The 71939-nt window shown below is 42.9% G+C and overlaps 2 protein-coding genes across 3 annotated transcripts; both read right to left on the bottom strand.

The window, feature by feature from the left end:
* Window positions 1–33330: 33330 nt before the first annotated feature.
* On the bottom strand, window positions 33331–42570 carry Dppa2 (developmental pluripotency associated 2). The gene is made up of 7 exons (NM_028615.1): window positions 42305–42570; window positions 41134–41269; window positions 38810–38961; window positions 38662–38715; window positions 36927–37182; window positions 35361–35556; window positions 33331–34211 (listed from the first exon to the last, which is right to left on the bottom strand). Exons 1-7 carry the CDS (start codon window positions 42335–42337, stop codon window positions 34133–34135), a joined length of 906 nt encoding a protein of 301 aa, NP_082891.1. The 5' UTR covers window positions 42338–42570; the 3' UTR covers window positions 33331–34132.
* A 15981-nt stretch (window positions 42571–58551) lies between these two features.
* On the bottom strand, window positions 58552–69109 carry Dppa4 (developmental pluripotency associated 4). Of its 2 annotated transcripts, NM_028610.2 has the most exons (7): window positions 69003–69109; window positions 64849–64966; window positions 63639–63805; window positions 63466–63516; window positions 61530–61830; window positions 59738–59933; window positions 58552–59145 (listed from the first exon to the last, which is right to left on the bottom strand). In NM_028610.2, the coding sequence occupies exons 1-7, from the start codon at window positions 69024–69026 to the stop codon at window positions 59112–59114; spliced, it is 891 nt and encodes a 296-aa protein (NP_082886.2). In that variant the 5' UTR covers window positions 69027–69109; the 3' UTR covers window positions 58552–59111. The 2 variants fall into 2 exon arrangements, with proteins under 2 accessions (NP_082886.2, NP_001018002.1); NM_001018002.1 differs by lacking the exon at window positions 63466–63516 and having other exon boundaries at window positions 63744–63805.
* Between the last annotated feature and the right edge of the window lie 2830 nt (window positions 69110–71939).

Raw genomic sequence — 71939 nt, 5'->3', positions numbered from 1 at the left:
ACTATGCAAGAATCGCCATGTTTGTCATCAAATTTTACCTTGCTCACCTATTGCCAAAACCTCATGATACTTAAGACTTAGCTAACCAATTTAAAAAAAACAAAAAAACAAAACCTGTTTGCTATATCATTAGTGCTATTTCATAAAATATACCAGGAGGAATCCGAGGCATGGTAGATATTTACCAACAACCTACTTTTTAACTGGGCAGTGTGCTACTCAATAGGGATTTGCTGTTGGGCAAGTCCTAGTCCTACACCTGACCAAAAAGGTAGGAGCACACCAAGCAATTAGACTATAGGTGTTTAAAGTCCAGTCCACTCATTTAAATGTGGAACTTAAAGATTATAGTGGTGTAACTCAGTTATAGAGTGCATTTCTGACATTTGCCAAGCCCTAGGTTCATACCCTACCTCTGAAATATAAGGTTAGAAAAAAGAAAGCAGCTTCAAGGATCTAAATCCAAGTCACATAGCTGAAAGATGAGAAGGTAGAGAGACTGGGTAGGAAAAGGTTAAAAAAAAAAAGTCAACCACTCCCTTACTTTCGTTTTTTAAACTACTTGATAGATGCAAACTTGAGCTGGAGAAGGCAGAACCCTCATAGTTAAGAATGTTAAATCTAGTTAAGAATGTTAAATCTGTGGAAGGGGGGGGGGTGCTAGACAGATGGCTCAGCGGTTAAGAGCACCAACTGCTCTTCCAGAGGTCCTGAGTTCAATTCCCAGCAGTCACATGGTGGCTCACAACCATCTGTAATGGGATCTGATGCTCTCTTCTGGTGTGTCTGAAGAGAGCAATGGTATACTCATATACATAAAATAAATAAATAAATCTAAAAAAAAAAGACAAAAGACAATTAAATGGAATCAGACATGTTGGTTTCTGGACTAGATTATAGACTAGATTGTCTACAAGTGGCCATACTATTTTTGTTTAATCAAAATTTCATTCCAGAAAGTGAAAAGTGTACTTTGCTCCACTAGACACATTTAGACCATAACATTGTTTTTGATGCTACTCCATGACTGCAATTTTGCTACTGTTATGAATCATGATTTAAATATCTGTGTTTCCCAATGATATTAGGAGACCCCTGTGAGAGTCATTTGACATCCTAAGGGGTCACAACCCAAAGGGTAAGTAGTACTGATCTAGAGGAACAAATAGAAGTGAATTAATGACTTCATTGAAGATAAATTAGGCTTGACTCCTCTAGGTTGCACCAGTTCAAGATACTAAATTGAAATTGAAATATATAGTTGACAGTGACTATTCATGCACAAAGTAACGAAAATAAAATTGTTTTTCTATCATCTTGTTCTGAAACTCTACTCTCCTAGCCATTCAAGTCAGTCTCTTAATTCTCTTTTAATTCTGTAGCAATAAAAGCATGCACCTTGCTGTGAGTGTGATGTATATTAAGATAGGTGCTGAACCAGAATGAGCAGATGTTAAGGAGTACACTTTTGGCTACCCTAAAGATGCTGACATCCAAAAGTTCCCTTATGAACTCCACAAAAAAAAAAAAAAAAAAAAAAAAGACAAATGGAAAGAGGTAGCAGAGATGGCAGGCTGGGATGCAGGATGCTTGGAAGAGTTCTTACCTAAGATGCATGAACTCTGGGGTGCAAAGACAGTGCTCCAGAATATCAATATTGCCTGTATTCCCAATAGCCAGGAAATGGAAGTGTGTGTACCAAGTCATCCTTGTCTGGACAGGAAGTTCCACATTTGCCTGGGACACAAGAGACCCTGCTCCACCCACCCACCCCCGGCTCCACCCCCCAAAAAAGAAAAGAAAAAAGTAATGATCACAACCATGTCTGTCAATCATAGAAGGAGGAGCAGGAGGAGGAAGAGAAAAAGAAGAAATGACTACTGCAGAGCAGGTCAAATTTGGGGTCAACCCAAATTTCTGGAGAAGAGGCCATGTTAGGTTTCCAAATTCTGTTATAGCTCCTTTAAGTGCATCTTTCCTCATTTTGTTCCATCCAATATTGTGCTGATTTGATATAAACTTTTTCCTTTTCAAGGGGCTTTAATTTTTTAAAGGGAGAATGCATTTGTTACTCCACTGAGCAGTAAAATTAATACATTTTTTTCTTATGAGCCATCAGACAGCACACAGAGTAAGCAATGGTGGATAGTTCTAGCCAATTTAGTTGCTTATTTTTGTTGTGATCTTTCTCTCTGTCATTGTTGCGCATGGAATCTGAGGATAGATTTATCAGGCTTGGGTGAAAAGTACTTTTACCTGCTGACCCATCTCAACATCAGCCAGGGTGATGGACATAAGCATGCTGATAATGTCACTGATGCTTCAAGTCATGGCAGCTTTTCACAACAGATATGATGATGCACATTTAGAAAAGAATGACTGATGCTGATGAGACGCTCCTCCAGTAAAACCCCAAGGAAGAAAGACAGGTATGAGAGTGCTCGCCTATAATCCACACATTTTGAAACTGAAGCAGGAGAATGATAAGTTTTAGGCCAATCTGTATCAATCTTTTCAAAATTAAAGACAACATCAACAACAATGAAAACAGTACAGGGATAAAGTATTGTTACTGTCTTCCTGTGACAGAAACAACCTAAAGAATGAGGAGTTTACTTTGATCCACACTTCTAGAGATTAGTCTATCATCGTGAGTGTAGGAGCTTGAAGCTGTTCATCAAACTACAGCCATGGTCATGAAGTAGAGACAAATGATGGCACACAGCTGTTTCCACCTTTTCATTCATTTCAGGACCTCAAATTCTGGTGCTAGGCATATCCAGGGTGAGTGGTCACATCTCATAAAACCTAGTCTAGAAACATCCTCACACCCATAGGTTTATCTTTCAGATGATTCTGGACACTGCCAAGTTGACAATCAACATTAGTCATTAATGGTAGAGTTCAGTGGGATACTGGAAGTCATATGACATACAAGAATCAATTAAAAATAGCCTTGGAAGAAGAAATATATAATTGCTTACAAAGTATTCTCTAGAAATGATGCCTTGAAGATATGTCAAAATCTCTGATTTGGATAGAAATAATTAGTAATGTTCAATGTGTACCACCAGTATATGATATTTGGGAGAAATACGTCCTTTGGCTTTTCCCTGGAGGCTCTCAGACAGTACAGCCAGCCTCTCATGGCAAGTATGATCCCTCCATGCTACACAGGATTTGGCTACACAAGCGTTATACTTCAACATGAAGTGGATGCAACTAGACCATCTGTAACATATCCAGTCTAAATATAGTAGTAGTATATAGTGGTATATATTACTATGTAATAGAATCTATAATACTACAGAATATTCAATTCTTCTTTCAATAACAAGGGACTTTGCCAAAAGTTTTTGTTATAAGGAGGAGAACAAATAACACACACATGATAATAAATAGACAAATGATAGAAAAAATAGACAATAAATAAATAGATGATAGATAGAAAAAAGAATGAAAGATAAATAGATAGATAAATAGATGGATGGATGGATAGATAGATAGATAGATAGATAGATAGATAGATAGATAGATATTTTTAAGAGAGAGAGAGCCACCAGGCCATGGTGGTGCATACCTTTAATCCCAACACTTGAGAAGCAGAAGCAGGTGGATCAGTGGGAAAATGATGAGAATGATCAGATTCATGTTGCCTCATTGGCTGCTACGCAGACACTAAGTTCAAGGCCAGCCTGGTCTACATAGCAGGTTCCAGAATTACCAGATATACAGAGAGAAACCCTGTCTTGAAAAATAGAAACACACACACAGAGAGACAGAGACAGAGAGAGACAGAGACAGATAGACAGAGACAGAGACAAACACAGAGAGAGGAAGCTACCAGGACAGTGGTACAGAGATGAATTGACAGAGATAATTCATAGGAATGACAAGGAGCCAGATTAGAAAAGATTGCCAGATTTAGTTTGAAGCCAAGCAGAGCAATTGAGTCAGAAGCCAAGAGAATCCAATTTGAATCAGTCAGCTTAGAGAAGAGTTTTCATTCAGAACAGATGAATTGAAACAGCCAGCCAGAATTTAGGGGGGGACTATAAAGGCTGATCTTATTTATCAGAGAGAAACCCTGTCTTGAAAAATAGAAACACAGAGAGAGAGACAGAGAGAGACAGAGACAGAGACAAACACAGAACAGCTGAATTAAAACAACCAGCCAGAATTTAGGGGGTTGGGGAACTCTTATTCATCATCTATTTATCTGAGATAACAATTAAAGCTGGTGAATAAGATACTTTTATAGGAACACTGTCAGCCTTTTTAGAGATGGGATCTAGCTGACAGATGAAGGTGGACCTTCAAGGATACTGGTGAGTCTGATCTCCAGTTTAGTTTTCTGCAATATGTTTTGCCAAAATGTAACTAGCTGAGTCATGACTTCCAGCCATAATAATCAGAGTTGTGAGCTATCATGCCTTCCTGGACAAGAGAAACTGAACCCTCTGAACTGTAAGCTCAAATGAACCATTTCTGCGTTATACTGTTCTATCTGGTATTCTAACACAGCAAGAAGAAAAGTAGCTAATACAGAATATTGACCTCTCCTCTATCCCCTGTGTCTAGTTACTACCTTAAATTCAGCATGGGCACTGGTCTCTTGTTCTCTTAAATTGCCTCATTTTTCTATGCTGTTCTTATGAGGGTTGGGCATATTGTATCTCTGACTCATTCTGTCAGATCTCTGAGTCAGCACTTTGTCTGCTTCTCAATCACACGTCAATTTCAAACAAGGCTTCTTCCTTCTACAAACTAACTTTATGTACATTGCTTGGGATTAAAGGTGTGTACTAAGAGTATGTCTGTATTCTATTCAGAGGGATTAAAGATCTCTCATTCCAGCTGGATCAGGAGGACACAGAACATGTTTGGATGTGATCCCTTGCCAGAGCAGCCATGTTACTGAATTAAAAATTCTTCTACACTCCCAAATAGCACCACTAGCTGGAGACTAGTGTTTGAGCATGTGTGCCAGTGGGATACATTCTACCCCTATATCATAACAGCTAAACCACAGAGACATAAGTACATAAGCACAAACTACCTCAAGTTACTCTTTTATTGTTCAATCAAATGAACTTGACATACAGTCCTCAGACTGAATTTGGAAATAATTCCTGCTATTTGAATCTGTGAAGTGAAATTCTTGAGTCTGTATTACCACTGTCTTGTGATCCACATCTGTAATACCATCTGACATAATTTTCTTGGATATTTTATGTCTTCATTTAATAACCTCTGCTGAATGGCTTTTTCTCATTAAAAATCAATTAGAATCATAAAAGTCATAAAATTAAAGTTGCTCCAAGTAATAATGATTCCTCCCAAAGGGCTGTTATTAAAAGGAAATATTGTCCCACAAGCTTGACTTTAACAGTGTGTATTATGCTTAATGAATTGTGTCTAAGCTTACCAACAATAGATACACATGAGGGTTAGCTCAATGGTTATGAGAACTTGCTGCTCTTCCGGAGGAATCACATTGAGTGATACATAATCACATATAAATCCAGTTCCAGGATATCTAACATATGCTTCTGGCCTGTAGGTACCTGTAGGTCCTTGTATGGTTGTATCCACTCATCTGCATGCTGATGTATGGACACACACACACACACACACACACACACATTAAATAAGTGAATACCTAACTAAATAGATGATAAGTGTGAAGAGCCATGAAACCTGTGTTATGATAGTCATCTGTCAGTGAATCATTGTGCTGGCACAATGCAACATACTTATGGGACATGGAATATTGTGGGTCAAACATGAAGCAGCATGATAGTAAATGGACAATTGTGATTCCACTGTAGAGCATTAAAATGGCACACTGGATTGCACATAGTAACACACACCTTTAATCCCAGTACTTGTGTGGCAGAGATAGGCATGTTTCAGTTAATTCCAGGACAGCCGAGTTCCACAGGAAGTTCCAGAACAGCCAGGGTGCATAATGATACTCAGTCTCAAAAGAAGTGAAAGAAGAGGAAGACGAAGAGGAAGAGGAAGAGGAAGAGGAAGAGGAAGAGGAAGAGGAGAAGAAGGAGAATGAAAGAAAAAGAGGCTGGTACCGTAGAGTATTGTGTTGTTATAATGCAGCATTACAGTGGGTCATTGTAATGCCACGATGCAGCATTATGATGGCGTTTGGGCATCAAAATCCATGCGTTTCAGGGCAAAGAAGAAAGGAGAAGGAGCATTGTGATGAGACAAGGAGTATTTATGATGTCCCAGTGGAACATTTTCTGATATAGTATAGAATATGATAACACAGTGGAGCTTTGTGATGTCATAATGCAGTCCAGTGATTGCACAAAGGAGCAGTGAAATAGCATTGTGCCAGCACAATGCAGCCCAGTTATGGACTACTAAGTGAAGGGCTCTAGCAGGCCTGAGCATGGGAAACACGGTACAGGTGGGTCTTGCCCTTCCCACTCCCTTCTTCCTTGCTAGCCTGTTACATTATATTCCTAAAGCTAGCTACCAAGGTCGAGCCCAATTTTTGGCTACTTTCTAATGCCTGACTCATTCCCGAGGCTGGTAACCAAGGTTCAACTATCAAAACGTCAAAATCCAATCAAAAATTTCCATTTAGCTACCCTAATGAAAATACCCAATCAGAACTTACCAACCATTCTGGCTCATTCTAACACAGGCCTCCCTCGCCCCGCCCCCCAGCTTTAAATTAACACTTGCAAAGCGGTTTGCTGCTGCCAGATTAGGTTGATCCTCCTTGTCTTTTTGTCTTGCTTAATTTAATAATGGATCTTATTCTGCTTTATTTCTATTTGGGAATTGGTGTTTGAGTGTGCTCTGCGCCTAATCTGGGGTACAGAATGGGGGGCACACTGCAGGACACAGGTCCCTTCACTAACTATGGTGATTTGAAATAGAGCATTGGGAAATAGAGCAGAGTGTGTAATGGTGAATGGAGCTTTGTGTATCAAAATGCAGGCTCATGATGGCAAAATGAAGGACGGTGAATGCACAGTGCAGCATCAAGATTGGAGCATCATGTTGTCACAGGAGAGCAGTGTCAGCTGCATGTCAAAATGCACTATTACGATGACACAAGGAGTGCATGTCACAGAGGAACACCTTCTGAGATAGAATAGCATTGTGATGAAGCAGTTTTGGTTGAACACTCCCACACTTTAAAGGCAAAATGGATCATTGCATGGTCACAGTGCAGTGTGCTGGAATAAGAAGTGTGTGTCACGCCAGAATATTGTGATGGAATATTGACATGGAAATGACATGATAAGTCTTTAATGATATCAAAATGCAGCATTAATTATGACATCACAGTTGCACAGTGCAGCATCAATGTGGTAAAGGAGTCGTTGTGATGTCAAATTCTGCATTTAGTGGCAACAAGGAGCAATGGGCTATCAAAACACATCACCGCCATGCCACAATAGAGCTTTGTGATCCCAGAATGCAACAGGATGTTGGCAGAAAGGTTCACAGTGATGTTTCAACAGAGCATGATGTTGACAAAATACAGAGTTATGACACAGTAGAGTTTTGTGATGTCATAAAACAACATGAAATAACAGAATGGAACTCTGCGATCTCATGGCACATCACTGGTACAGCACGACAAGGCACTGATGCCCCAGTGCAGTATAAGGACACATAGAGCAGTGTGACATCCCCATAAAGCACTGTGATGCCACAAAAGGATTTGTGATTACATGACACATTGCTAGTAGAGCAAAGCAGTCTTACTGTGAAAAAAGGAGGATTTTGATGGCACAGTGATGCCACACTAGATCACTGAGATGTGCCAATAGACCACTGTGATGACTCGATAAATATTTATGAATTTTTTTATTTAAAAAGTTAAATTTTGGGACTGGAGAGATGGCTCAGCAGGTAAGAACACTGACTGCTCTTCCAAAGGTCATGAGTTCAATTCCCAGTAACCACATGGTGGCTCACAACCATCTTTAATAAGATCTGATGCCCTTTTCTGGTGTGTCTGAAGAGACAGCTACAGTGTACTTAGATATAATAATACATAAATCTTAAAAAAATTAAATTTTACTCATTTTAGCTACTGTCTTAGTTACTGTTCTATTGCTGTGAAGAGATACCATAACCAAAGGAGCTTACTCACTGTTTCAAAAGTTAGTTCATGATCATGATAGTGGGAATCATGACAGCAGGCAGGGAGGCATGGTGCTGGAGTAGTAGCTGAGAGCTTACATCTTAATTTCTGCAAGATGGAAGCAGAGAGAGAGCAAGACTGGAAATGACATAGGCTTTTCAAACCTCAAAGCCCACCCAACCCCAGTGGCAAATAATCATATTGATACACTGTAGCACCATACTGTTCCATTGTGTCTTTACAATACTCTGTGGTAACGCCCCAATAGTATACAGTGGTGCAGTTATAATGCTTCACTGTACCATGCAATGCTCTGTCATTATATCACGGTGCCCCACTATACTCTCACCATCATGCACTGCATATGGCTGCTCTTCATTATTACAGTGCTACACTGTGACATCACAGCACACATTGTGATATCATGATGTTCTATCATGACATAGCAAAGCTGCATTGTAATATTCCAAAGCTTCCCTGTGATATCACAATGTTCTATTGTGCCAATAAGATGCCATATTATAACATCATAGTGATTCATTGTGACGCTCAGTACTTCCTGTTCTGTCATACTGCTACACGTAAACATTACCATGATTGAACACCGTGCTGAATTATGACATCATAATGCTCCTTTGTGTGATCAGTAATCTACTGTGATTAGGCCATACTTTCTAATCCTTCCTAAACAGCCCACCAACTAGGAACCAGACATTGAAATATAGGAGCTTATGGGGGCCATCCTCATCTAAACCACCACATTTAGAGTGGATCTCTGAGACATCACATTGCAGCTTTCTGACGGTACAACAGACCATTGCAATAATATAATACATTTTGTGGTATCATTGTACAACATTGTAAGGGCACAAGTGAGCATGGTGGTGACACAATGGACCATTGAAAAGTCACAACACACTATTTTAGTGTCCCAGTGCAGCACTGTTTTGGGAAAATAGAGCTTTGTGTGTCACAGTGCAGCATTGTGGTGTCACTGTACTTAAGCCCTGAGATGCCATAAGATAACGTTGGTCTGGTGCAATTCAGTATTGGGATGGCACAGAGGAACATTGTCATGTCACAATATAGCACAGAGGTGGAGTACTCTGATGTCACAATGAAGTTATATATTGGAGACACTATGGTGACACATTAGATTACTGTGATGTCATAACGAAGCATAGTGATGGCATTCTCTAGCACTGGGATGGTAAAATTGAGCTATATGGTGTTGCAGTGTAGTACAGTAATAGCACAAAGGAGCATTATGATGTCACAATTCAGCATTGTGATCCATCATGGTGATATTTAAGTGTAGCATTATGATGGAACACAGAGTACTGTGTGTCAGAATGAATCATCATGATGTCAAAATGTGGCATTGAGTTGACACAATAGAATATCTTGGTGTCACAGTGGAGCTTTGTGATATCACAACACAGCCTTCAGTGTCACAATGGATCATTATAGTGTCACAGTGTAGCACTGTGATGTCACAGTTTAGCACTCTTATGGCAGAAGAGAGCGCTGTGATAAAAACACAGCTGTGTGATGTCACAAGGCAACAGTACAATGACACAAAAGAACACTGGAATAAAAAATGGAGTATTGTGGTAGCACTATTCATCTTATGATGTCACAATGCAGTGCAGTTATGGCACAAGGAAGCGTTGTGATAGCACAATGGACAACTATGACATCACAGTAGAGCGTTTTTATGGTCCATGGCACCAGAGTTGCCACCTGCAGCATTGTGAGGAAACAGTGAGTCATTCTAATGTCACAGTAGAGAATGGTGACAACACAATAAACCTTTCTGATATCACAATACAGAGTTGTGATGGCACAGCTGAGTGCTGCCATGTCTCAATGGATCTTTGTGATGTTAGAATGCAGCATTGGGCTGGCATAGTGAAGGACTGTAATATCACCAAATATATCATTGTTGTGGCCCAGCAGAGTGTTTTGATGAGACAAGGGAATGGTGTAAGGTTACCACATACCAATATGATGGCATGATAAAGGATTCTATGATGTCTACAATACTGTGACATAAAATTACAGAATTATGATGCCTAGTAAAATATTATATTATCGTAGTAGAGCATAACATTGTGATGCTCAATGGGACTTTGAAATGTTATAATGTGGATTTGGGTTGACAAAATAGAGCATTGTGTTGTCACAATGTGAAACTGTTATATTAAAAAATTACAGCATTGTGATGACACAGTAGAGCACTGCAATGTCACAATGGAACCCTATGATGGCACAGAATAGCACAGTGATGGTACTATGGGACATTGTGATGATAAATGGGAACACTTGATGTCACAATGGATCACTGTGATAGAACAAGTATTACATTGTCCTCTGAAAGAATAGCATGGCATGCTGCTTTGTGATGGCTTGGATAGGAATGGTCCCTAAAGATGTACATGTTGGAATACTTGACTCATAGGGAATGGCACTATTAGGAGGTATGGCCTTGTTGAAGTAGGTGTGGGCTTTCCAGAACAAGTGTATCACTGTGGGAGCAGGCTTTGAGGTCTCCTATGCTCAAGCTATGCCCAGTGTGGCAATCACCTTTTGCTGCCTAAGGATTGGACTGTAGTACTCTCAGCTCCTTCTCCAGCACCATGTCTGCCTGAACGCTGTCATGATTCCCACCATGATAATAATGGGCTGAACCTCAAACACTGTAAGCCAGCCTCAATTAAGTGTCCTTTGGGCTGGAGAGATGGCTCAGTCGTTACACTAACTGCTCTTCCGAAGGTCCTGAGTTCAAATCCCAGCAACCACATGGTGGATCACAACCATCCATAATGAGATCTGACGCCCTCTTCTGGTGCATCTGAAGACAGCTACAGTGTACTTAGATATAACAATAAATAAATCTTAAAAAAAAATGTTGTCCTTTATAAGAGTTACCTTGGTCATGTTGTCTCTTCACAGCAATACAAACCCTAAGACATTGCTCTTAATTCCTAAGCTATGTCTCCAGCCCCACCTCTTTTTCATGTGTTTTTGGTGACATCATAAGGTGAATTGTGCCATCACAATACTCCATTTTGATTCCAGTGTTCTTTTTTGTCATTATACTGTTGCCTTGTGACATCACATAACTGTGTTTTCATCACAGTGCTCTCCTCTGCCATTAGAGTGCTAAACTGTAATGTCACAATTCTACATTGTGACAGACAGCAGACAGACAGAAACAAACACACACAGAGATTAATAAAAAGATAAGTCCCTTTTTTAAAATTTTGCCCCTTTTAAGCTATCCCTCCCTAAAGTAAATCTTTTCTTTTCTTTCATCCTTCGAATAAAGCTACAAACATACATGTAATCAAATATTTAGTATTTTATTGCTATAACCTAATCCATGTTTTTTTTTTCCACTTCCTTTCCTTCCTTCTCTACTAACATGATTTCTGCCTTACTTAGGGTTTCTATTCCTGTGATGAAAGACCAAAAATCAAGTTTGGGAGGAAAGGGTTTGTTTGGCTTATACTTCCATACCACTGTTCATCATTGAAGGAAGTCAGTACAGAAATTCAATCAGACAGGGCAGGCTTAATCAAACAGGACAGAAACCTGGAGGCAGGAGTGGATGCAGAGGCCATGGATGGGTGCTCCTTACTGGCTTGCTCCTCGTGGCTTGCTCAGCTTGCTTTCTTATAGAGCCCAGGACCACCTGCCCAGGAATGGTAGAACTCACAGTGGGCTGGGGACTCTCACATAAATCAGAACTTAAGAAAATGTCTTACAGCCCAATCTTCTTCTTCTTCTTCTTCTTCTTCTTCTTCTTCTTCTTCTTCTTCTTCTTCTTCTTCTTCTTCTTCTTCTTCTTCTTCTTCTTCTTCTTCTTCTTCTTCTTCTTCTTCTTCTTCTCCTCTTCCAAGACAGGGTTTCTCTGTATAGCCCTTGCTGTCCTGGAACTCACTTTGTAGACCAGGCTGGCCTCGAACTCAGAAATCCGCCTGCCTCTGCCTCCCAAGTGCTGGGATTAAAGGTGTGTACCACCACCACCTGGCATTGAGGCATTTTTCTTAATTGAGATTCCTTCTTCACAGATAACTTTAACTTGTGTCAAGTTGACATAAAACTATCCAGCACAGTCTACATAAAACTAAGTGGCTTAAAACTCTATGCACTTCAGGCTGGCCTGAAACTCACTTTGTAGACACGGCTGGCTTCTAACTTGTAATCCTTTGGTCTCAGCCTCCTACGTGCTGCAGTTATAAGCATGCAAATATAAAAGAGGAAAAGCTTGAACAAAATGCTAGACAAGTCTATAGTCAGTTTGATTTAAGATGTAAAGATATGTAAGGGATAGGTTGATTTGTGGAACTCAGTAGCTGAATTCTGGGCCTCATGTATCCTGTCAAGCACTACCTCTGAGCCATACTTCTAGAACAGGAGATAATATTTTATATTAATATAATATAATATAATATAATATAATATAATAAACTTCCAGTCCCTTCCATGTACTAATAGATATGTTTCTCCAGATAGCTAAAGCATTGCCTTAGTAGTACAAGCAAATTAAAATAAATTTCACTTTTTCCATTGTAGAACATGTTTTTAAGCAACCTTGACTATCACTAGACTACTGTGAAGTGTTTAGCTAAAGACCCTTTAAGGTCAAGTACAAAATGGCTGAGTACATCTATGACAATAATGAAAATGGCAGAGCCAATTAGAACATTAGTATATCAAAGATTAAACATGAAAGGAAACTTCAAAATCTTCTCACCCTAATCTCTTAAATTACACAGGAGAAAATTGAGTGTCAAGAACTGTGGCAGTACAGTTAGGAGAGGAATAACTTCCAATGTTCTATAGCACAGTCCAGTAACTATGGTTGATGAGTTTCAAAATAACTAGCAGAGAAGGTTCAGAATAATTCCGCTACAAATATAGGATCGATATCTAGGGTGCTAAATATGGTATCTACCCTGATCTGATGATTATATGCTATACACATGTAGCACAAGGTCATATCACACAAATGCATACAATAACTCTATGACAATTAAAAATAAAAAGGTATTTTTCAAAATGAATTACAGTTCTGAGATTTTACTGTGCTTGTGATCTAATCGTACATTCCCCAGAGCAGAAGAAATGAGAGATACCCAGGGTCACGGGTCATAGCAAGCTGCATGAGTTTCTTGTTAATACTGTTTTCTTCTACTAAATCTCTTGGAAAAGGAATAGAATGTGGGTCCAAATGGACACTGTACACTCATGTCTGTATGACAGTTGAGGAAACCTCTTCGGGAGCATCTATCATGAAGTTTGCCTACAATCCCAGCATTCAGGATATGGAGGCAGTCGAGTTAGGAGTTCAAGACCATCCTACCTTCAATAGGTCCTAGTTTAAAAAAAAAATAGGTGTGGTGGTTGCTCTGTAGACTACCTTGAACTCAGAGATCTTACTGTCTCTGCCTCCTGAGTGCTAAGATTAAAGACATGTACCATCACACGTGAATCTAAGCTTTTCTTCAGTTCCTTTTCGAAAGTAGGAATTTTGCCCTGAGATCTAATTCTATTTAATATCTTTAATCTGTTTATCTTCTTGAATATGGGCAATAGCTTCATTTCACTTCCTGGTCCCCTTTTGATCCTTGAGCTATACATTTTGTATTTATCCTTTCTCAGCTTATTAAAACATGAATTACCACGTGACAGAGTCTATACTATACAGGGTATTTTGAGATTTCCTTTGTCAAAATATCATAAGAACAGTCTCTAGATCATATACGAACATTCTTCTCCCCTGAAACCTCTTGAGCCAGGCCCCCACAACTCAAAACACCTTCAGCACCATTCCACTGATCCCTGACTAAAGCATTCCACTGCTTTTCTAATCCAAAATTTTCAAATCCACATTCCTCCAAACAAAAACATGGTTAGGCCTATCACAGCAATATCCCAGTCCCCAGTTCCAACTTCTGTCTTAGTTAGAGTTTCACTGCTGTGATGAGACACCATGACCATGACAATTCTTACAATATAAAACACTTAATTGTGACTGGCTTATAGTTTCAGATGTTTAGCCCATTGTCATTATGGCAAGTAGGTAGATATGGTACTAGAGGAACTGAGATTTCTATATCTTGATCTACAGGCAGCAGAAGAAAATGTTGTCACACTGGCTAGACGAGCATATATGAGACCTTAAAGCCCACCTCCACAGTTACACACTTCTTCCAACATGAGCACACCTATTCCAACAAGGCCACACCTCCTAGTAGTGCCACTCCCTTTGGACCAAGAATTCACACACATGAGGCTATAGGGGCTAAACCTGTTCAAACCACCACAGTGGCATACACCTTCAATCCAACCACTCAGTGGACAGAGGCAGGAAAATCTCTGTGAGTGTGAAATCATTCTGATGTACATAGTGAGTTCTAGATCAGCCAGTATCTTGTCTCAAAAAAAAAAAAAAGGAAAAGAAAAAATAAAGAAGAAAGAGAGGGAGGGATGAAGAGGAAGGAGGAGGAGGAGGAGGAGGAGGAGGAGGTACCAGCCCTATGGTCTGACAAACATGACCTGAATTCTTAGAAGTTTTTGTTATCTGCCTAAATATTGCACAATTTACTTATAACAAACTTGAGTCCTCTTCCTCCTACCCTACCCTGTCTGTTTTGACTAATCTTCACAGCCCAGGGCTCAGTTATAACTGACAGAAGAAAAAAGTCCTACTTTGAGAAAAATGAGGTCAAATTGCTTTCTGGGTTACTTCTATTTTCAGTCACTATGTGACAAAATTTATCCTCGTTTCAAAGGGGACATCCGTCTGAACACTCAGGGTCAGTATTTACGCATAAATTTAGCCAACGTATTCTCACCAAGTGAATAAAGATATGGAGAACTTGGAGGTGATACAGGAAAAGGAAAAGGACATAGCAGAGCTGTTTCTGGAACTACAGACTGTTGCAGACAAAGTGTGTGTCTGACACCAAGGCTGAAAGGTTTAGGTTTGACCAGCCATTGGTCATCTCTTCAGTTGTTGTAGGGATGCTGTAGCTAGCCATTGAGATTTGGATGAGGTATCCCAAAACCTTTGCACCTTAAGAAGCCTTTTGCATTTCACCCCCGAAACTGAAATGTACCTGTCAAAGTTAGGTAGCAGAGAGTTCACAGATTGCCTTTATATCTCAGCAAAGAACTCTTCAGGCTGAAAAATATTAATAAGGAGTTACACTATGGGTGATTCGTGTATGTTTGTTTTATTCAATAACTAAGACAAGACAGAAGCCAACTGTTTGTAAAAGTTTATTTATTATGAATGAATGAATGAATGAATGAATGAATGAAATAGTGTGATGGTACTTCCCAGTGTTATCTCACCAAAGTAAAGACTATTAGCCAATATTTTTAGTCAAATTATACAACTTCGTTTTCTGGCAAACAGAGCTATCTACCTAAATTAGGGTTGGGAAAAATGGCATCAAGCATAGGAGAAGATAGAGTTTAGATAGCCCTTGAAATTGCAAGACTAGGGAGTTTCCAAGGGTTGGGAAATTTCTAGACGAATTTTGCTTATATAGGAACTTGACTGAACACTTCAAAATTATTTGGTAGAACATATCAGGGTAAGTTCAAGGTCTGAGTCAAACTCCACAGGTTGGTAAGCGTGTCAAATTCCAGAAACAGATCAAAGTACAGTCAAGCTTGATATTTGTAGCAAATGTAAAGGAATAGATTAGATAGATAGATAGATAGATAGATAGATAGATAGATAGATAGATAGATAGACAGACAGACAGATAGATAGATAGAACAAAAGATAGATAAACAGATGTCTTCCATCCTTAAGATGGAGTTAAGCTAGTCAATCACTGTACTGGGAAAGTAAAAATGGGACTCTGAAGTCCTCAATCATCTGCAGCTATCCTGAGCTACCTGAGACATTGTCACAAGAGGGAAAAAAAAAAAAAAAACTACCACCACCACCAAAAATAAGAAAATAAGTATGAAATAAATAAACTTTCTTAACCAGAAAGCACCATTCCCTATGTTGGGATCTTGAGCTGCGTAAAAAGGAGACAGTGAGCCAGGCATAAGCACCCATCACTCTCTGCTCCCTGACCTTGAGTGCCATGTGAACAGCTGCTTGGGCTACACAACCAGTTTGTTCAAGGCCAACCCAGGCAACTAGGCAAGTCCCTATCTGAAGCAAAAAGTCAAAAGAGAACAAAAGTGGGGTTGTAGCTCAGAGATACAGATGCTAATATTTGGCAGCAAACAAAAGTGTAGAAATCCTCTATTCCTGCAGGAGCCACAGCCAAAGAAAAACAGCAAAAGCACTCTCTTTCCCGATATATGACCGGAACTTAAGATTTTCTTCTAAGCATCCATTATCTGCATGCTATAAATTTTCTTTATCTTTCAGTTAAAACCATAAGATTTGTCTAGTTTTCCTTGTACTTTTCTCTCATACTCAACTTATGCATTTGGTGTTTCATTTCCAAATGTTGAAAATGTTTGTGATTATATTGTTATGTTTCATTGAATACCGTTGTGTTTAGAGAGCAAGTCCTATGATATTTATTTATTGATTTATTTTGAGACAGTATTTCTATGTGTATACCTGGCTGTCCTGGAACTCACTCTGTAGAACAGGCTGGCCTAAAACTCAGAGATCTGCCTCTGCTTCCCAAATGCTGGAACTAAAGGTATGTACCACCACCACCAAACTTTGATCCTGTAAGTTTGTTTGTTTGTTTGTTTGTTTGTTTGTTTTAAGACAAACTCCTTGTCCAATTAGCCTCCCAAATGTTGGGCATTGCAGGTATGCACTACCACATGCGACACTTTGCTTCTAAGTTACAATACACAAAGTAAAGCATATTCTTTTGACAAATTGGGCAGTAAGACATGTCACTCTTCACTCTGCACGTAGTTGTTGTCCTCAAGTTGACTTTCTTTGGCGGTAATGTGAATGCTGTTTGTTTCTGAGACAGGGTCTCTATAACCCAGGCTGGCCTCAAACTTTCCGTGTAGATGAAGATGACTTTGAACTCTTAGTCTTCTGGCCTCCACTCCCCAGTGCTGGAATTAGAGACTGGGACACCCTGTCTAGTTTTATGAGGTGGCAACGATTCAACTCAGGGCTTTGTATGTGTTCACCAAGCATCCGACCAACCCACCCACAACCCCAGCCCACGAATACTGTGATTTAAAACAAGGCATGTTAATAGGCTTGGTAGTACACACCTTAAATCCTAGAATTCCAGAAGCAATAGGGAGGTGAGTTCAAGGCCAGCCTTGTCTACAAATAAAATTCCAAGATAGTCAGGGCTACTTAGTAGAAAGAACTTGTCTCAAAAAAAAAAAAAAATTGAAAGTAAAAATTATAACAAGCCAGGTGTGGTGGTGCACACCTTTAATTCCAGCAGCCCGGAGGCAGGGGCAGGGGCACGGGCAGGCAGATTTCTGAGTTTGAGGCCAGCCTGGTCTACAAAGTGAGTTCCAGGACAGCCAGAGCTATACAGAGAAACCCTGTCTCAAAAAAAACAAAAACAAAAACAAAAACCAAAAACAAAAAAAACAAAAAACAAAAACAAAAAAACAAAAAACAAAAAACCTACAACAAACAGACATGCAGGCAGATAGCATGCAGTGCCAATATTTGGGCAATAAAAGCAGAAGGATTGGAAGTTCAAAGTCATCCTCAGCTACCCAAAAAGTCTGAAGCCAGCCTGGGCATGGAACCAGAAGGGCTGTAACAGGCCAGAGTATGGCATATGGGTACCAGCAGATCTTGCCTGCCTTCATGTCCTCTCCCTTTATTTAAACACTCCCACATTCCTAAAGCCAGCCACCAAGGTCTAGGCCCTTACTTGGCCACCTCTTTATGCCTGACTCATTCCTGAGGCTGATCACCAAGATCCAACTATCAGAACATCAAGGTCCAACAATCAAAATTCCCCATTTGTCTACCTTAATTAACTCTCCCTATCAGAACTACCAACCCAACCTGGCTCATTCTGACACAGATCTCTTCTTTTTTCCTCTTACAGTTACTCCTGAAAAGCTATTTGCTGCCTTTTCTGTCCTGCTGGATTCTAATTCAGCCACCTTGTTTCTTTGCCTTGCTTAATAAAGGATCTCCTTGTTGGTGTTTACAAAATTGGCACGCAAACCACACAAACACTGATCTTGGTGAATCAGTTTTTTGAGCACACATCTTTTTTTGTTTGTTTGTTTTTGTTTTCTTTTTTAAAAAAAGATTTACTTCTTTTTATGGGAGTACACTGTAGCTGTCTTCAGATACAACCAGAAGAGGGCATCAGAACCCATTACAGATGATTGTGAGCCATCATGTGGTTGCTGAGAATTAAACTCAAGACCTCTGGAAGAGCAGTCAGTGCTCTTAACTGATGAGCCATTTCTCCAGCCCCCTTGAGCACACATCTTAATACTAGACATCCAGGACCACAAATAGGGCTTGGGAGCTTAGATCTATTAGTCTGTTCTCAGGGTAGACATTTTATAGGAAAAGCCAAATTCAAATGTTTAAAGAGCAAGTGGGGAGCAGTTGGCTTCCTAGGCAAAGTATTACAGCTAACCTTTAAGCTTATTGGTCTTCTTGCGTGCGCTCGACTGGCCAGGAAGAACGACGCTGCAACAGGATCCTTCTGCACATGTTTATTGGGAGAGCTTGATTGCAGAGGCGAAAAGACCTCGAGCCCAGAACTGGTGCTGCTTTTATAGGCCTAGGACAGGCGTTCTCTCTCATCTGATTGGTTAACTTGTCTCTCATCTGATTGGTTAACTTTTGTCAATTCTCAAAACCTCACCTTGGCAAAAGAACCTTTACTGGCTATGTATGTGTGGTGGCCAGCTGTAGCCAACTGCCACTCTGCAACTGCCACTCTGTAACTGCCACTCTGTAACTGCCACTCTGCAACGGCTTCCCACAGTCTTGAGTAAGGTAAGGAGAGTGAGTGGTGGGTAGGCTGTGAACAGGGGAATTTCAAAACATTGCCATAACAGAGCATGAGTATTATACACATAACTTGGCTTATTGGTAGCATTCTTCATTGTCAGCCACAAACCCCACAGTGAGCTCATATGTAGATGCAGGAAGGGCTGCCCAGTGGTCAGCTCTGACTTAAGATATTTAGAAATAACAGTTCATATTGACCTTTGATTTGACGAGTCCTATGTAAAGCTTTGTGGAATATATAGATATAGATATATAGATACACACACACACACACACACACACACACATACTATAGCTGTCTTCAGATACACCAGAAGAGGCCATCAGAATCCATTACAGGTGGTTGTGAGCCACCATGTGGTTTCTGGGAATTGAACTCAGGACCAGACCTCTGGAAGAGCAGTCAGTGCTCTTAACCTCTGAGCCATCTCTCCAGCCCAAAGTTTATTGTTTTTAATTGTGTGTTTGTCTGTGTATGTGTATGCAGGTGCTTGGAGAGGCCAGAAATGTCCTGGAGCTGGAGTTATAGGCAGCTGTGAGCTGCATGGAATAGGCACTGGGTTTTGAACTCAGGTCCTCTGGAAGAGTAGTATGTGCTATATTAACCATGGAGCCATCTCTCCAGCCCATGAAATTTCTTCGGATTAGCAAACCTTATACAGAACATTCAGAACAAAACAGAGTGTGTGGTCAGTATGTCCTTGAGCTAAGTTACTTCTCTGTGTCAATGGCATGTTACAGCAACAATATGAATTAGCTGGCAGGCATGGAACAAAATGGCTACAGTTATTCTGGAGGGAGGGGGAGAGATGGGGGAGTGGGGTTAGACCATAACATTTTTGTGTTGGAAATTGGTTTGTGGGTGTGGTCTCTGCCAAACCTTGGGTCCAGAGAGAGGTAACCTATGGTGCTGTGGGCAGGTTTCTTCAAAACCTGTCTCAAAATAAATAAATAACACTGCTATAAGGGTTCATAAAGCATTGACGGACGACTCTGGTATCCCTCTGGCAACCTGACATCTGCCACATGTAGCAGGGGTTGGATCCTCACTCTTACCCTCAGGGACAAAAGGGGTCTCTGTGGTAAGTCATTGGGCCTATCCCATGCACTGCAGCATCCTGGCTGCCTACTCTTACAACAAGAATGTTCTTATCTGGCGTGGTGGCGCATGCCTTTAATCCCAGCACTCGGGAGGCAGAGGCAGGCGAATTTCTGAGTTCGAGGCCAGCCTGGTCTACAGAGTGAGTTCCAGGACAGCCAGGACTATACAGGTCTCGAAAAACCAAAAAAAAAAAAAAAGAAAGAAAGAAAGAAAGAAAGAAAGAAAGGAAGGAAGGAAGGAAGGAAGGAAGGAAGAAAGAAAGAAAGAAAGTAAGTTGTTATCTGGAAGGAGGAAAATGGAATCCAGACAAAACCCATCTGCACTCTGGACATGGGTGATCAGTAAGCTCTACGTGTTATGTGCGCCCCTCCCCCACCCACCTCCACGACTATGACTGAATCATTGCTACCAGGAACTGTGTTTGGGCTGAGCTCTCCCTGCTGACCCACTCCTGGGAAGGCCAGTGGGAAGTGAAGGTAAATATCAATCAATCGTACCACTAGCTCATGAGGAGCAGAAGCCAGGAGGCACTTAGCAACTGGTCTGTTGGCCTGCTACCAGCACCATGACCCAATTTGCTCCTAAGGACCATCAGTGTTCATTTGAAGCCATGATGGTACCTCAGGCAGTATGTGGCCACCCACAGGGCTGCACACATGTTCGGCCATCTCAGTAGGAATAGAAGGTAAGTGACCAGCAGGCAGGCAGGCAGGCAGGCAGGCAGGCAGGCAGGGGGTATGTACCAGTGTAGTTAACAAGGTCCAGAATTCTGAGTAAGCTGTCACCACAGAAGACAGACACAACGAAATGACTGTGGGTGTAACCGTAAAGGCTGGCCCCTACCAGGACTGCCCATTCCTAGGACCAAGTCCAAACATTGGGCACATGGCTCTGCCCAAATTCCATACCCAAGAATACCAGTCTGTCTTTTGCTATTGTTTGTTTGATTTTTCAAAGCAAGGTTTTTCTGGGTAACCCTGTGTGCCCTGGAACGCACTATGTAGATCCGGCTGGCCTCAAACTCACAGAGTCACCTGCCTCTGAATCCCAGTTGCTGGAATTAAAAGCATATGCTACCACCTCCTGCTTCGCCTATTTGTCTTAAGAAGGTACTCAGACTTCGTAATTCATATCAAGCAGAAGGCATCCTGCTGGAAAAAAAAATGGCTATCATTTGAAATATTTTTGGGCCAGTTTTATGTTTAGGTTACTTACCAGCTAAAAATTATACAGCAAAATGAAATGAATAAATAAATAGTTTAAAACAACGAAGTATGGCTAGGTGTGGTGGCACATGCCTTTAATCCCAGCACTTGGGAGGCAGAGACAGGCGAATTTCTGAGTTCAAGACCAGCCTGGTCTACAGAGTGAGTTCCAGGACAACCAGGGCTATAACAGAGAAACCCTGTCTCAAAAAACAAAAACAAAACAAAACAAAAAAAAAACAACAAAGTACGATTTTAATGTCTTGGACATAACTCCTTATCGATTTTATGGGGCTGTCTTCCTGTCTGTCTCTTCCTGCCTGTGGAACAGACACTGGACCTTGAGAGTTCTAGGCATTTGTTTGCTTGCTTGCATGCAGGCTTATTAGTTTGTTTGTTTGTTTATTTATTTATTTTTATTTTTTATTTGTGTTTCTGTCTGTCTTTGTACAGAGAACAACTTGTCTGTTCTTTGCATCTACCATCTGGGTTCCTGTGGACCTGGTTTTTCTGAGAAATGCTCTTTAAAGCTTGACCTAATAAATCCAGCTTTCATTCAACCTGAAACCAAGGTAATAGTGTTTTGGGGTTATGTATTCACTCTGCTTACATACTGTGTAACCTACTTAAAATTAACTGACCTCTATGGACAATATTGCAATCAGTAAGACCTATACTTTGGACTTCCAACGTAATCCACTCTTACAAGCTCCACTCAATGCCCAGCCTCTGTTGTACTGTGTTTCCTGTTTCTTTGGGAGCCATTCATACTCCTGACTCAGAACAATGTGTGTGAGATGTAGTGTCTGGGTCTAAGACCATGTGCTGAATGCAGGAAGGCATTGAAAACAATGTCTGCCCCCCCACATATGTTGGAAACAACATGTAGGTACAGAGTAAGAAAATCTGACTGTGTGCTGTCCTGGGTCAGTAAGACCAGAAAAACAGCTTCTCCCTTATGAGACTCCCGTAAAAGATGAAGATGAAAGATCCTTTCTGTTACCGTGTGTGCAGTGCTGCTCACTAAGCTTTTGTTTAGGAGTACTGCTCTCTCAGACTAGAACACTGCCTGATTAAAACAGGAGCAATGAAAACTGAATTTTGAATAAACCCCATTCCCCAAACTTGAATAAGTAGCATCAAGAGTTAGTTTGTGTGTGTGTGTGTGTGTGTGTGTGTGTGTGTGTTGCGTGCATCAGTCTCTGTCTCAGTCTCTCACACTCTCTCTTTCTTTCTCTCTTATTGTTTTGAGACAGGACCTCACTATATAGTCCAGGGATTCACCTTCAAACTCACAAAGACCCTCCTACCTCTTCTCCTCCCACCCCTACACCCCTAAACCCCCAGTGCTGGAATAAAAATGTGCTGCCCCACACCCAGCCATCACAATTTTTTTTAAAGATTTATTTTATTATTTATTATATGTAAGTACACTGTAGCTGTCTTCAGACACTCCAGAAGAGGGCATCAGATCTTGTTACAGATGGTTGTGAGCCACCATGTGGTTGCTGGGATTTGAACTCCAGACCTTCGGAAGAGCAGTCGGGTGCTCTTACCCACTGAGCCATCTCACCAGCCCCAGCCATCTCATTTTTACCCTACAAGTGAACAACTGTAATCTCAGCTACTGGAAAGGATTGCATGTTCAAGGCCAGCCTGCTTCAATAGCTTTCTTTATAAGACCCCTATCTAAAAATGTTGTTGTTAGATGGATAGATTAAGTAAATAGATAAAATTTTAAGTATGGGAGAATATTTTTGTAGTATGGCAGAGTCTCTGGGTTCAAGCCTTGGGGTGGGGGAAGGGGAGAAAGAAGATTGGTTAAATCCAGAGTTGGACAGAAAGTTCCGAGAACAGAAAAGAATAAAATATTACAAGATGATAAGGGAATTGAACAAGAAAGAGTGATGAGGGTGAATGTGAACTAAGTACTATGATTCTCTTATTTAGGGTTTTACTGCTGTGAACAGACACATGACCAACGCAACTTTTTTTTTTTTAAATGCTGGTAAGGATGTAGAGAAAGAGGAGCACTCCTCCATTGCTGGTAGGATTGCAAGCTGGTACAACCACTCTGGAAATCAGTCTGGTGGCTCCTCAGAAAATTGGACATAGTACTATCTGGGGACCCAGCTATACTACTCCTGGGCATATACCAAGGAGATGCTCCAACATATAATAAGAACACATGCTCCACTATGCTCATAGAAGCCTTATTTATAATAGCCACAAGCTGGAAAGAATTCAGATGTCCCTCAACAGAGGAATGGATACAGAAAATATGGTATATTTACACAATAGAGAACAATGTCTTCCTGAAATTCTCAGGCAAATGGATGGAACTTGAGAATATCATCTTGAGTGGGGTGACTCAGTCACAAAGGATCAAACAAGGCAACTCATAAGGACAACATTCAACTGGGGGTAGCTTACAGGTTCAGAGGTTTGGTCCATAATCATCAAGGCAGGAGCATGACAGCATCCAGGCAGGCCTGGTGCAGGAAGACCTGAGAGCTCTACATCTTCATCTGAAGGCTGCTGACAGAACACTGGCTTCCAGCTAGGATGAGGGTCTTAAGCCCATAGACACAGTGATACACCTGCTCCAACAGGACCATACCTTCTAATAGTGCCACTCATAGGGCCAAGCATATACAAACCATTACAATGATATACAAAAGTTAAAATATCATAAGGAAAACCATTGTTTTGCACACTAAAAACTAAGTTAATTAGTTAATTGATTTTAAAGATGTATGAATTTTATGTTTATAGGAGTTTTGCCCCTACAAAACTGTTATGGTCATGCAGTTCATGTAGAGACCAGCAGAGGGTCTCAGAGCCTCTGGCACAAGAGTTGTGGAAAATTTTCACCTGCCATGGGAATCCATCATGAGTCCTCTGTAAAGGTAACCAGTGCTCTTAATCACCGACCCTAGCATTCTTAATCACTGAGATGTCTCTCCGGATTCCAAATTAAATGTTTAAGTAGGAAAAATTGGAGCTGAGGAGACGCTTACTGGGTAAGAGTACTTGTCATACAAACTCAAGTTTGACCCCTGGAGCCCAAACAACAACAGCAAACTGAATGTGGAGGAGTTACACTGAACTAATGCTAACATTTGGGAGTTAGGGTTGGTAGGATCAGTCATTAGAAGATATCCTGCAACGCTTGAACTGTTATCTTAAGAAAACAAATTCTAGGGGCTGGAGAGATGGCTCAGCAGTTAGGAGCACTGACTGCTCTTCTGAAGGTCCTGAGTTCAAATCCCAGCAACGACATGGTGGCCCACAACCACCTGTAATGAGATCTGACACCTTCTTCTGGTGTGTCTGAAGTCAGCTACAGGGAACTTATGTATAATAATAAATAAATCTTTGGGACAGAGTGAGCAGGGACTGAGTGAGGGGGGGCCAACCGGAGTGGTCAGGGTTGACCAGAGTGAGAGAGGTCTTAAAATTCAACTCCCAACAACCACATGAAGGCTCACAACCATCTGTATTCACTTACATAAAATAAATAAATAAATAAATAAATAAATCTTAAAAAAAAAACAAAACAAAACAAATTCTACTAACGGGTTATTTATATACAAGCATAAAACCGGTCATAGATGCCTCAAAAAATGTGATTGTCATAAATCTTCAGTATATAACTTACTGCTTAATCTTGTTTTTTTTAGTATTAGTACATTTATTTATTGGGGGAGTGCACATTCCTCCAAGTAGGTATGAAAATCAGAGGAAAACTTGAGGGAATGAATTCTCTCCTTTGACCATATGACTCTTGGGGATCCAGCTCAGGTTACCATAAGTCTTGGCACCTTTACACACTGGTCCATCTCAACCCCCAAGTTGCCTAATTTCTTTTTCTCAATACACAGCATTATCACCTATTGTATGACCGTTACCTTCCCTAGGTACTGAGACCGCAAAGTGAACATGACTTGGTGAGTCACTCAGTAAAGTTTTCAGGACATTTCTACTGTCAAGAGTAACCATGAAGGAAGCTCTTTAAAGATGAGATCCTGCCCCTGTGTATCTTTGTGTTGCTAAGGATGCAAACAACGTGTTTTCAAAGTCCATACTCTATTTGTGTTCAGTAATCGATGACACGGAAAGCCTATGCTTTCTTCTCTCCTGTGGAGTTGGTAAGCAGACTTGGGAAAGGGGAAACACCCCCCTCTGTTTCTTGTTTATGTTAGGGTGAAGAACTGAGGCTTGGCTGGGCTTTAGCAGCAGTGGTCAAAGAAGGTGGTTTGGGGAGAGCCACAGGCCTGTTAGTCTTGTGGTCATTTGGAGCCAAGCAGGTCATTAGGCTGACCTCATGGGCAGATCTCAAACAGCATAACAGATGGGTGCTATTATGGGTCGACACTGACGAATAGGATTTGCTCAAAATAGCACAACGAATCCGGCTCTTGGGGGACAGTGAACATTTATCATTGGTGATTAATCCTTCCAAGAGTCCATTTCGAAGCTAACAGGGCTCTCTTCTCTCTCTCTCTCTCTCTCTCTGTGTGTGTGTGTGTGTGTGTGTGTGTGTGTGTGTTTGAGAGAGAGAGAGAGACCCATTCAGAAAGTATTTACTTTTTTGTTCTACATGAAGATTTCCCCCTCAAGTATTTAAATAATGAACTGTCTAGTAGATTAGTCCCAACTCCCAAACTTAAGCCTGTAACCCACTTTTTTCAGGGGGCAATAGAGAGAGAGAGAGGAGAGGTGAAGATAGAGTTTCTCTATGTAGCCCTGGCTATCATAGAACTCACATTGTTGATTAGGCTGGCCTAGAACTCAGAGATCCACCTGCCTCTGCTTCCCAAGTGCTGGGATTAAAGGCTTATACCACCACACCTGGCCTGACCTACTTTCTAGTATGTGCCTAGTTATTATAATACTTTCTTTTTCTATAGTTTTATATTTTTCTTTCCTTTCTTTTGGGGAAAAATGTTATCTTGCCTGTTTCTTTTGTTTTGAAACCAGGACTCACTATTCAGCTATAGCTAGCTTGAAACTGACTATGTGGATCAAGCTAGCTTTAAGCACTGGGAGTGCAGAGGTACGCCACTATACCAAGCACATTTCTCCTATAAAGATACACTTTTGCCTGTATTCTTTTCTTGTTTTTAAAGGTTTATTTTATTATATGTATGTACACTCTAGCTGTCTTCAGACACTCCAGAAAAGGGAGTCAGATCTCATTACAGATGGTTGTGAGCCACCATGTGGTTGCTGGGATTTGAACTCAGGGCTTATGGGAAGAGCAATCAGAGCTGTCAGTGCTCTTAACCGCTGAGCCATCTCTCCAGCCTCTTTTAACTGTATTCTTAGATGACACCTACTACAAATGTCAGCACAGCACCTGAAAGAGGTTAGATATTAGTAGATTTAACACACCTTAAAACAATTAACATTCTCAAAGAGCAAAGGGCTCAGGTAATGAGGGTGAGGGTTTTTTCTCTCTCTCTCTTATTTATTTATTCCCTTTACATCTGAATTGAAGCATCCACCTCTCCTCCCAGTCTCCCAACACATGTACACCCTCCCCACCCCACCCTCTGCTTCATCTCTGCAAAGGGTAAGGTCTCCCTCTGTACCAATCCGCCGTGAAACCGCAAGTGAGGGTAAGTTTTAAAACATGGAACATATTACAGCTGTCTAGGAAGGTTGGTAAGATTTGTTGGCCTTGAAGATGATGGGATATCAAGGACACTACAAAAAGTGAGAGCCATGATGTGATATTGTAAACTGAGGTGTTACATAAGTGTGTGGTCGTCTCTGGCATTTATTCCCATAACACTTGGAAGCTGGAAGCAGGAAGATCAGAATTCCAAGGTCCAATTCTGCTGCTTAATGAGTTCCAGGCTACACTGGAGCAACAAAAAGCAAATGGCTGAATGCTGGCGGGAGCCTTTAATTCTAGCACTCCAAAGGTGGACCTCTGAGTTCAAAGCCAGTCTAATCTGCATAGTGTGTTTCAGGACAGCCAGTGCTAGGTAGAGGTCCTGTCTCTAACAAGCAAACAAACAATAACTATAGCAAAAGAGAGAGGTATAAGCAGCAGAATTGCTTCAAATTCAAAGCCAGTCTAGTCTTCTCAGCAAATTTTAGTTCAAACATGGCTACATAGAAAGAGATAGCATCTTAAAAGAGAAAGAATATAGCTGAGAGATGGCTCAGCGCTGAAGAGCACAGATGCCGGGCGGTGGTGGCACACGCCTTTAATCCCAGCACTTGGGAGGCAGAGGCAGGTGGATTTCTGAGTTCGAGGCCAGCCTGGTCTACAGAGTGAGTTCCAGGACAGCCCGGGCTACACAGAGAAACCCTGTTCGAAACAAACAAACAAACAAACAAATAAACAAAGACAAAAAATAGCCAAATGGCTAGCTTATTAAAAAAAAAAAAAGAATTATGTGGAGAGGACTGGGAGGTATAGAGAGAAGGGAAACCATAATCAGGATATATTATGTGAGAAAAAGTCTATTTACAGTAAAAGGAAAAATGGTTAAAAAGTAAGATTAGTAACATGATTTTTTTTTCTTCTCTGTTTTCCTGGAACTCAATTTGTAGACCAGTCTGGTCTTGAACTCAAAGATCTGTCTGCCTCTGTCTCCCAAGGACTGGGATTAAAGGCTTGAGCCATCACCGCTCAGTTCAGTGATAAAAATTGGTACCTAGCCTTCTTGAAAGCACATCTTTGCCAACTCCACAGTCCTAGAGGAATGAAATGGGATTGTAAGAACTGAATACTAGGCTTTACTTGAGTCAACTTGGTTTTTATTTGTTTGAGACAGGGTTTCACGTGTCCTGGAACTCACTCTGTAGACCAGGCTGGCCTTGAACTCACAGAGCTCTGTCTGCCTCTGCCTCATGAGCACTGAGATTAAAGGCGTGTGTCACTACCACTGGGCTGTTTGCATTTTTGAGAGAAGGTTTCAATATATTGCTCAGTTTGGCCTGGAACTCATTGCTATTCCCCTGCCTGCTTCCCAAATGTTGGGATTGCAAATGTACACTACTTGCTATAGACCATCTGACGGTGCTTTTCTTCTTTCTTTCTGCCTCTTGTTTTGTTTTTTTGTTTTTTAAAGGCAGGGTCTGAAATTTTCTGTGTAGTCAACTTTGACCTCCTGATTCTCCTATTCCAAACCCCTGAGTGCACGGATTAAAGGGATTTTTTCACCAAATCAAATTAGAGTCAACTTCTGAAATTAAATAAGCATAGGAATCCGTGTGTTTAATTCCTTGTAGTTCAGCTGTGAGGGCACTTGGCCACTAGGCACAAAGCCACGGGTGGGACCTCTAGCACCACAGAAACGAGGCGTATGGCTCACACCTGCGATGAAGCGGAGGCAGGAAGATCAGGAGTAATTTATGAAACTCTTATCAGAGACATCCACCCCATGTCCTCAGGTATGTCTTCTATTCATGGTAATCTCTCTCTTTCCTAGCCTTCATGATTAAGCCTACATTAAGCTACATTTAATAAGCAACTCGGCAAAAGAAGCTATTTACCCAATAGAGAGGATTCCTGAAATAGAAATGTTATCATTTGGGGGGTAGGAGGGGAGTGTAGTAACCTCACAGTATCCCAACCTGGCATCAAACACACAGTAAGCCTCCTGCCTCACCTCCTGAGTGATAAAATGACAGGCATTAACCACCATGCCCAGCAGGATATGGAATTATCCTTTGAATGAGCACTTGGAGAAAATGGGAGTTGAGACAGGAAATAGCTGAGGGAACCAAGGGCCATGTGGATTAGGGTAAGAAAACTCTAATTTCTTAGCTACATTATCAAAATTATCAGTGAAGGGATAATTGCACCCATAGACTTCTTTTGTAGAATTCTCCATGGAACATGAATTACAGATATTAACACCCTGGTTGGGTACCACAAAATACACCAGTATAATCACCATCTTGATGAAATACACCATTGAAAAGACAAGTGATATTTCTAATGCAAAGTTAGATTACAACAAAGGGCCTTACAATCACGTCTCAGTAAATCCTTGAAACAGACTTCACCATCTTCTGCCAGTTGGCAAATGTAAATTAGACCAAACTGAGATTGCAGCTCATCACAGTTGGAATGGCGACCAACCAGCCAGAAGAAACATGACAACAAATGCTTGGGAGGGTGGAGGGGGAAGGGAACCTTTGTATACTGCTGCTGGGGACATAAGTCTGTCACTGTGAAAGTCGGCATGGGGTTCCTCAAACTACAATACCAGATGACCCAGGTATCCCGCTTCTTGAATACTTTATGTCAACAAACCAGAGACCCGTGCATATCCGTGTTTACTACTACATTAATCACAATAGCTAGAAGAGGGAAACTGCCCAGGGGTCCAACAGATAAAGGAAATTATATATATATATATATATATATATATATATATATATATATATATATACACACACACAATGAAACATTATCCTTATAAACAAACAAACAACAAAAAAATGGGTAAAGTGAGATGCCTCAGTGGGTAAAGGCATTTTCCTCCAAGGATGACAGGTAAACTTGATCCCCAGTTCCCACATGGTGGAAGGAGAAAACCTACTCCTTTGTTGGCCCTCTTATCCTCACACACCTTTGTGTGCAACCGCCTGGAAGAAAGGGGGAGCTCCTAGACTGCTAACATATTGCTAGGTACATTGTTCAGAAAGGTTATGTCGGGGTGAGGGTCCTAGGCTGTTAAAGTACAAAAGGCTGTCAAAGTACATTATTTAAAAAGGTGTTTGCGCCCGGCGGTGGTGGCACACGCCTTTAATCCCAGCATTCCCGAGGCAGAGGCAGGCAGATTTCTGAGGCCAGCCTGATCTACAAAGTGAGTTCCAGGACAGCCAGGGCTATACAGAGAAACCCTGTCTTGAAAACAAACAACAAAAAAGGTATTTGTATAGCATGAGACTAATAGGATTCCCAGGTTGCTAAACAGTTTCTTGTGGGTCTTAAAGAGGATCCAAGTTTTGGTTGCCTGCCCCACATTAAGCACCTCTCAGCCACTTACAACTCCAGCTTCAGGGGCTCTGACACCTTCTCTGTCCTCTGTGGTACTTCCACATACATGTAGGCAAACATATACATAAACAAATAATAACCACATGATTCTGTATCCTTGCCTTTTTTTTTTTTCCTTTGGAGACAGGTCTTCACCTTGTATCTCTGGCTAATCTGGAACTCACAAAGATGTCTACCTGCCTCTGTGTCCCATGTGCTAGGATTATAGGCTCAGCATCCCCCTTTCATTATGAGTGGAGCTTTGTACAATGAAAGGCTGAGAAGTAGATACCACACTGGGTTGTTTAGGGAATAGAAAGGAAAGAAGTCTGCACACCTTTCATACAGATTAGAACCCAGGAATACTTCGTCAGCACAGAGCTTCAGAACGGCCTAGCATGCTTACAAGCCCCGACTTTATCCCTAGTGCAAGAAAAAGAAATTAGCCAAGGGGTGGCGGCGTGGATTGTGATTGGGATCACCTTACAGTCTCCTTGCACGGAGCACAGCCCTGCTCCCATCAGTGCTCATTCTCCCCATGTCCAGGCTCTGCAATGCTGTTGCTGTTCCTTCTACCAAACCCTCTATTTTTATTCCCACCTGGGAAACACCAATGTCCCTAAAGTCCATGTAGGCACTTTCTGTAAATTCTGACTCTGTGAGTTGTTTGAAGGGGATTTTATTTTGTTATCATATATTTTCCTCCAAATTGTTCTTTGGACCCTGAGAAGGAAATAGTTTAAATGGCAAAAGAGACTTGGAAGATCTGATTAAAGCTCTTGATTTTTGTTTCATTTTTCCAAGCAGGGTTTCTCTGTAGCACAGGCTATCCTGAAATGAACTCTATAGACCTGATTGGCTCTACAACTCAGATGTGCCTGTCTCTGATCCCCAAGTTCTGGGATTAAAAGCATGTGCCACCAGGCTCAGCAAATTGAAGCTTTTGAAAGGGAAAAAATGACCTTAGATTATCTGGGCAGTGGTGGCCCATGCCTTTAATCCCAGCACTTGGGAGGCAGAGGCAGGCGGATTTCTGAGTTCGATGCCAGCCTGGTCTACAGAGTGAGTTCCAGGACAGCCAGGGCTACACAGAGAAACCCTGTCTCGGAAAACAAAAAGATTATCTGGTATAACCAATGCTGTCACAGGTTCCTGATTTAGAGCGGGTGGGGGGAGGGAGGATGTTGGCAAGAATCAAGGCAAGATTGAAGGAAGAAGAATCCATCGCACTGAAAGAACCGCAAAGGTTAACAATGTAACAATGTTTCAGTTTGCATGGAGAGGGAGACAGGTGTCTGGGCTGCAATTCTAAACTAAGAGGCAGACTGAACCTTAAATAACTATGGCCTCCTACCTCCTTTTAATGTCAAAATGACTTTTTTTTTATGTAGACAGCATTATGCCTGCAATGTATGCCTGCAGGCCAGAAGAGGGCACTAGATCTCATCACAGATGGTTGTAAGCCACCATGTGGTTGCTGGGTATTGAATTCAAGACCTCTGAAAGAGCAACCAGTGGTGGGTTATGGTTTTGTTTGCTTGTTTTTTGTACTTTGTAGACCAGGCTGGCCTCGAACTTAGAAATCCGCCTGCCTCTGCCTCCTGAGTGCTGGGATTAAAGGCGTGCGCCACCACGCCCGGCTTCCTTTTTTATTAGGTATTTTCTTCATTTACATTTCCAATGCTATCCCAAAAGTCCCCCTCCTCCTTCCTTTCTTTGGTTCCTCTCTCCATTCTTTTTGTTGTTGAGGCAGCCTAGCCACAAAATCCTAAAATGACTATTTAGTCTAATCTGGCCTCAATTTGCCACTTGCCATACGTAAGGCTGGCCTTGTGCTCCCATTACCCTCTGGCTTCTGAGCACCCCTGTGTTCTCAGTGCATGTTACTCTGCATGAGAGCACAGAGGGGGCTGAGGTAGAATTAGTTCCAAGGCTAGCCTGGACTACAGCAGAAATCCGAGCTCAATCTGGGTCAGCTCAAAAAAACAGACTGGAAGATGCCCAATATATCAAGTGCTGGAGTCGCTATAGAAAACCTTAGGGTCATTCCATAAAAGGTGAAATGGTGGTACCTATTACCCATGCCAGCACTAGAATAGTAGGAAGGGGGGGCTCAGAAGTTCCAAGTTATCCTCAGCTACAAGGAAAGTTTGAAGGCACTCAGAGCTAAGGAAGACTTGGTTTAATCCTAACAATATATCATGGTGCACTCCAGCAGTCTGGGTGTAGTGGCACACCTTATATCTGGTGATCTGAGAAGCAGAGGCAAGATCAAGAGTTTGGTATTGACCTAGGTTACACATCCTGAAGACAAGCCCGAGACACATCCGTCTCAAACCTGTGTGCGAGACTGAACAGACAGAGGCATGTTTGTGAATTTGGGGGACCAGCCGGGGCTCCCCAGAGTCTCTATCCTCACCATCAATTTACAGCTGGGAATGTAGCTCTGTAAAGTATGTGACCTGCTAGTATGCCTACAGCCCTGGGTTGAATGTCCAGCATTGTACGCTGTGGTACACTTCAGCACTTAGGAAATGAAGGCCCAAGGATCAACCAAGCCCATAAACATGCAGTCAAGGAGAGATGAGGAGTCTGTGGGAGCCATGCTCTTCCTGGGGAGCTACTACTGCCAGTTGATGACTGCTGGAGCACGGAGAGCCATCAGCAGTCAGTTCAGCTGCAGGCGAGTGAGCTGCCTGTACACTGGTAAATACACTGTATTCATGTCTGTGTGAGTGGCCCCAAAGGCCAAATTGGTAGGGCTACAGGCACAATAAGAGAAGACAGGGATGGTGAGTGTGATCGGAGTGGGAAATGTCAAGTAATAACACTTTAAAAAAATTAAAATACTCAAGACCAGCCTGTGCTGCAAAAGACCCTGTCTTGGATATATAAAAACCAACCAGATATCCATATGTAATAGCATCAATTCATAAGGCACATCTTGGACAATGGAATCTCAACATTAAGAAAAATCAATCGAGGACATGGATATTTCTCACAGGCATATTGCTAGGTAAAAGCCAATCTGAACGGTAGCATACTATATGATTTCAAATGTATGGCACTCTATAAACACTTGTCAACACCCAGGTTGTTTAGCACAAGCAATGAACTCTATACTAGTCAAACATACATCAGTACTGGCTAAGTGGTATTGTACAGGCATGTAAAACCCAACACGTGTCTGGTCTACCTAGAATTTCCAGGTCCACTGGAGTTGCTACATGATAAAGCCATACTCAAAAAAAATTATATATATTTTTAAAAAAAGTACTTTCTGCTTTGCTAATTTGAAACTGCTCCCCATCTCCCCCCTCCAAAAAAAAATTTATATAAAAAAAGTACAGCAAAACAAACCCAGTAAAACCGAATCATTTCTCAGGTAGCTAAGCATTTAGCCAATCCAGCACGAGGCCATGAGGAGCTGTCAGAGATGTTAAGATACAGCGAGGTGTTGTTAGAGTGATGCAAATCCAGCACGAGGCCATGAGGAGCTGTCAGTCAGAGATGTTAAAATGCAACGGGCTGTTGTTAGAGAGATGGATGCTGATTTGTCAACAGAGTCTCCACTCTGCTGGGAGACAGGAGGAGGGGCTTCTGATGACTGACAGCCAGGTTTTTGTTTGTTTGTTTTGTTTTGTTTGTTTTTAGCCATTATAGGGATCACAGAATATTCTTCCATTCCCTTTAGATCAGAGTAAAATCTTGTCTACGGCGGCATATTTGGGGGTAGGGCATTTTTCTTTGCACGGCTTCTAATTTTAAAGTTTCTTAGGATCTTCTTGTTGCTGTAAGACAAATGTTAAAGAAAACATTTTTTAAAGTTGCAAGGGGGAGAAGCCAGAGTTTTCCCTTAACAGAGACAAAAGCTGGGGGCGGTGGGGCACATCTTTAATCCCAGCACTAACAAAGGTAGGTAGGTGGATCTCTATAGACTTTGAAGCCAGCCTAGACTTTTTGACTCAAAACCCAAGCAAAATGAGCACATACAATAAATAAGAGACCCTTTTCCATTTCTGGAGTCCCTGAGATGGCTTGCCTGAATGCTGAGATTGATGAATGAAGAGCTACAGTCAAGGCTGCTCAGAGTTCACATGTTCTTTTGTTTTTTTGTTTGTTTTTGGTTTTGGTTTTTTGAGACAGGGTTTCTCTACATAGCCCTAGCTGTCCTGGAACTCACTCTGTAGACCAGGCTAGCCTGGAACTCAGAAATCTGCCTGCCTCTGCCTCCCGAGTGCTGGGATTAAAGGTGTGCGCCACCATGCCCAGCTTTTTGTTTTATTGGGTTTTTTGTTTTTGTTTTTGGTTTTTTTTTTTTGGTTAGTTCATATGTTCTATGTGCCCGAATATTCTCAATGCATAGAAGGTTGTTTTTGTACTCATGCATAGATGCTGAGTTCTGATCTAATTCAGGGCTGGCCACTGGGACCATGAGGACCTGGTTTTTGATTGTGATCACATGTACCAATGCACGTATGCTGTGACATGCCTGGGTCCTCAAACATCAGTGATCTAAACCAATAAATAAATAACTCAAATCAAAAGCACTATGTATAAGGCCAAGGTACACTTTCCTTGGGGCTTGGGCTCACATAGCCTAGGCTGGCTTCTACCTCTGGCTCTATACTGTGCTGGGGATCAAATCTAGGGTCTTATTCAAGGGAGGCAAGCACTATGCCCACTGCACTAAATTGCCAGCCCCTTTTAACAGTCTTGATTTTGGACTGGGTTCCACACTTCTCAGGCACATTATTCAGACTTATGAGAATAAATCACCCTTATGCAGTTCTAAGCTGTTTTCTATTTTCACCTGATCAATATGGGGAATTAGAAAAATAGAATGTTTGCTCTTTGGCTTCTGTTCAGTTATCAGAAAAATTCATCTAGACATCTTCCTTTTTCAGTTTCCCATGCCAAGAGAGGTACTAAGGGATTACCTGTGAACACATTCAGGACATAGCAAATTATCTTCCACTCCTGGTTCTGGGATAATACAGGCCGGTAACAGGAAGAGAAAATTCATCCTTTGGGGAGTGTCTGGAACCCAGGTCTGTCCAGCAAGAAATTGCAGGCGAACCCAACCTTTCTTATCTGCAGGGAGCTGCCTGCCATGGACAACACACCATCTGGATCCTGAGGGGTAGAAACAAAAAAGTAACAAGCAAGAAAAATCAAGACAACTCTCCACTACCTCTCAGTCAACTACTCTTTGCTAAAAATCCAATGCATTTTCTGCTGGCTCATAAACTGTCAAAAACCCTTTATACAATGTGCACTGAAAAAAACAAGTATTGGAACAAAGTAAATTGAGAACAATGCATGGAAAACCAGTCAGATGACTGTTTCTGACCACAAGAACCTCCTAGTCACTTTGCAGAATGCTCACTTTGTGTTCAAGACCTTGCTAAATGGTTTATATATTAATATACTTATTGTTAATACTGGTATTCTACTTGTGTTTCTTTCCCCAATACTGGAGATTAAATCTAGGACCTCACAAATGCTAAGCAAGACTTTACCACTGAGCCAAGCCCCACAAACCTTTGTTTTCCCTATAACAGTAGAGGTAGCCAGGATTTATGGTATTCAATACCATTTTCTCCAATGAACTGACACAGGTATTCTGACTCATAGTCCACTTGTCTGTAGTACACTACTTTGTACTGATCTGACTAAAAGAGCCATGACTGCTAAATCAAGGGGAAATTTTTCATATACAATTTCCCCAATGCATACATACCTACATACTGTGGAATAAAAGGAACCAAGGAAGTGAAATAATGATCCTAGAGGGATCTGATTTCAAGAGACCCTCCAGAGCTATACTAAGGTGCTGCGGTCTTAACCTATAGATTAGTGGAATAGAAGATGCCAACATAATGAACCTGTGTAGTTATGACCACCCAGACTTTTGTTGTGTTGTTTGAGATAGGGTTTTTCTGTGTAACTATGGCTGTCCTGGAACTCACTCTGTAGACCAGGAAGGCCTTGAATGCAGAGATCCACCTGTCTTTGCAAGGCATGTGCCACCAGGCCCAGCTTAAAAATGAAGCCTTACCGGAGTCAAATTTATCCTCTACATCAGTGGTTCTCCACCTATACCAGTCTTGATCCCTATGATAAACTTCGATATCCAAAAATATTTACATTACAATTCATAACAGTAGCAAAATCAGTTATACAGTAGCAACAACAACAACAAAAATTGTGTGGTTAGGGGTCACATCAGGAAGATTGATAAGCAATCTGTTAAGTTCGATTCATTTTGTGAGGTGGTCTTTGACTTCCCAGGTGTGTCCTTGACCTCAGCATAAAATGAAAAGTGGCACTGAACTACTGGCCCACCAGCCTCCACCTCCCAAGTGCCGAAATTCCACATAGGCACCACCCTACCAGGTTAGTCTTCAGACTTTAACCCCCTGCTACTTTATGCCTTTCTGTCTCCTGCTGAGGTTAACCACGCTTCTGAAAGAGTAGCATTCACATCTTTAGGGAGGTCTTACCAGTGGCTTGTGGCAGAAAGGCCTCCACATTAGACGGAAGAGGACATCGATTCTTAGACATTGACTGAGCTGCTCTCATGGCAATCCTTGCCCAGGCTGCAAATGTGGACTCCTTAGGTGAAGTTAGAATTTCCAGGACACCACTCTCCTCCTTTTTCCTTTGGCACCCGCTTGGAGGCCCGATTCCTCTGAAGACTATCTTGGATTTCTTGGGACCCTGCTTCATTCTGGCCTCCCGAGATGTATTGGGAATATACTGCAAAGGAAATTCACCAGCATGCCTAAGTGCTCAGGCTTGGTATGCAAATTTCACAAGTTCACACTGGGTGGCAATTTTGGAAACACTACTTCTCTCTAGAGTGTTGGTTCTCTAAGGAGAGAGAATTTTGGCAGATAAAAGCAAAAGCACAGATTGGTCTGGTCAGATGGCTCAGTGGGGACAAATCACTGACTCCAGCAACAGTGTGTAATTGGCCGGGTGTCCCCAACAAATGCCTATAACAATAGCTCCTAAGGGGGATGGAGACAGGTTTTTGTTGGTGCTAGCTGGCTTTCAGAATAGCTGAGAAAACTGGAGCACCACAAAGGGGTAGATACACTGATAGGATACGAAAAGCCTCCCTCCCTTCTAACCTCCATGTGCACACAGGTACGTAATGTACACACTGCACAAAACTGAAGATCGAGATGAGATCACTGGCCCCGGGCGTGGTGGTACATGCCTTTAATCCCAACACTTGGGAGGCAGAGGCAGGCTGATTTCTGAGTTCCGAGACCAGCCTGGCCTACAGAGTAAGTTCCAGGACAGCTAGGGCTAAACAGAGAAACCCTGTCTCAAAAAAAAAAAAAAAAAAAAAAAAAAACAAAAAACAAACAAGCAAAAAAAGAGATAAGATCACTGGTTCAAGACCAGACAGATAAGAGTGCAATCACTCCTTTGTTTTTGGGAGATTTGTTTTTGTTCCTTTTTATGCCCCAGGTTTTGTTTTGTTTTCGGTCTTACTTTATAGCCCAGGCTGACCTTGGATTTGTTGCCTGCCCTTTTCCTGCCTCAGTCTCCCAAGTACTGGGACTGAAATTTATCACCCACCTAGCTCCTCTTGTTTTGAGGTGACACTCATAATGACCTACTGTGTAGCTGAGGAAGACCTTGAGCTGTAGACACCACTGCCCCCACATTCCCAGTTCTGGGACCCCAGGGTGTGTGTCATGCTTAGCTGTCATACTCAGATTTGAAAGCAACAAAACCCCCCAGAGATGGAAAACTACTGTTGTCTCAGGGGGTTCAGATGGTTCTGAATATGAAATAATCTTACTGGATTACATTTGAATCATAATTCATGTGGGGCCAGAGAGATGAGGGCTGTAATCGCAGCTCGCAGCTATTAGACTGGGAGACTAAGGTAGGAGGATCACGTGATACGGGATTGCCTCAGAAGTTTACCGCTAAGGACAATGGCTCAAGCCTGTAATTGAGGAACGTGGGAGGTAGAAGACCAGCCTAAGACACTTAAGAGACCTTTTCCAGACATCCTGCTATGTGTGTTGGCACACATCTTTAATCTCAGGAGGCAGAGGTAGATGGATCTCTGAGCTCCAGGCACACATTGGGTTCTCCCCAATGTATGCCTGGAACCCTGCCTTCAAGGGAGATTACCTAGAACAATTTCAGTAAGACAGCTCACTCCACAGGGAGAGCCCATCCCCCCACCCCGTCACCACAGCTGTCACTTACACATTCTTGTTTAGAATAGGAGTGTCTCCGAAGTCTCAAATAGACCTCAACTTTCTAAGGAAATTAAGAAAAAAGTAATGTTAAAAGACATGACCAAAGTGTCCATACTTAGTCTATGTAATAGCAAATCCAAATGGGAGGTACTAACCTTGCCATCCGTACTCAAGTTATGATACCGACACCACTCCCGAAGAGTGTTCCGGGACACGTCCCTAATAGGAGGCAGGCTGGGCGGAGGACAGGTGCTTGGTATGGTTCTGGTTGGGTGTTTGATTCCAGCATGCCTCACCAGAGAACGGGCTGAGATAAGGAGGAACAGGGAGAAAGCAGTAGTACTCAGTGATTGCTTTAAGATTTTTCTCACAAACCACTTTGTACATAAAGATAGCTTCTCGGGCTGGGCAGTGGTGGCGCACACCTTTAATCCCAGCACTTGGGAGGCGGAGGCAGGTGGATTTCTGAGTTCTGAGGCCAGCCTGGTCTACAGAGTGAATTCCAGGACAGCCAGGGCTACACAGAGAAACCCTGTCTCAAAAAAAAAGAAAGCTTTTTGTTTTCCTCCAATTATGAAAAAGAAAATGAGGAATTCACTTGACCAAGATCACAGACCCCTTAAAATAGGAGACCTGGGACAGTAAGACATATTTACATAATAAATCCTAATAAGATTCTATCTTATTTTAATCATATGCTTGCTGTGAATCTGCCATATGCATTCTAGACAGCTGAAATATTCCCTCTCCCTTCCCCTCCCTCCCCCTCCCCTCCCCTCTCCTCTCCCCTCCTCCTCTCCTCTCCCCTCCCCTCCTCCTCTTCTCTCCTCTCTCTCTCTGGTTTTTATTGTTTTTGTTTTGTTTTGGAGACAGGATTTCTGTGTAGCCCTGGCTGTCCTGGAACTTGCTTTGTAAACCAAGGTGGTCTCAAACTCAGAGAACTGCCTGCTTCCCAAGAGCTGAGATTAAAGGCGTGTTTAAGAATACTTAGCATGGCCGGGTGGTGGCGGCGCACGCCTTTAATCCCAGCACTCGGGAGGCAGAGGCAGGCGGATTTCTGAGTTCTGAGCCAGCCTGGTCTACAAAGTGAGTTCCAGGACAGCCAGGGCTACACAGAGAAACCCTGTCTCGAAAAAACCAAAAAAAAAAAAAAAAAAAAAAAAAAAAGAATATTTAGCATGTTTGTTTGCTTGTTTTATTGGCTTCAGCAACTACAGGAGCAAATACTTTTGGCTGATCCTGTGTCTAGATTCAGGGGCTATGGCTGTCATTCAGTTGGAGACACGCCCACTACAGGAGGGGACTAGGTTTCATCCCCAGCCTCACAAAAACTTCACATAATGTCAAGAGTGTAATGGCAGCACCTACAGCCTAGGGCCAGCAGTTCACTCCATCCTCAGCTAAATAAAAAGTCTGATAGCAAGCCAGATGTGATGGAACACATCTTTAATCCTAGTACTTTGAAGGCAGAGTCAGGCAGCTTTCTAAGTTCGAGGCCAGCCTGTTCTACAGAGTGAGTTCCAAGCCAGTCAGGACTAAGCAGCAAAACTCAGCCTTGAGGGGGGAAAATTACTCAAAAATGAGCCCAAAAGTCTAGGTTTTGAAGCACTCCCCCACCCCTCACCCAGTTGTTTCTACAGAATCAAAAGAACCCCTTCTAAAATGCACCGCAAATCAGCATTGCTCCAGAACTCTACCTATGTGTCATTTTCTATACATAGCACACCCCAGTCCCCAGCTGCTCTGAGGCTAGCGTGGCATACCTTTCTTTGAAACACTGAGACTTTTTAAGAACTAATAGGCAGGTTTTGTGGTTGGTGTGTTCATTTTGGTCACTTATTTTAAGACCTCCACTGACACTCGATACACAATTGAAGACCTGGGACTTGATTTTCCTGTCTCAGCCTACGAAGTGTTGGGACTACAGGCTTTTGCTACCATGTCCTTTTAGTAAGCAAGATATTTAATATACTCTGCCTCTGCCTCCCAAGTGTTGGGATTAAAGGCACTGAGTCACCAAGTTAACCTTTTCTTAAAGAGAGTGTACCACTCTCAACCTTCCTATATGCTAGGCAAATGTCCAGCCCCCACAGCCCTGTCCTTTAACCTCAATTTTTTTTTTTTGGAAAAAGTCATACTACTGTGGATCAGTGTTTTTGAACTTCTGCCTAGCTGTGGGGTGACAGCTTCCCAGGTACCTTGCCCAATTCCCACCTTAAATAAAGCAGTTCACAGGGCTTAACAACTGAGATGAGTGGAATTTGAAAATCTCAGTGAGGTTTAAGAAGCCTGCCTGATATGGTGGTGTGCACCTTTAACCAGCTGCAGGGAGGTAAAACTGGAGGTGTGTTGGTGGGCGGAGGGAGTGGTCCTTGTATCAAAACTGTATACTTTATCTTGGCTTTCCAGAGTCTTACTGAGAAATCCATCTCAAACCTACACTATTTTCGCCAGGATTCTGACATTGGATGATAGATACCTGGTGGTGTGTGGTCTAAGGTTGAAGAAGAAACATTTGATTGCGTAGCGTAGTCTGTGTTTGGCTCCTCCTCCTCCTTAAAGGGGACCAGCGTTAAAATCACACTTTCTTCATCCAAGTTTTCCTCAGATTGGTTCTGCAAAGAGAAGCAGTGAGGGGTTTCTGCTGAATTCATTTACCATCAGAGTCTTAGTGTTGAAATAAAGAAGATAACCTCAGGAAGCAGGCGGCTGGGAACTACCAAACCACTGTGGAAGGGCTTTCTAAACGCTCAGAAAAGCAAGGCATCAACTAGAGAGTGACACCTCCTGGAGGAAGTTCCTGAAGATTTGGTCCCCTCCCCTTCCTTCTCCTATGGAAATCTCAACACCAATACTTCCAAACTAGAAATAAGGATTTCTTTTTCCATTTGTATAGCGCCTTATCAAAGTTCCCCAGACACAAATCCACTTCTGTTACCATAAAAAACACTGAGCTGGGGGTTAGGGGTGGGGACTAATGACAAAGGCCTTCAATCCCAGCACTTAGGAGGCAGAGGCAGGCAGATCTAGGCCAGCTTAATCTATGGAACAAGTTCCAGGAGAGCCAGTGAAACCCAGTCTCGAAAAACCAAATAACAACCACAAAACAAACAACGGTAACAACAAAAGCCAAAACAAACAAAACAAAAAAACAAGAACAAAAACCAAACGAAACGAACATGGTGAGGCCTAAAAGCAATATTGACAGGCTAGTGGTCCTTACCTGGCCCAGAATCACACAATCCGAGATGGGGAAACCCACCAACTAGGCATTAGAGGTATTGGGAACTGGTTACTTCTCCTTAGGGGGAAAAATGGCTACTTTGTTTTTTAAATGTAAATTATCAAAAATTTCCACTTAATTTCAGCTCACCTTCTCGGTAGATTTTAATCCTAGCTTCAGCCTTCCTAGTCTGAGACGATTTACTCCTTTAGCAAGGAAACAGTTTCATTTTACTCCCAGGAAATACATAGTGTCAAACGTGTGTGTGGGGGTGGGGGTGGGGGGGGGGGAGTGGAGTATCAAGCAGAGAGGGTTCCAAGATTGAGGCCTTAAACCCACGCAGTTCCTCGGAAGCCAGACAGGAGCCCTAGAGTGAAAAAGAACTCCCAAGAGAAAACCAATTCTCTTAGAGAATCAATTCTCTTACCTCGTTGAAAGTCTCCAGGCCGAAGTATGACATTTTCAGGCAGGCTTGGAAGAAGACAAAGGCAGCCGCTGAATGAATGCCGACTTCTTTTATAAGTAAATGACTGCTTCCTGTCTTCCTGTGGCCCAATTAAGCTCTTCCCCCTCCTCCTCTCTCCACCCTCTTCTCTTTGACGTGATTTTATCAGTTCTCTGGGTCTCAGTAGATAATTGATAGCAAAAAGCTGAGTTCTTAAGTAAATCAAAAGCCAGCCACACCTTCTCCTTTAAAAAATAAATAAATAAATAAATAAATAAATAAAATTAGTCTCGAGCTTTGTCCTCCTGGTAAATGTTTATAACCTCAGTGCTCCGGATGCAGAAATAGCAGCAGGAGGGTCATGACCTAGAGTTCTGACTGGAAGACACAGGAGGACCCTCCCTCAGGGTGGCGCATGCTAGTGATCCCAGTGCCGGGGAGGCTGAGCCAGGAAAGATGGAAGCTTAAACCTTCAAATTGGACGTTTTAAATCCAGGGCAAGACATGACAAGAGAGACAAGAGACCTAGAAATAATGAAAAACAAACCTTTCCACTCCTTCTGTGTTACAGAGTGTCTAAAAAAACAAATAAATAAGTAAATAAAATAATAGAAAGAAAGAAAGAAAGAAAGAAAGAAAGAAAGAAAGAAAGGACAGCCTAAAAAAAAAAAAAAAAAAGTAATCTTGCCAGGCCGGGGAAACAGTAGCACACGCCTTTAATCCCAGCATTTGGGAGGCAGAGGCAGGTGGATTTCTGAGTTCGAGGCCAGCCTGGTCGTCAACAGGGTGAGTTTCAGGACAGCCAAGGCTATACAGAGAAATCCTGTCTTGAAAAACCAAAGAAAGAAAAGAAAAAGAAAAAAGAAAAAGTAATCTTTAATTTATTGAGGAATTGTCTGGAAATCTAAATTACCAAGCTGTACCTATCTCCTGAATCACTTCTTTGAGGGTGTGTCCCAGGAATCTGTATTTCCATGATTCCCTCAGGTGTTTCTTGACAGTCTAGTAACACTGGTTCTAGAAGTAGGCCAATAATAGCAAATAACCCTTGCTCCGCCTTTGTGGGAGAGAAATTGAATAATGTCCAGGGAGTTATGGACAAGTAAGGACTCCTCATTCCCACATGGGTCTATATTCCTGCTTTGGATGATTAAGAAAGGGAACCTAGTTGCCTAAGGTTTGTGGTATTTGAGACAAAGCCCAGGTTGTCCTTGAATTTTTTGTTTGTTTTGTTTTTTCGAGACAGGGTTTCTCTTTGTAGTCCTGGCTGTCTTGGAACTCACTCTGTAGACCAGGCTGGCCTTGAACTCAGAAATCCGCCTGCTTCTGACTCCGGAGTGCTGGGACTAAAGGCGTGCGCCACCACGCCCAGCTGTCCTTGAACTGTTGACCATGCTTTTGCCTCAACCTCCCAAGTACAGAGATCACCACCCCTTTCACATGCTAGAGTTCTTTCTGAGTGAGACTTTCTGATGGTCCATTTGTGCATACACACAGGAAAACATCTATATGTAAAATTAAGTTTAAATTGGAATTTAAAAGACAAACAAGCCGGGTATGGTGGCGCACACCTTTAATCCCAGCACTCCGGAGGCAGAGGCAGGCGGATTTCTGAGTTCGAGGTCAGCCTGATCTACAAAGTGAGCTCCAGGACAGCCAGGGCTACACAGAGAAACCCTGTCTCGAAAACAAACAAACAAACAAACCAAAAAAAAAAAAAAAAAAGACAAACAATGGGGCTGGAGAGATGGCTCAGCGGTTAAAAGCACTGACTGCTCTTCAGAAGGTCCTGAGTTCAAATCCCAGCAACCACAATGAGATTTGATGCCCTCTTTGGTGACAGCTACAGTGTACTCAGATACAATAAGTAAATCTTTAGCGAGCGGTGCAGACCAGAGCATCGAGCAACCTTCATTCCCAGCAAACCATATGATGGCTCACAACCATCAGTACAGCTACAGTGTACTCATATGCATAAATAAATAAATTAAAAAAAAAAGACAAACGACTTTTCTCTAAGGTTGGGTGTGGTGGTACACACGTTTAAGCTCGGTGCTTGCAAAACCAAAGTAGACTGTAGCCTGGTCTATCCGTAGAGTTCCAGATCAGCCGAGAATACACAGTGAGACCTGTCTGAGACACACAAAATAAATAGTTTAGCCAGGTGTATAACATTAAAGCTGTATGATCCCCTTCTAGGGCACTACATCAGCACACACAGGGCAGGACAGACAACCAGGGAACATACGAAATGCCTGGGTTAATGTGACTGGGCAGTGGAAATAAAGACAAACACTCAAATTTTCTTTGTCTTCTTGTTTAAAAAATAATAATAAACCAGTGAGGCATGATGTCACCTGTCCTTCGCTTTAGCATTCAGGCAGGAGGCAGAGGCCAGCAGAACCCTGAGTTTGACACTTTTCTGGGCCACCCCACCAAGTTATGTAGCCCAGTCAGGGTTATCCTGTTGGCTACAGCTGAGACCTTGTCTCAAAAACAAACAAAGTCAGACAGTGGTGGCGCATGCCTTTAATCCCAGCACTTGGGAGGCAGAGGTAGGCAGATTTCTGAGTTTGAGGCCAGCCTGGTCTACAAAGTGAGTTCCAGGACAGTCAGGGCTACAGTGAAACCCTGTCTCGAAAAACCAAAAACCGGGATGGAGAGGTGGCTCAGCAGTTAAGAGCACTGACTGCTCTTCCAGAGGTCCTGAGTTCAATTCCCAGCAACCACATGGTGGCTCACAACCATCTGTAATGGGATCTGATGCCCTCTTCTGGTGTGTCTGAAGACAGCTACAGTGTACTCACATAAAATAAATAAATAATTTAAAAAAAAAAAAGAAAAAAGAAAAACCAAAAACCAACCAACCAAACAAAACCCTAACAAAAATTTTTCTTTTATTTATTCAATTTCATAGTCTTACATTTATTTCTTTCTGCTTGTTTTTGGATCATTTTGTTCTTTCTAAACAAACTAACAACAAAAAAACCCAAAGTAGCAACAACAACAACAACAACAAAAAGAAAGCAAACAAACAAGCACAAAGCAAGCATTACTTTCAAGCCTCATGTAGCCCTGTCTGCTCAGGTTTTTTGTTTGGGGTTTTTGTTTTTGTTTTTTTGGGTTTTTTTGTTTGTTTGTTTTTCGAGACAGGGTTTCGACAGGGTTTCTCTGTATAGCTCTGGCTATCCTGGAACTCACTTTGTAGTCCAGGCTGGCCTCGAACTCAGAAATCCACCTGCCTCTGCCTCCTGAGTGCTGGGATTAAAGGCACGTGCCACCACGCCTGGCCTGTGTCTGCTCAGTTTGCTAGGTGGGTCACCCTGAGATCTTAGTTGTTTTGCCTGGCTGAGGGGCTGGAGAGATGACTAGGTGGTTACAAGTACTCATGTCAAGGACTGGAGTTCGAATCTCAGCACTCACAGGACTCAGGGTCGAATCTTAGCACTCACCTGGCATCAAGTCCCAGGGAATCCAACACCCTGGGTAAATATCAACAGACTAACAAGGACAAAAACAAACACAAACAAACAACAACAGCAGCAGCAGCAAAACTTTCCTGGGAAGGCAAGCCAGCCAACTTGGAGAAGAAAAAGGGCAAATATAGAAAGAAATGATTGACAAGATGTGGGACTAGAGGACTCTCTTGCACAACTGTTGTTCAAGACTGGTTAAGTAAAACAGAAAAATAAAAAATAAATAAAAATAAAAAAAAGTTTTCTTGTTTTCTTTCTTTTTGGTGGTGGTGGGGGGAACAGGTCTCACTGTGTAGCCCCGACTGGCCTGGCACTTGATATGTACACCAGACTGGCCTAAAATTCACACAGTTCTTCCTGCCTTTCTCAGTACAGCTGGGATTAAAGGTAAGACCCACTCCCAGGTAACAAGAGCCCATTTAAACTAGGTGGGGCAGCTCAAGCCTTTAATCACAGCACTTGGAAGACACAGGTTGCAAGCAGCAACAAGTTCAAGGCCAGAATGGTCTGTATAGTTTACAGCAGCCAGGGTTACATGAGAAACCCTCCTAAACACCTCTGGTCTCCTTTCCCACCCCTCAAAAAGGGTAAGATTTGGGGTTGGGAATGGAGGGCTGGTAGAATGCTTGCCAAGCGCACACCAAGTTTTGAGTTTGGTTCCCAGCAACAATGATATAATAAAAGTGGGAATGGAGGCGCTAGAGTTGCGACTTATTAGTAGGCTGCTTTCCCAGGATGCACTTGGGAGTGGGTTCATATGAGAGAGATGAGGCAAAAGGCCTGAAGGTGCAGAGGACACAGCATAACACCCTTGATCTGGAAGTGAAGGGAAGCAGTGTTAGCTGCAAGGAGCTCTAAGCAAGGATGGAGAAGAAGGTGGGGGCAGAATTAACCAACTAAGGGGGTATGAAGAAGATCTGTAGACAACTACTACATTCAAGTCTGTCTAAAATATAAAAAAATAAAAAATTAAAACCCTTAACCATAACAGAGTCAGGTGGTGAGGGCATACACCGTTGATCCCAGCACTCAGGAGGCAGAGGTAGAGGCAGGTGGATCTCTCTAAGTTCAAGGCCAGCCTGGTCTACATAGTGAGATGCTTCAAACAAAACCAAACAAACAAACTAAAAACATAACTTTTTCTCCCCCAAATATAACAGGGTCTTTCTATGTACCCTTGCCATCCTCTGCATCCCAAGGGCAGGATTAAAGACTCTCTTTATTATATTAAAATCTACCATGCAAGGCTAAAAACATAATTTTTAAACTTGATTTCTGAGGTCTACAGGGATGCCCTGGTGGTTGAAAGCATACCAAATTTGGATTCCTAGCACTCTTGTTGGGTGGGTCATGATCATCTACGTGTGACTCTAGCTCCTGAGGATCTAACACCTCTAGCCTCCATGAGAGCCAGCTTATGCACACACTACACAGACAGACCAACAGAAAGACAGACAGACAGACAGACAGACAGACACACACACACACAAATAAAAATTACGTATTTAAAAATAAATATAGCAGGATATAGTGGTGACACAGACCTTTAATCCCAGCACTCTGGAGGCAGAGGCAGATGAATCTCTGAGAGCTCAAGGCGAGCCTGGTCTATAAGGTCACCCAAGATGACATAGTGAGACCTGTCTCAAAGAAAGAATACATTGAGTTCTTGGCCTGGTTATGTTCTTCAGTGGTACAATGCATACCTAGCATACATAAGGCACCAAGTTGGATCCCCAGCACCAGAAAGAAAAGAAAAAAGAAAGAAAGAAAGGAAGGAAGAAAAGAAAGGAAGGAAGGAAGGAAGAAGGAAAAGAGAAGAGAAGAGAAGAGAAGAGAAGAGAAGAGAAGAGAAGAGAAGAAAAGAAAAGAGATAAAAGGAGGAAGGGAGGGAGGGAGGGAAATGAGCCATGAGCTCTTTTTTCTTTCTTTCTGTATTTGGAGCTTTTCCTCAGGATGTTTCCTATGAAAGAGAACAGTTTGTTAAACAGACTAGAATAGAAAGATGAATTCATGTCTCCTTGAAGTAGCTGAATTTTGGTGTTAAGAATTTCTAGGTTGGTTCTGGCACTGTAGCTCACCTGGTGCTTGCCTTAGCATGCATGAGGGTCTGGCTTCAATCCCCATCACCTTGCAAAGCAGGTGTGCTGGGGGGCAGCTTGTAGTGACAGACACCTGCTATCTCAGTGCTGGGCAGGTCAAAGTATGAAGTTCAAAGTCGTACTCAGCTATGAATCCAAGTTCCACATCAGCTTGGGCCAAATATAACCCAAGCCTATTTGAGCCTATTTCAAAGTAACAACAACCACATAGATTAGGCTAGGGATATAGCCCACTGGTAGAGATGGTGCACACCACTGTTTCCAAAGCACTTGAGGGGTTAAGCACTGTTAAGATTTGCCTAAATTTCACTATTTTTAGTGTTTATCATTAGTTCTTTAAATTTGCATTAGTGGGCTGGAGAGATGACTCAGCAGTTAAGAACACTGACTGCTCTTCCAGAGTTCAAATCCCAGCAACCACATGGTGGCTCATAGTTATCTGTAATGAGATCTGATGCCCTCTTCTGGTGTGTCTGAAGATAGCTAGCTATAGTGTACTTACATATATATAAATAAATCTTTAAAAAAATAAATAAAATAAATTTGCATTAGTAAGCATTCCTGATAACCATTTTTCTAATAGGCAAAGATGGTTTTCGGGGGAGTAACTTGACTCCCCAAATATAGCAGCTGTTAGGTTCTCCCTTACAAGTCTGGATGCCTTGGGCAAAAGGACAGATAGACAGATAGTTTCCTCTTAGGTCAGCACCAGCCATTTAGGAACATTCCATGCATACCTTGAGACAACTGAAGAATGTCTGCTGTTTGTCTGGTTTCTGACTGCTGGCAGTCTAAGCTTGAATTTTTTTTTTTTTTTTTTTTTTTTTTTTTTTTTTTTGAGTTCAGATAAGGCTAACTTGGAACTCACAGAGATCTTCCTTCCTCTGCCTTCCGAGTATTGGGATCAAAGCGAGCTGGAAACAGTTGGTTCTAGACTTCTGTTTTCACAAGTCCTGTCTGATGGTTTCTAGATGACTCTGGAATCATTTCTGCCTGGCCAGTGGGGAAGCACTGACCTGAAGATGCCCTAGCAGATGGATGCCTGGCGTTAAGAGGTAAAGTTATGACTGGTCTAAGACACAAGCTTCAATCACTGGGATTGATGCTACGAGGCAAGACTGTGATTGGCTCAAATAAATGGCTACGCTTATTGCAAACAAAGGATTGTGACTAGCCAAACCTCTTCCTCTCAGGAAAACTAAGCCAGCTTCCCTGGTTTAGTGACTCAGCTGGAAGTCACTTTGCTCTTGTATTGCCTCATCTTGTGTTACAAAACCCTTTTTTATGAGGTGGAAACTCGCTGTGTAGCACAGTCTAGACTTGAAGTATTGATCCGCCTCGGCTGACTTGATCCTGTCTTTTAGTCTGGGTGACTGCCCTTGGAGATATCCGTTTCCTCTAGCCTCTGACTTGTTTTTTTGTTGTTTCTATTTTGTTTTGAGACGGAGTCTCAGGGAGCTTAGATTGACTTACTATGTAGCAGAGACAAAGGGTGAACTTCAACTTCTGCCTCTGCTTCTCAGGAGCTGGGATCACAGGTATTTGTCACCACATCCAGTTTATGCACCGAAAGGGACCCAACCCAGGGTCTCAGGGATGTTAGATGGGTACTCTAACCATTGCAATACATCCCTCTTCCCCTTGACTTCTTTGCTTCTTGATGTGGGGCTACAGCCTCTTGACTGCCTGTTTGCTTTGCCCACAAGGATCCCAGCCTCATAGTCCTTGAGGTCAGGGCCCTCTAACTGCCATTCAATCTTCTTGGAAGTTCTAGCCTGGTGGCTTATAGTAACTAAGTGCCATAACCTAGTTGTATTATTTCAGGGTCTGTTACCCACCCACCCCCAACTGATATTATGGTCTAATGCTATAACTGCCTTACCAGTGGTCACAGAACAGTCTCAGCTGTGCTATGCCCCTTTCCAGCACATTCCTGACAGATCTTCTCAACACTTCATCCTATGACGCTGTGCAAAGAACAATCCCTTCACAGATGTCACCTCACTTACCATCTCCATCCCTGTAGGCCTGTTTTCTTCAGCCTCATCACTCCTTCATCCCTCCTTTGCCTTTGAACTTGAGTGTTTCTATTAGGATCAGCATTGGTTTCACAGTGGCTAAGGATCATCTTGGCACTGACTCTGTCTCATCTCCTAGGATTCTTGCCTCAATGCTATGTCCTGAGCCAGGAGAAACTTTTTGATGGGATGATCTTGTTTGTTTGTTTGTTTGTTTACTATTATAAATAAGTACACTGTAGCTGTCTTCAGAGAAGAAGAGTGTGTCACGTCAGATCCCATTATTGGTGGTTGTGAGCCACCATGTGGTTGCTGGGATTTGAATTCAGGACATTCGGAAGAGCAGTCTGTGATTTTACCCTCTGAGGCATCTCACCAGCCCAATGGGATGAACTTCTGATGGTCCATTACTATACTAATAGATTAGTTGCCCTCCAGCTATGTTGGGGATTGTTCTCCTAACTCCTGCCCGCAGGTCCTTTGGTGTATCTCCTTTTTCTTCTTTTCCCAGCCCAGAATTTTCTGTTATTCAGGACCTTGTCCTGAAGAGAACTTAGAAATGTGTGTGTGTGCATGTATGTGTGCCTTTGTGCATGTATGTGTGCATGCACACCAGAGTATCATTACATCACATAAACTGACCTTGAATGTACTATAACCAGGCAAGTTTTAACTCGTGATTTTTTCCCCCTACCTCCAGAGTGGCTGAAATTATAGCCCAGCTAAGAATCACTTTTTTTTTAACTTTCTGAATTTTTTAACTTTCTGAATTATTCTGCCTCTGGTACCTAGTTCATTAATGATTACTGTCAGACTTAACTCCACCCCCACCATTTATCAGTTTCCAAGTTAACTTCTATCCATCTTGGGCACTGCACACACATGGTACACAGCCAGACATGCAGGCAATACACTTATACACATAAAAAGAAATCTTAAAACTGTTTTTTAATTAAAAGTCTAATCTCATTATTTTGTGTGTCTGTTTCGCCTGTTTGTATCTGTGTGCACCACATGTGTGCTTGGTGCCATAGAGGTCAAAAGGTGGTGTAGATTCTCTGGAATGAGAGTTATGGATGGTTGTGAGCCTCTATATAGGTGCTGTGAAGCAAGCTCTAAGCTTCTGGCAAAAGGACAGCAGCTGCCTTGCAATCCAGATGTTTTCCAAGGCTTAACATCTTCATGGCTTTAGGTACACTTCCTTCATGGGTTCTTCAAGAAGCATCTGGAGAGATAGTGGCTGAGGTAATATGGTCCCATGTGGGTGCCACCCAGTAGACCCCTCCAATCAGCATAGGAAGCCTGAAACTTCTCCATTAGAGTTGTACCACCTGCTACAAATTCGGAGAGTGTGGGGGAGGAGTATGAGGAGTCCTCGGCTATGCACACACGTGGGAATTGTTACCGATGTTCTAGAATGGGTATTTCCAGTTTCTTGGAATCTTAATGAAGGAACCAAAGAAGCACACACAGACTGCACAATAAGAAGGAAACTTTATTCAAAACCGAAGTGATGGTTACAGATCAGATATGGTGCAAGCCAGCAGGAGTTCCAAGAATTAAATTAAGAGTACTCAAGGCACGAGTTACTGTTTGGGACTTCTTATTGTATGTGTCTGACTACATGTGTCTTATGCATGACAAACGTGTCTGGTTCTGGGGAAGTAAGAAGAGGGTATCAGATCCCCTGTAACAGGAGTTACAGGGGTTTGAGAGCCACTAGGCAGGCACTGAGAATCTAATCCTTGTTCTCTAGAAGAGCAGCCAGTGCTCTTAACTTCCTTTTGTTTGTTTGTTTGTTTGTTTGTTTTGTTTTGTTTTTCAAGACAGGGTTTCTCTGTATAGCCCGGGCTGTCCTGGAACTCACTCTGTAGACCAGGCTGGCCTCGAACTCAGAAATCAGCCTGCCTCTGCCTCCCGAGTGCTGGGATTAAAGGTGTGTGCCACCTCGCCCGGCTGCTCTTAACTTCTCACCCATCTCTCCAACCTAAATTTCTTTATTTTGACTAGCAGGTTTGGACTATGTTATGCCTTTGCTCAACTGAACATTCTTTTCCAGGATGCAAGCCCAATTTTGCATAGCCATAAGGTGAGAAATTAGATTTTCCTCTAAAAGTTCAATAAAATAACACGATCTTACTTATTGCATAGTCACCCAAAATGGATTCAGGCTGGATTAGCACACTACTTTTCCTAAACCTAGAATACATTTAAGTAGACTCAGAGAAGGGGGAGTTAGTTATTGGAAGTGTCTAGGAGGGAATCGTTCTACTGTTTGCAGCGGGGAGCACACACATACTTACGAGGCTGGGCATGCTAGGTGCATTAGATGAGGGGTGTGTGCACAACCCAAGCCAGGTGAAATCCCAAGTTGCTAAGCCTCCCAGTGCTTGCCTGGCTCAGAATGAGGCTGGGCTAAGTCCTGCAAGGTTTACAGGAAGATGTGCAAGGACAACCTCAAATACACTGCCAGCTTCAGCACCAGTACGGGAGCTGCATGGCCAAAGAGCATCAAGGAGATCAATAGAATTCAGGCAGAGTCAGAGCTGACAATCTTGAAGGTCAATGCTGCAAAAAAAATTCAGGAATAGGGACACAAGTGAAAGTGGACACTGTGTAAACAAGGAAAATACCTAATTTAAAAAAAAAAAAAAAAAAAAAGAAAGTGGACACTGTCAATGTATGGACAGAGCCTCTCTGAGATTGAAGTTTAGGATAGGGTGTTGTCCCATGTGCCATTGTAGCAGCATTGGCTGTGGCTTGAATGGCAATGTGCATCGTAGATTCCTATGTTGAAATACGTGGTCTGGGGTTGGTACTGCTATGTGGTTGGATCAGAAGGTGTGCCTTTGCTGCAGGAAGTATGTCACTGGCAGGGGGAGGGGTGAAGTTTGAAAAGTTCCCCCTTTGCTTCCTCCTTGCAGTCTGAGATACACGCTAATTCTGTTCTGCCTGTCATGGACTCATATCCCCCCTGGAACCATAAACCCCAATAAACCCTTTCTTCTCTAGGTAATGCCTGTCATGGTGCTTCACCACAGCAACAGGAAAGTAACTGCTACAGGTGGCTACTGCTTTAGAGCAGACAGTACTGCAGTAAACAACACACAAGGGTGCTGTGGAGGGAGCAGGGAGGCAGCAGGACAGAGGCACTAAAGAGACAAGAGTGACATCAGCTTTCTCAGATGGCAGGAGCGGAAGCATGCAGACTCTGCTAGAAAGAAATAGAGGGGAGAGAAGATTCCATAGAATGTGGCTTAGTGTCCATCCTTATGTCCGTGAAGGAAACGGACAAGGATGTCACATATGCTAACCTATCCCTCTCTCGCCCTCCCCCCCACCTCTCTCTCACACACATACTCCCAATACAGGGCTTCTCTGTGTTGCTCTGCATGTCCTGCAACTTTCTCTGTAGTTCAGGCTGGCCTCGAACTCATAGATCCACTTGCCTCTCCCTCCCAAGTGTTGAGATTAAAGGCATGCACTACCATACTTAGGTACCACCCATATTTTGAGTAGGACCAAGTTTGGAAGAGCACCTTCCACAGAAAGAGATGGTACCAACCTCCAAATAAGAATGTAAAAGTAAGCCGGGCTTGGTGGCATACGCCTTTAATCCCAGCACTTGGGAGGCAGAGGCAGGTGGATTTCTGAGTTCGAGGCCAGTCTGGTCTACAAAGTGAGTTCCAGGACAGCCAGGGCTATACAGAGAAACCCTGTCTCGAAAAACAAAACAAAACAAATCTTAAAAAAAAAAAAAAAAAAAAAAAAAAGATTGTGACCATCGACAGAGCAAAGACTAAGAAGAATGGACAGAGGCCTGGGAGAGATTCCAGGACAGAAAGGCTGTCCTATAACAGCCCATGATGTCCTCTGTCCTCTCCCTGCTGTCTTCATGTCATGAATCATGATACTCCTGGAATAACTGAACAATGTGTACCAAGTTGGCTGCACTGAGCCCTTGGGGACTGGACATAGTCTGTGCATTCCATGAGCAAACAAACACCAAGTGTCAGCCTTTGTAACAAGGCCCACGATCAGTCAATGGTCTCAAACCTCAAGGTCTTGCTGCTAGTGACCGAGCAGGTCAACTTCAAGGACTCTGGTTCACAGCCCTGCAGACATCAGTATCTTCCTTCCTCTCTCCTAGAAGTCGCAGTCTCACACACACATTAATCCCAAAGATGAGAGACTAGCATTCTTGACTCAGCTGGGAAAGGAAAACCCGCAGTGCTTTCTAGAACGACTTGATTGTTCTTCCAGGTGCCACTAAAGCACGAGTTTTCCGTGACACTTAAATGTTTATTCTTGAATGAATGTATTCTTGAATATGTGCATGCGTAATATTAGACTAAATTTCCCACTAGCTATGTATGTGGCCCAGGCTGGATTCAAGCTTCTATCCACCTGTACCAGTTGAACAGCTGGAATTACAGGTGTGTACCACTATTCCAAGCTTGAGATTTTAAACTACATCCACTTATTGTGCCTGTCTGTGCATGCCATAGTGAATTGGGAAGGTGAGAGTATAACTTAATAGTTATTAAGTTTTCTCCTTCTACTATGTGGGATGCAGGGACCAAACTTGGGGCACCTGTTGTATGTTCATTGGTGTTTTGCCTGCATGCATGTCTGTATAACGGTACCCAGAATCTGAAGTTACAGACAGGTATAACCTGCCATGTGGTTGCTGAGAACTGAACTCAGGTCCTCTGAAAGAGCAGCCAGTGCTTTTAACCCCTGAGCCATCTCTCCAGCCCCACCCCCCATAAGCTTTAAATACAGATCTCAAAGTAATTTACAGTTCTTATTCTTCGCTGTTTTAAGAGGGGAGACAGCATGCATTTGTCGTTATTTTCAGCGTTGGGAAATGAACCCACGTGCACTGAGCATCAAATACAGGATAGACCTCTGTTCTAGGAGGCTGACTCAAGTTAAGAACTTGCCTTGCATACACAAGGTAGTGGATTCCGTCCTTAGCACAATGGGGGAAATGACAGAGCTTCAGGTGAAGTAGCACCGGGGTGGGGCAGGGAGCAGAGGACTTCAAGGTCATTCTCCCGGATTATGCCCCTTATCTTAAACAAGATAGAGGTTTAGGACCTCAGGATAAAACTTCTCATCTTTACTTTCAGAGGAAGAAGTCAAACAACAACCCGAGGCAGTAAAAGTGTAAAGTGTTAGTGCAACTGGGCTCCCAGGATCCACTGGAAAGAGTTGCAGGCACCAGGCTTGCATTCAAACACTCACCCACAGAGCCATCTCCAAGGCCGGTAAGTTTAAAACAAGTCCAGCGGACATCTGCAAGAAGGCATTCCAGGAACAAAGATAAGGCTAGAGCCACCCGGAGGATTTGCTCAAAGTAAAAAAAAAAAAAAAAAAAAAAAATGAAGGGCAGGGTTGCCGGAGGGGACGTCAGAGATAAGGGAGGAAGAAGGTAATGAGGAAAGGCTTGAGGGCCATTTGGAGAGCTCTGGCTTTTCCTCAGGATGGAATGAGCTCTAGGAGACGACAGTCAGGACCTGACTTGCAGGATCTTCTGTGTTCAGCTGAGTGTTTTCCCGTCTTTTTGTTGTTGTTAAAATAAATAAATAAATAAATAAATAAATAAATAAATAAATAAATAAAACTTCGCTGGACATAATAGAGCAAACCTTTAATCCCAGCATGGGAGTCAGAGGCAGGAGGTCGAGGCCATCCTAGCCTACAGTTAGTTCCAGGACACCCAGGGCTACAAAGGGAAACCTGTCCCATTCTCATTTCCAATTCCCTATCTATTACTGTAAATAATCTGTGCATCCCATTACCCAATTACTAATACTGTTTTTATTTTTAAATTTCTCCTGTGCTATAGTGTATATACAGAAGTCAAACAAACAAACAAACAAACAAGCCAAAACCATAGTCCTTGCTGTCCTGGACCTTGCTATGTAGACCAGGCTGGGATTAAATGCATGTGTAGTCACAACTAGACCCTGAATAACTCTCACACTGATCATGTGGATGTAGGGGACTAAACTCAGGTTGTTAGGCCTTGGTGACAGGTACTTTTACCTGATAATCTACCTCACTGGCCCACTCTTAATGTGTTAAGATTTTCTCTCTACGTTATATATTCCATAACCATGCTGAGAATGTCTTTGAACTTCTGACATTCCTGCGTTAGTTCTGGGACTACAGGTGAGAGTCACTATAGTCCTGACCTAACACAGGGCTTCCTTCATGCATGCTAGACAGCACCTCGCCACCTGTGCCACCATATCCTGCGCCCTTTCTCCCCAGTATCCTAACTGGAAAAATGTATCATTCCAGACTTTAGAGGGCTGGATTATGACAGGTCACTGCTATCGTAGAAGCGGAGAAGGCTGCTGCCAAGTTTCAGGATAGCCTGAGCTAAAAAGTTCAAGACACCTAGGATACAGTGAAACATCTCAAAATAAAGGAAATATAAGAATGTGAGCTGGAGCCGGGCAGTGGTGGCGCACGCCGGTAATCCCAGCACTTGGGAGGCAGAGGCAGGCGGATTTCTGAGTCTGAGGCCAGCCTGGTCTACAGAGTGAGTTCCAGGACAGCCAGGGCTACACAGAGAATCCCTGTCTCAAAAAACAAACAAACAAACAAACAAACAAACAAACAAAACAAAACAAAACAAAAAAGTGACCTGGAGATAGTTTGATGGCTAGAGGACCTGCTGCTTCCCCAGAGGGCCCAAGTTGGTCTCAGCATCTATGCTGGGCACTTTATAGTTACCTGTGTTGTAACTCCAGCTTCAAAGGATATCATGATCTCTTCTGGCTTCTATGGGCATGCATACACATACACACACACACACACACACACACACACACACACACACACACCATACATGCAACTTAAATGTGCATGTAACGGGCATGTAACAAACATTTTCTGTGCAGGTTTGAGAGTTTTACATAGGAAGATAGTGGTTTCCCAAGAACCTGTCATTTCAAATAAGACTCAATAATGATGATATGGTAGATTTTATACAAAAGGAGGTAAACAAGCTATTTGAATGGTGTGGTGGCTATTATCAGTTATTAATTTGCCTTCAGAAATTTGGATTTATTTAAGAGTGTCAGAAACAAAAAAAAAAAGGGATCCTACTAGGCTCACCTAGTAATTACTCTTACCACAGGTATAATCAGGACTAATTGCTTCTTCATGATTAGATTCATATTAAATCTTTTCTGGCAAAGCAATTATCAGTAATAACTGCATGCTCATTGTATCACATTACTGACACATTTTTTTTAAAGCCATTCCCACTAACATGACCTTATGCTTAAAGTGACTTGGGGGAAACCCACTGTTGGACGGTTAGTGGTACTGGGGTTTGAATCTAGGCCCTTGTGTATACTAAGGCTCTAATTTACCGATCAGCCCCTTTCATTGATACAATCTCACAATATTGATCTAGCTGGTCTTGTGTATACCCAGGCAGGCCTTGAACACACATGACCATTCCTTTTGCTGGGATTTTTAGACCCTCATCACTAGTCCCAGCTAGAGACATTTAATTTTGATGGAAAAGCTCCATGTGACAAAAAGATATTTTCCTGGCATGATCTTGGATATTTTTTTGTTTGTTTGTTTTTCCAAGACAGGGTTTCTCTGTATAGCTGAACTCAGAAATCTGCCTGCCTCTGCTTCCCAGGTGCTGGGATGAAAGGTGTATGCCACCACGCCCGTCTGATCTTGGTTGGATACTCAATTGTAATCTTAAAAAATTTTCGCTGGGCAGTGGTGGCGCATGCTTTTCATCCAAGCACTTGGGAGGCAGAGGCAGGCGAATTTCTGAGTTCAAGGCCAGCCTGGTCTACAGAGTGAGTTCCAGGACAGCCAGGGCTTGTAATTCTCCCCCACTGACTAGGAACACTTGGACATACTACTCACATGCACCATTGTCAGGGAGGACACAAGATTTCTTCATGTGGCCTCTCTGCCAACAGTGGTTTGGCAAGACCTCTGACTAAGGTACCCACACTTGGAACTTTCCATGCCCTCTTAGTGGAAAATGGAGGGCTGTCTACAGATAGCACATACCATGATTCCTACGGAAATCTACATGCAGGCACATCACACACACTTGTGGGCCGGGACCTAACTCTGGCTGGACTGTCACATCTAGTTGGAAAACTCAAGGGCAAATCTTATCTGACTCCTCAGCCATCCTCCTGTTGTGGATTTCATCCAAGGCACTTGGCTCCGTGTCCTTTTCAGTTGAGAGATGGAGGCAGAAGCAAGGTTGGCGGTGGAATATATGACATCAAATACAACCAGCAGTCGTCCATCAGGGGATGACACTGGGACAGACAGAAGCCTAGCAATCTCACAGAAAGCTTCTGCCCTAACCAACACTCAGTCCTCTGAAGGAGCCAAGCAAGTGCGTTCCTTGTTTATTCATCTCCTTTATGGAAAAACTGTGCATTGCTGGCACAGAGGACATGAAGAAGTGGTGATGGTGGCCTTCACTGCCATCACACCGAGAGCACATGGATTGTGAGTAGCCTGCCTCTTCCTGGCTTGGGACGGTGCCCCCACCCCCACCCTACTTCCCTCTGCTCCAAGCATTGTTCCAAAGCCCTTTCAAACATGGCATCCAGACAGGGGCAGAAGGAACTCAGGGGAAATTTAACCATTCAGATAACAAAAACAAAAGCCACAAGCCAGATTTAGTGTAATATTTTACAACAGCAGAAAACAAACACAAGTATTAAACACTAACAACACACTACAACCCAGGGAAGAGGACATGCATGCGGAGGCTACAGGTATAAGCCAAGTCTTTACAGTTGACTGCTGAACTGGTTATGACGCCCGTTGTGCTGGTGACAGGACTAGCAACTATTGTTATCTGGAGATATCATCCTCCTGCCCCAGGACCTACTTGCAGCAAAACACATAGGATGTATTTTTATCTTCACAAAAGAGTAAGAGTTCACTCTCAGTGATCAGTCATCACAGCGAGCAGAGGTGGCCTCGCTGGCTTTTTTCAAACTGCGTGAACTTAAGCATCAACTAACTTACACTATCCCTTAAGTTCTGGATGAGAAAGGCACCTTCAAAGGCAGAGATGTAGATTTCTATCAGTCTCAGCGTCAGCCGCAGCTCTGCTGATCACACCACAAGAGTGAGTGACGCCAGCAGCTAGCTCAAACAAGAGATCTGTCCTTTATCCTTCGAGGCTCTTAGTCAAGATCTTGTTCCTAGAAAACAAGTGTATTTATGGATTCATTCATTTATTTATGTCTTCCTTTTCCACTTCACCACCCCCCCCACCTCTGACTGAGATCAGGCTTGCCCTGAACTCTCAATCATCCACCCCAGTCTACACTACAAGTGCTGGGATTACAAGGTGTGTCATACCCAGATCAGAGACCAGAACCAGGAAAAGGTACTAAGATCTAAAACAGACAAGAAAGATCTGTTGGGAATATATGCATGAACCGTCAAGTTTGATCCCCAGCATGGCATCTATGCCAGGCCTGGGGGGACACCTGCAATCTCAGGCTGGGAAAATAGAGACAGGACAGTGAGAATCTCTAGGTGAGCCTTGGCTCCTGGCCGTCCCAAAGGCGCACAAAAACATATTAGTGTGGCATAATGCCAAGTAGGAGGCAGAAGGTAGATTTTTGGCTCCAAGTTTGAGATTAGCAAGCACAATCTACATAGTAAGTTTCAGACCTGGAAACGCAGCACCTTGGGTGCTTACTTACACGAGCAAGATAAGTAATATTCCAACACAGCTAATTAAAATGAACCTTTCCCGCAGGCAACTTAAGTGCGCACAGCACTCACTTATGAACACACTTGGGGCACAGCATGTTGTCCTCCAGGTGTGGGGGTGGAAATGTGCAGGCCGGAAGCAGGAAGAGGGCAATGGCTTTTCCTTTCTTATCGGGTACCCAGGCTTGTCCAGCGTGGAACTGCAGCCGAACCCAACCACGCGAGTTCCCAGGAAGGCTGGTCCCATGAACCACACACCACATTTCCCCTGTGGGAGCAAAGAGAATTAACACGAACACACCAGTTTCAGCCTAGACTTGATGCCTCTCTGAAATGCCAGCCCTGAGGTAAGACTGGGAATCCAAGCTTCATCTCAATCCATCTTGTTACCTACCATGAAAGTATACAAGAAACCTCCAGGCTTTAGGGTTATCGATGTAACTCAAGTGGTAGAGTATTTCCTTTAGCCTGCATGAGTGATTCTAACACATCACACATACACCAAACAAAACTCCCAGAAAATTGCTGGTTGGTGGCTGTACAGGAATTTAATCCCAGCACTAAGGAGGTAGAGGCAGGCTGTCAGGTTGAGGTCAGCCTGATCTACAGAGCTTAGTTCCAGGACAGCCGGAGTTAGAGAAAATAAACAACAATCAAAAACCACCCTATTAAAAAAAAAAAAACCCAAGGGCTGGAGAGATGGCTCAGTGGTTAAGAGCACTGACTGCTTTTCCAGAGGTCCTGAGTTCAAATCTCAGCAACCACATGGTGACTCACAACCACCTGTAATGGGATCTGATGCCCTCTTCTGGTGTGTCTAAAGACATCTATAGTGTACTCACTCACACACACACACACACACACACACATATATATATACATATATATATATATATATAATAAATTAAAAAAAAAAAAAAAAAAACACCCAAATGGGGGCTGGAGAGATGGCTCAGTGGGCAAGAGCACCTGACTGCTCTTCCAAAGGTCCAGAGTTCAAATCCCAGCAACCATCTGTAACGAGATCTGACGTTCTCTTCTGGGGTGTCTGAAGACAGCTACAGTGTACTTACATATAATAAATAAATAAATCTTAAAAAAAAAAAAAAAGTGTTCTCAACCTCTGAGCCATCTTTCTAGCCCTAGACTCAACCACTGTTATCATGCTAAGCATGATTTTCCTTCATTGCATTTCTTTGCTATTCTTACAACCCAAGCTCTCTTATCATTTTGAAAGTCTCAGGAAGCCTGAACTCAGATGTTGGGGTCATTGGCTTATTATGACATGTCTGATTAGTTATGCTTATGTTATTGAGAAGAAAGAGTAAATTGTTAAACATCATCAACTTAACACATACCAAGAGATCCTAGTCTTCAGCCCCCCGTTCTTCAAATGAAAAAAAAAAAAAAGTAGGAAGAAAGCCTACCAAGCACATGGCTTCTTGCTTGGTGAGCGAGTAATACGAAGTTATTTTCAAAGCGTGACTTCCTGGATCAACAGCCTCGTTATCACCCGAGTAGCTCATAGAAATTCAAGGTAAAAGGTTCTTTCCTGTCTACCAGGTGATTGTGGTGCATATTCCAGCACTCAGGAGGCAGAGGCAGGAGGATCCATGAGTTCAAGGCCAGCCTGATCTACAGAGCGAGTTCCAGGACAGCCAGGGACACACAAAACCTCAAAAAAAAAAAAAAAAAAAACAAAAAACAACAAAAAAAAAACAAAAACAAAAAAACAAAACACAATGAGGATTCTTCTTACTGCAAAGGAATACTAGCTCTCAGTGAGACCCTGCCCAAAGTAGAACTTAAACACAATAGCACGGGTGAGGTCCAGGAATCACTGGTGGCTGTGACTGATTCTAACCTTTGACTTCTGATGAGGACGAAGCATCGGCTGGCACTGCCTCGTACTTCTTAGCATTGGATGCAATTCTGGCCCAAGATGCTAACACGGCCTCAGTGGCAGGTGTAGTCACTACGGTGGTGCTGACTTCCTCATAGAGCATAGGAGGGTCAATGAGGGCAGGTATCTGCTCCTCTGGCACAGGGACCATTTCCAGAGGAACTGTCACCTCAGACTCCTCCCCCGGTTCAGTCTTCATTTTTTTGTGAGCTGTCTTCAACCTGGCGTCTTTGGCTGAGTCAGGGACGTTCCTCAACTCCAGCTAGGGTATTATAGATAATGGAAAACATTAAGGGCTGACACGTCAGTGGGTAAGGTACTTGCCATGAGAGACTTGGAATTCATATCTTCATAATCCGCATATAAAGCTACACAAATGGCTCACACCTGTAATTGCAGTCTTTTTTTTTTTTTTTCTTTCCAGAGCTGAGGACCAAACCGAGGGCTTTGTGCTTGCTAGGTAAGCGCTCTACCACTGAGCTAAATCCCCAACCCCTGTAATTCCATTCTAATGCTCCTGTGATAATAGGATGGGAGGTGGAGCCAGAGACTCCTGGCCAACATTATATCCATCAGCAAGCAACAGAGACTCTGTCTTACAACAAAGAAGAAAGCAAGGACCGGATGACACCCAGCGAAGTCTTCTAACCTGTAGCACATGTGCACCCACAAGCACACACATAGAAAACTGTGATGGGGTGGGGTGGGGTGGAGGAGATGATGCAGCAGTCACAAGCACTCACTACGTTGGTAGAAAATGTGGCTTCTTCCAACCACCTGAATGGTGGTTCACTATTATAGCTCTAGATGCAGGGAACTCTGTGCCCTTATGCCAGAAGAGGGCATGCCTGTGGTCTGTTACTTGGGAGTTGGGAGGCGGTGTGTGTTTGTGTGTCTGTGTGTGTGTGTGTGTGTGTGAGAGAGAGAGAGAGAGAGAGAGAGAGAGAAGGGATTGCCTGGCCTTAGTAATTCAAGACTAACCTAGAAAATGGTTGTAAGTCCTATTCTCAAAAATCAAAATGCTGGCCAGGTACTCAGGATGCAGAGGCAGGAATTTTGCTACCAAGTTTTGGGCCAGCAAGGACTATCTAGCAAAACCCTATCTTAAAAACAGAAATTAACAAAAACAAATAAATGAGTTATCCAAGAATAGTGGCACACACCTGTAATTAAGAGTCCGAGAAAGGAGGTTCTTGAAGTTCTTAGGCCAGCCTAGGCTACATAGACTCAAAACAAAAACAAAAACAAAAACAAAAACAAAAAAACAAAAAACAAACAAAACAAAACAACAAAACCCCCACAAACAAAAACCCAAACAAAAACCAAAAGCAGGGATGGGGTGGGTTAGGGACTGTGGTGTGAGGTGCAGCGCAGTGGTAGAACATGCATTCATGCATTAAAATCCTAGATTCATTTTCCAGCACCAAAATAAAAAGGACCCACCTTACCTAGTTTTATTCATGGTCTCTCTTCCATTTGGGGATAGAGGGGGAAGAAGGGAGTCAAGGCAATCCCTCAATTTATTCTCTGATATGCCAGTTATTAGAAGAACCAGCCAGGTGTGGTGGCGCATGCCTTTCATCCCAGCACTTAGAGGCAGGCAGATTTCTGAGTTCGAGGCCAGCTTGCTTTACTAAGTGAGTTCCAGGACAGCCTGGGCTACACAGAGAAACCCTGTCTCGAAAAAACAAAAAAAAAACAAAAACAAAACAAAAAAAAAGAACCAAACCTTTCCCTCTGCCACTATCCCTTAAAGTGCAAAGTTCCATGCAGGGCTTGGAAGGCCATGTCCGTGAGGTAGGTGGATCTTGAGCTTGAAGCCACTTTTATTTTCAGACTGACTGTCAGGCTAGCCTGGGCTAATACTAAATAGTTTCATAAAAAAAAATATAGTTACCATTTGTTCTGGGAAAGCCCTTGCAAGGAGTCGTTTATAAGCATCTAATTTCTAAGACAAAACAACAACAACAACAACAACAACAAACAAAAGATAAAAAGAGTTGTTAGTGAAGTTCTGGCTGCCACACTCCCACTTTGCCGCGCAGCAAGAGGCCCCCTCCGGGCCCCCACCTGGCCTTTGCTGCTCACTCGTTTCTTCTGGCACCATGCCCGCAAAACATCTCGGTGAATCAGGTTCACTGGGGGCAGATACTCTGGAATAGGAGGAATTGGTACCTTCCTACGAGTCTGTCCTGGCGTCTCAGTGTCTTGTGGTTTTCCCTCCTTTGGTTTACAACCTGAGGGGGGGGAAAAAAAAGTTAGAACAACTTTTGCACAGCTATATAGAATTGGATTCCCATAATCCCTTTTGGTTCTTTACATAGATGGTTACCCTCTTATGTAGAGGTGCCTCTGTTTAAATGGTCAACTAGAGGATCATAGAGACTCCAGGAGACAGACCCCAAAGCCTGGACCCTTCAAATCCCAGTGTTCTTTGCTAAGCCTAAAGAAATGTGCTACGCCTACTGCCCCGAGGACTGCAGTTAGCTACCATTCTAACCCAGGACAGTGACCAATGCCTTAAATCCGAGCTGATCAAACAAAACTCATTGGTGCCTGGTGCTTTTACCAGAGGAGAGAATGCACTGGCCTGCCCCCAGCCATTGCAGCAGTCTACCCTCTGTGCTTCACACAGTTCCAATCCTGTAAGATTCCTAGAACAGATCAAGGACAGACACACTGTACACAGATAGCAGGCATCGTTAAGAGTTTTATACAGATCACCCCTCCCCTGACACACACATACACACATGTGTCTTATCAACACTGGGCCCCCCCTCACTTAGTTTTAGGATGATAACAAGTGCAAACTGTCCTCATTGCTTATTAACCCCAAAGCACAATGGCTACCCTAGGTGAGGTAAGCGCATCCTGGGAGTTGGATAAAAAGGCTTTGGGAGGAGGAAGCACCTTGTTTGCCTGTGTTTTGCTGTTGTTTATTGGTTTGTTGCTTTTTAATGAGGTAAGAACCCAGCTAGGAGCTGGAGAGATGGCTGGGCGGTTAAGACCATCCTCCAGCAACTACATGGTGGGTGGCTCCCAGCCATTTGTAGAGGGATCTGATGCTCTCTTCTACTGTGTCTGAAGACAGCTACAGTGAACTTGCATACATTAAGTAAACAAACCTTAAAAGAAAGAAAAGAAGGAAGGAAGGACAAACCTGGCTAAACCTCAGATGAAGTACAGAGATAAATTACTCTTGTCTCAACACCGCCCACCTTTGTTTTTAAGGAAAATTTAAGTTTCTTAGATGAAAAGACTTAAGCATTTACAGACTTACCATTATCTGTCTCCGACTTCTTTTGTTTTTTCCCCGTTGCTTTAGCCTTTGCAGGAGCCGTGCTTGGTTGACTAGACATCTGCAATTCCACTTCTTCCTTCGGCTCTTCTGCGCTCCACTGTGATGAGGGGAGTGGGTTACTGCATTGTCTGGTGTCCTGATACCCCCTTCCTTGCTCTAAACTAACTCACATCTAAGGTCCCCCATGAGGTCCATGCACATGATTGCCAGTGTGCATTCTCACAGAGCATCATCTGAATAACCAACCTGAGTCATAAAATTGGAAAGCAATGGTTGTAGGAAAAGAGGCAACGTGGTGGCGCACACCTTTAATCCCAGCACTTGGGAGGCAGAGGCAGGCGGATTTCTGAGTTCAAGGCCAGCCTGGTCTATAGAGTGAGTTCCAGGGCAGCCAGGGCTATACAGAGAAACCCTGTCTCGAAAAAAATCAAAAGAGGCAACATAAAAAACAGGCTCAGTCTCAAGTCTAAGTGGATCAAGGAACTCCACATAAAACCAGAGACACTGAAACTTATAGAGAAAGTGGGGGAAAGCCTCGAAGATATGGGCACAGGAGAAAAATTCCTGAACAGAACAGCAATGGCTTGCGCTGTGACATCGAGAATCAACAAATAGGACTTCATAAAATTACAAAAGCTTCTGTAAGGCAAAAGACACCGTCAATAAGACAAAAAGGCCACCAACAGATTGGGAAAGGATTTTTACCAATCCTAAATCTGATAGGGGACTAATATCCAATATATATAAAGAACTCAAGAAGGTGAACTCCAGAAAACCAAATAACCCCATTAAAAAATGGGGCACAGAGCTAAACAAAGAATTATCAACTGAGGAATACCGAATAGCTGAGAAGCACCTGAAAAAATGTTCAGCATCCTTAATCATCAGGGAAATGCAAATCAAAACAACCCTGAGATTCCACCTCACACCAGTCAGAATGGCTAGGTTCAAAAACTCAGGTGACAGCAGATGCTGGTGAGAATGTGGAGAAAGAGGAACACTCCTCCATTGTTGGTGGAATTGCAAGCTTGTACAATCACTCTGGAAATCAGCCTGGCAGTTCCTCAGAAATTGGACAGAGTACTACCAGAAGATCCAGCAATTCTTCTCCTGGGCATATATCCAGAAGATGTTACCACTTGTAATAAGGACACATACTCTACTATGTTCATAGCAGCTTTATTTATAATAGCCAGAAGCTATAAAAAAACCCAGATGTCCCTCAACAGAGGAATGGATACAGAAAATGTGGTACATTTACACAATGGAGTACTACTCAGCAATTAAAAACAATGAATTCATGAAATTCCTAGGCAAATGGATGTATCTGGAGGATATCATCCTGAGTGAGGTAACCCAATCACAAAAGAACACACATGATATACACTCACTGATAAGTGGATATTAGCCCAGAAACTTAGAATATCCAAGATACAATTTGCAAAACACATGAAACTCAAGAAGAATGAAGACCAAAGTGTGGATGCTTCGCTCCTTAGAATGGGGAACAAAATACCCATGGAAGAAGTTACAAAGTTTGGAGCTGAGACCAAAGGAAGGACCATCCAGAGACTGCCCCACCTGGGGATCCATCCTATATACAACCACCAAACTCAGACACTATTGCATATGTCAGAAAGATTTTGCTGACAGGACCCTGATATATCTGTCTTTTGTGAGGCTATGCCAGTGTCTGGCAAATACAGAAGTGGATGTTCATAATCATTTATTGGATGGAACACAGGGCCCCTAATGAAGGAGCTAGAGAAAGTACCCAAGGAGCTAAAGGGAACTGCAACCCTATAGGAGGAACAACAATATGAACTAGCCAGTACCCGAGCTCGTGTCTCTAGCTGCATATGTAGCAGAGGATGGCCTAGTCAGCCATCATTGGGAGGAGAGGCCCTTGGTCTTGCGAAGATCATATGCCCCAGTTCAGGGGATTGCCAGGGCCAGGAAGTGGGGAGCAGGGTGGGGGCAGGGTATAGGGGACTTTTGGGGTAGCATTTGAAATGTAAATGAAAAAAAAATCTTAAAAAAAAAAAGAATAGAAAAAGAAACAGGCTTGGTGACATACAACTGTAACCCTAGGCTAGGACCAAGGCCAGGCCAGCCCAGACTTGTAAGACTATCTTCGTCTTTGTTTTTTAGAGCTAGGGTTTTTCTCTAAGTAGCTTCCCTGGCAGTCCTGGAATTAGATTTGTAGACCAGGCTGGCCTTGAACTCAGAGGCCCGCCTGCCTCAGGGTAAGTGCTGGGATTTGGTCCACAGGCCCGCCCCCTATGGGACTGTCTTAAGGAAGGAAGAAATCCAAACTGAAGCTGTATTAGCACCTGTGCAGTGAATGCAGAGGAGGCACCAAGGATGTGACGGATCTGTCACATCCTTGGTGCCTCCTCTACCCAAGCTTAGGCTACAGGATAAAACTAAAGGATGAAATAGGTATGAACAGAGCAACAGAAGATAATGAAAGCAACCGGATAGTGGTCCACTCTTGGACAAAGAAAACCTTACTCTGTAGTCTCACACCCAAAAACTGTTTCCCCTAGTCCTTGGTTCTAGGCTCACCCAAAGAAATTTGTAGCCAGAGTGATGTACCAAAGGCACTGTCACTTCCGTGGCTTGATTTCCCTTCAGAGCCTCTCAGACATGGCCTAGGGACAGTTTCCAATTGTTAAAACAGCCTGGTGATGTGTTAGGACCCACCCACTCCTCCTTCAGTTCTTACACCTCACTGTCCTCCGAGTCTCAATTCAAGGGTTATTTTGCTGGAATCTCAAAAATCTACCACATGTTACCTCATTTCCATGTGTCAATTAATTCCATCTGATTTTAAACTCCATAAGAATGGGGTCCCTCTCCCTTTTATTGCTGAGGATGGATAATAAATATTCAGTTTAATTAAGGGAACAACAACAACGACAACAAAAAAATCCCTAAGCACAGAAAGAAACACACACACACACACACACCAAAAAAAAAAAAAAAAAACCTAACAAATATTAAGCCTCTTCCAGCATATACACGACTAAACACACTCCTTGCCTCATTTAATCTTTATATAACTTCAGAACCACTACTGTATTTTCAACATGGAGGGCCAAAAGTTAAAAGCTTATTAAAGCCAGGTGGTCATGGCACATGCCTTTATCCCAGCACTCGGGAGGCAGAGGAAGGCGAATCTCTTCAGTTCCTGGCTAGCCTGGTCTACAAGAGTGAGTTACAGGACAGCCAGGGCTACAGAGAAACCTTGTTTCAGAAAGAAAAGAGAGGGTGGCACCCGGGAGGCAAACCAACCTGGTTTACAGAGCGAGTCCCGGGTACCCAGGACTACAGAGAAACAAAACAATAACTCACTAAATAAATAAGTAAAACCACCAGGTCACTTAGCTCCAAAACCTAGGTCTTTTCCACCCCCCCCCTCCTCCACCCCCGCAATTGTGGAAGTGACAATTTAGCATTTCCTGTTACTTGACACCTCAGTTCTCTCCCATCACAATAGGGACCGGCTTCCCAAGGACTAAGATTTACTTTTGCACAACCTCTTTATAAAGGATTCACTTTAGGACTTAACAAAATTCTTACAATAAAGAAAGATGAAAATGGCTGGCGGTTTCTTGGGGAGGAGTCCAGGAAAGTGCTCAGCATCCTATCCTGGCTACTACAGTTAGGAACCAGCAGGTCTGCCATGTCAAAATTCATAGATTCTGAGGGCCTATGGATAAATTAAGGGGCCTGGAAGCCCTGTAGCAGGCACTTTTGGGTTAAGCCCTCGGGTCCTCTCAGGTTAACTGGGGACTCCTTCCGAGGCTACCCAAAGCCTCAGTTTATACCCTGTTTTATCCCGGGACCAGCTACGGGATTCTAAATTCCTTCCTAACAAAGCATTCCTTCCAAAACACACCCTCCTCTCCTAACACATCTACACCCGGGCCCCAGGGTCTCGCGCAAGGCCACTTCGAGCGGGCCCGCCAAGCCACACACCTGCCTTTAAATAATAATTTTTTTTAAAAAAACAATTAAGGTTGTAACAAATTGTAACGCTCATTCTTCTCTTCTCCAAACAATGGCTGGCTATACTCAAAAATGAGGGGCCCTCATTTGGAAAGCCAAATTGTAAAAACAGTTCTCACCTTCTTGTCTCCAGCAGTCTCCATCTTGAGAATAGATGAATCCTCCGAAAGAAAGTTCTCCCAGCTTCCAAAAGACCTCTGACCTCAGCCGGCTTTTCAAAATCTCCTCCTACTTCCTGTTGTCTTGAGGCCCTCTTCCGTTCCCCTCCCCTTCTGGTCCCACCCTCAACAAAATTGTGATGCTAAAATCTCCTTTTGTGGCTGATTTTAATAAAATCCCCTTTTGTGTGGTTTAATTATTAGGCTTGTTTCCTCGAATTTTTTTTTGTTTGTTTTGTTTTGTTTTGTTTTTGAGGCAGAGTTTATCATTTCTTTGCCTGGCCAGAAATGCGCTTTGTATATTGTACTGTCTCAACCTCCGGAATACTGCGATTTAGAGGTGTGAGCTGCTACCCCCTGCTCCTGGCAACTGTAGATCTGGGATATTTAAAACTGTAATTATTGCTGGGCGTGGCAGCACACACCTTTAATCCCAGCATTAGAGATGCAGAGGCAGGTGGATCTCTCTGAGCTCCTGGTCAGCCTAGTCTACATAGTGAGACTCTATCTTAGAAAAAAGAAAAAAAAAAAAAAAAGGGAAGGAAGGAAGGAAGGAAGGAAGGAAGAAAGAAAGAAAGAAAGAAAGAAAGAAAGAAAGAAAGAAAGAAAGAAAGAAAGAAAGAAAGAAAGAAAGAAAGAAAGAACCTAAATATTGCTAAGGGAAAGTGAAGTTCCTAGAGAATTCTGAAAAGACTGCAAATTTATCTAATGGAATTAGCATCCTGAACAGGAATGAAAACAACCCAGTTGCTCCAGAAATCCTTTTCCATGAGATGGCAGGGGGTGGGGGTTGCATTGTTTTGGTGGTTTCAGGGCTCACCCTGGGCTTTGTTTCTGTGCACCAATCAATCTACCACTGAGCTACAATCCCAGCCCATAAAATTACAACTCTTTTAATTCTTCCCCATCCAACCCTCCTTTTTTGAAGTCTCCACGGACCTGCAGCATACTGAGGTCTTCCTGTCTCATCCTCCTGACTGCTAGGATTCAAGGTGTACCCCACCACACCTGGCCAGGGCTTGAATTTCTGATCTTCTAGCTTCCCCAGGGCTGGAATTCAGGCCACCGAGCCTGGTTCAAAACTGTAACTTTCTATCTGCCAACTGTTTTTTTTTTTTTTTTTAAAGATTTATTTATTTATTATATGGAAGTACATTGTAGCTGTCTTCAGACACTCCAGAAGGGGGAGTCAGATCTCGTTATGGATGGTTGTGAGCCACCATGTGGTTGCTGGGATTTGAACTCTGGACCTTTGGAAGAGCAGTCGGGTGCTCTTACCCACTGAGCCATCTCACCAGCCCTTTTTTTTTTTTTTTTTTTTCTGCCAACTGTTAAAAGGTTTTGTCGTTGCTAGTTGGTTGGTATTTGATAACAGGGTTTCTCTGTGTAGCCTGCTGTCCTGGACCAGGCTGGCCTCGAACTCACAGAGCTCCTCCTGCCTCTCTGCCTTCTGAGTGCTGGGACTAAATGCACGTCCCACCCACCACCAGACATTCCCTCCTTCCCCCCCCAAAAGTTTTTAAAGTCTACTGAGTATGTCGTGAATCCTGGTAATAAAATTCCGTCGCTGTTGGTTTCCCTTTTGCAGATGACGAAGATTTGTGGGAAACTACTGGTAACTTGCTTGTCCAGTAAATGAACATCAAGCTTGGCTTAAAATAAAGATCAAGACTCTCTCTTCCGATGTCAGCACCACCCTCTCCCACAAAAACAAAACAACACAACAACAACAACAAAACCAACCAACCAAGCAAACAGGAAAAGTTCCTTTGGGCTCTTCTCTGCAAGAGACCAGAGATGTGAAGTGAGAGACTGTGCGTTTAGAAGTGGTGACTGAGCTGGGTGTGGTGGCGCACGCCTTTAATCCCAGCACTCGGGAGGCAGAGGCAGGCGGATTTCTGAGTTCGAGGCCAGCCTGGTCTACAGAGTGAGTTCCAGGACAGCCAGGGCTACACAGAGAAACCCTGTCTCGAAAAACCAAAAAAAAAAAAAAAAAAAAAAAAAGAAGTGGTGACTGTGGGATTCAGATCTACACTTGCCACCTCATAGAGGTAAGACCTGTGACTTACCTGTAGCTAGTATGATGGAGCGGTGAAGTAAATGAATCTCAAGTTAGAAGCTAGCCTGTACTAGACAAACTAAGTGTCTGAAATAAACAGGGGCAGACCACACAGTGGTAGAGTGCTTGATTAGCATACTGAGTGAACTAGGTCCAATCCCCAGGTAAATTGCTCACCCCCACCCTACATTCCCCACCCCCTCCTCCCCATTCCCCACCACCCACCCCAGAACAGAATTCTTTTTAAGTCCTACAGCCAGATCTTTTTGTTTGTTTGTTTTAAGATTTATTTATAGCCGGGCGGTGGTGGCGCACACCTTTAATCCCAGCACTTGGGAGGCAGAGGCAGGAGGATTTCTGAGTTCGAGGCCAGCCTGGTCTACAGAGTGAGTTCCAGGAGAGTCAGGGCTATACAGAGAAACCCTGTCTCAGAAAAAAAAAAAAAAAAAAATTTATACCTGCGAGTACACTGTCACTGTCTTCAGATGCACCAGAAGAGGGCATCAGATCCCATTACAGATGTTTGTGAGCCACCATGTGGTTGCTGGGAATTGAACTCAGTACCTCTGGAAGTGCAGTTGGTGCTCTCAACCACTGAGCTCTCTCCAGCCCTAACCCCAGCACTCTTATCTCTGTAGCCAATAACTTACTAGTCGAGATTATTAGAAAGTACGTCTTGGTGAGTGTGGGCATGGTGCCACACACCTTTTAATATCAGCCTAGAGTCAGGTGGATCTGTTTGAGTCCGAAACCAGCCTGATCTACATAGTGAGTTCCTGGGCTGCCAGGCTTAATATAAGACTCAAACAACAATAACAACAAACAGAACACCTATATTT

Source organism: Mus musculus, chromosome 16 (assembly GCF_000001635.26).
Source record: "Mus musculus strain C57BL/6J chromosome 16, GRCm38.p6 C57BL/6J".
In the NCBI taxonomy this organism is placed as follows: domain Eukaryota; kingdom Metazoa; phylum Chordata; class Mammalia; order Rodentia; family Muridae; genus Mus; species Mus musculus.
The sequence above is the reverse complement of the archived record's forward strand: the minus strand, read 5'-3'. Positions and strand labels throughout refer to the sequence as shown.

What these genes read in the sequence shown, in the direction of transcription:
- Dppa2 (NM_028615.1), bottom strand. Translation starts at nt 42,337, where the DNA reads ATGTCATACTTCGGCCTGGAGACTTTCAACGAG. An exon ending in ACTTGAGTACGGATGGCAAG is followed by an intron (nt 38,716 to 38,809) that starts GTTAGTACCTCC and finishes TAATTTCCTTAG; the next exon opens with AAAGTTGAGGTCTATTTGAG. An exon ending in CTTTCTGCCACAAGCCACTG is followed by an intron (nt 35,557 to 36,926) that starts GTAAGACCTCCC and finishes TCTACCCCTCAG; the next exon opens with GATCCAGATGGTGTGTTGTC.
- Dppa4 (NM_028610.2), bottom strand. Translation starts at nt 69,026, where the DNA reads ATGGAGACTGCTGGAGACAAGAAG. An exon ending in GAGTGAGCAGCAAAGGCCAG is followed by an intron (nt 63,517 to 63,638) that starts GTGGGGGCCCGG and finishes GTTTTGTCTTAG; the next exon opens with AAATTAGATGCTTATAAACG. An exon ending in GTCCTCATCAGAAGTCAAAG is followed by an intron (nt 59,934 to 61,529) that starts GTTAGAATCAGT and finishes TTGCTCCCACAG; the next exon opens with GGGAAATGTGGTGTGTGGTT.